Here is a 61,259-nt window from a genome sequence, read left to right on the forward strand (position 1 = left end):
ATCCACCACCGCCACTACCACCATTTATTTTAAAAAAAATTATAGAAGAATATCATTTTGTTAATTTAATTTATTTTTTACTAACAGGGATATTTTGGAGAATGCAATTTGAAATTTATTCCATTCTAAATTTAAAATTGGTTTAACCAAACACTAGAATGGTTATTATCATTCCATTCCTACACATTTCATATTTACAACCAAACAATAAAATGAAAATGACCATTCCATTCCATTTCATTCCAATCCTGCACACCAAACGCAACATTATAAAATTGCTCCACATTTAGTTCTTCTACTAGTATAAGCTTGTATGGTTTTCCCAATCAATTCACAAACATTTTTTTTCTGCTATGGTTAGCTATCCAAAATAGACACAAAGGATAAACTAACTCTGAACTACAATGCATTGAATAAAAACCACGGGACTGGAATTTAATTCACGTTTGTTAGTTTGATTGAAATGTAGAAGTTCCCGTTGATAAGGGGAAATGACTCCAAGTCCAAAATTTGTAGTTTGCAATGTACATATATAAGTCACTTCAGCCTGTTTTCAATTTCTACAATACCTATACTTTGAATAGGTAATTAACTTGTCATCAATCTATTTAGAAAATCCAGAAAGGTACCGGTCCTTATGAGTTATCTCAGCATTCAGTGTCAATCCCATCCCCATGTGAGTGAGACCCACAAATTCAGAGATTATATGAACTTTCGGATTCTTTCAAACTTGAAGAATGCCTTATTCAACAAGTATACAAAGAAACTAAAAAAGAAAAGGGATAAGTGCAAAAAAATCCCTCTAGTATAGACTTTGTGCATAAATAATTTCCCCTTTTAAAAAATATGTATTGTTGTCCATAAAATTTTTTTTTTAAAAAAATTGCAAATAAGACTCTCTAATCATTTTTTAGTCAAAATTAACTTAAAGTAAATTTAAAAACCCTAATTTGCCCTTTTCTCTTCCTATTATACCCTTTTGTTTAGTTGACACAACGTATCATCAAACAAAGACACATCACAAACCTAGCTGTTGGTGGCTATTGGCGACGGTGAAGGATGGCGAGCTCGGGACGCCATTAATGATGGTGCATATAGAAGGCGGTGTCATTCCTGTCACCGGTGATGGAATCTAATGAGAAGGGTCTGGATCTGTGGGTGTTTGCCATCCTGCAAGGATGAAAGCTTGTCGCCGGAGTATTATTTGTCCAAAATGTAAACATTATGGGTGATTTTTTATTTATTTATTTATTTATTTATTTATTTTTTTTACATTAGTGCATATATGAGAGCTCTAGCTTTTGTTGGAGTCACATTGATGCCAATTTTTTGTTGGCAATAACCTGCACTTGTTGGAGTTATTCTTAAAACTCTAAAATTATCTTAATTACTGTTGGCATTATACAATAAGTTCATAATTTTCCACATTAACATGATCAATTACATTATAAGTGCATTCCTTAAGGGGTCACAACTAATTCATCTCAAAAAGATATAAGAATGAATTTTAAATAAAAAAAAAATTATACGAGAAAAAAAAAGCATGACATTTATATTAATAGATTAAATATTAAACTACCCAGCTTTACAGTTTTAATTTGATCAAATATTTGAACATTGATTTACATCCCGCCATCCTCTTTGCACAATTAATTTAGAGTTGTAGCACTGGATCAAATTATAGCATGTGGAAGAAACCAAATCCATTTGTGTTGGCTTAACTAGCACCAAAAATAAAACAAAATAAAAATAATAATTCTTTAACTAGCACCAAAAATAAAATAATAAAATAAACTTCACCTATCATGGCACATCCTCTGTGATAATGAAATCTCCCCTTAAACTTTTTCACAATCCAAAATCCTGCATTTTATATGGTGAAGTCAGTCAATGCTCCAAGCCTCCACCTTCCTCCATATATAACACCTCTCTCTCTTTCTCTCTCTCTCTCTCTCTCTATATATATATATATAATATTTTTGGTTGGTAGTTAGGTTAGGAACTTAGGTGGTTTGTTATCAATTTATTTCATAGCGGCCATTACGATGGTAGCCGGCAAGGAGTTTTTTTCAAATCTGTGACGCCCACAAACGCGTAAATTGCGTATGCTTCAGTATTTTTTAAGAAGAAATACCTGTCCAAGCAATGTTTTGTTTTCGTCTCCTTCTTCAAATAAAACAGAAAAAATAAAAATAAAAAAAAAATAATTTATCCCAAAAGATAAAGAGAAGGTATACAAAGACTGATTCAACATATCTCAAGAACTGATCTGCAGTTATAATTTATCAATAACATAATTGACACGCATATACACCAAGCATGTGGATCTTTAAGCTTAATCAAATAATCCAAAACTAGCTAACCACCATGGTCATGCTCTGCAAGTACTCGTACTACTCTTGCAATTACAGTACCCTTGTAAAATTACCTAAGAGGCTTCTCTATATTTTCTTCATGATCACCTTTTTCTTTCTTCTCATCATCCCTCTTGCAACACCATTAGAATTCAACATCCCTGCAATCACAAGCAATGATCTAAACGTCAAAATAAGAGTCTACGGAGACTCTTATGTCTCAGCACAAGGCCTCCAAGTCACCCCAGACGAGCGCGGCCAAGCGCCAACAGATAAAGTTGGTCGAGCCACATATATTGAAGCTCTGCACATTTGGGACAAGGCTTCTCAAAACATAGCAGACTTCGCCACCAATTTCTCCTTTGTCATTGATTCAGGAGGAAGTTTAAACCACGGCGATGGATTTGCATTCTTCCTGCTTCCCTATGTTTCGAATATAAGTACTATCCTCAACACAAAAGGAGGTGCTCTTGGTCTTCCAATCGACCCTGTCACAATTAACGCCACCACTCCATTTGTTGCTGTGGAGTTCGACACTTTTAAGAATGATTGGGATCCATACAACCAGACCGACAGTCATGTAGGTATCAATCTTAGCTCTTTGAGATCTGTTAACACTTCAATATGGTATGGTAATATTACTCAAGGGGGAGAAAATGAAGCATCGATTACTTATAATTCTAGATCGAAAACTTTGAGTGTCAGCTTCACTAGTATTGTAAATAATGCAATAGTTCGACAAGATAACCTTAGTTGCATTGTTGATTTGAGTGTCATCTTGCCGGAAATGGTTTATTTTGGCTTTTCAGCCTCAACCGGAGCATCTTTCGAAAAACATGCCATTAAATCATGGAGTTTCAGTTCAACAGATCTGCCAGTACCAGTGGCACCGAGCCCCAGTTCAGGCTCAACAGATCCAGTGCCGGAGACACCAAGCACCAGTCCAGGCCCCAAACCTAAAGGAAAGACGGCACTAGTGGTGGGATTAGGTGTTGGCTCATGTGTTTTGGTTGGTGGATTGGGTTTGATTGCCATTTGCTTGTGGAAGAGAAGGAGTGCAGGAAAAGAAGAAGAAGCGGCATTTGTCTTTGAACTATCCATGAATGATGAATTTGAGAAGGGTATTGGACCAAAGAAATTTTCCTACAGTGAGTTGGCTCATTCGACAAATAACTTTGATGAAGAAGTAAAGCTTGGAGAGGGAGGGTTTGGTGGTGTTTATAGAGGTTTCTTGAGGGAGACGGCTTCTTATGTTGCGGTGAAGAGGGTCTCAAGAAGTTCTAAGCAAGGTCTTAAAGAGTATGCATCGGAGGTTAAGATCATTAGCAGATTAAGGCATAAGAATTTGGTGCAGCTCATTGGTTGGTGCCATGAAAAAAATGAGCTACTACTTGTTTACGAGTTCATGCCAAATGGGAGCTTAGATTCCCATCTTTTCAAAGGAAAAAGCTTATTGACATGGGCAATGAGGTACAAAATTTTCCATGGCTTGGCCTCTGCGTTGCTCTATCTTCACGAAGAGTGGGAACAATGCGTGCTGCATAGGGATATTAAATCAAGCAATATTATGCTGGATTCAAATTTCAATGCCAAAGTTGGGGATTTTGGGCTAGCCAGGCTCGTTGACCATGAAAAAGGATCCCAAACAACACTTTTGGCAGGGACAATGGGCTACATGGCTCCTGAATGTGTCCTTACGGGCAAGTCTAGTAAGGAATCAGATGTTTACAGCTTGGGAATCGTTGCACTGGAAATAGCATGTGGAAGAAAACCAATTAATCTCAGGGCACCAGAAACTCAATCAAGACTGGTGGAGTGGGTTTGGGACCTCTATGGAACAGGAGAGCTTCTTGAAGCAGTAGATCCCAAATTATGTGCCGATTTTGATGAGCAAGAGATCAAATGTTTGATGATTGTTGGGCTTTGGTGTGCTCATCCTGATTACAATCTCAGGCCTTCAATTAGACAGGCAATTCATGTGCTTAATTTTGAAACTCCACTTCCCGTTCTCCCATCAAAGATGCCCGTACCAACATATCTTGCCCCTGATCCAGTGAATGCACCTGTATCTTCATTTTCATTATCCTTTGATATCACTGTCTCTGAGAGTAACCAAATCCATTATTCGAGCGGCAGTTACAATACTGATTCCTCAAAGCTTACCACGTCTTCTACAATTTCCTCTGCAACTGCATCTCTTTTGCATACACGGTAAGGTGATTTGAAGAATATGAAGTTCATGATTGTCATGTAATTGAGGTCTATTGTATTGGAATTCTGCATTATTTTTTCTCCTGTTCTTTCGTTTCTTTAGCACGGTAAATGTTGCGTAATTTTCATGCAAACTCTTTGTAAATCATTTCAAATACTGCTAGAATGACTTCAAATTTTAAACTATCAAATGGGTAAACACATATGTTACATAAACAAGGCACTGACAAATGCTACAAAATGTATTTATATAGACTTTTTGGAAGCAATGGTTCTGCTATGCTATCATTTCTGTCAAAAGCGGAAACACGATTTAGCAACATACATATGTGGTTGAATTTTTGAAAGCAGGAAGCAGAAAAATGTTTGGTAACCCAATATATATATATATATATATATATATATATATATATATACACATTGACTAAAATTTAAAAGTGGTAAGAATTTGAGAAAACAAAAATACAAGAACCCAAATTTATATTTGTGTGATATTTTGGCCCGATCTTATGACCCGTTGGACGAGTTTTTTGTGGGCCAAACGACCCGTTTTGCTCATGAGTTGTGAATCCTAATTAGTCTATTGTAACCCGATATATAACGGCATTTTGGGTTTAGAGTGGTAGACTCTAAAATTCGTATAGAAACAAAGTGAGGGGTTGGAAATTGGTAATCTCACCAGATCCCAACCGTGGATGTAGGCTGTTGCCGAACCATGTCTAAATCTTTGTGTTCTTTATTTACTTTTCTGTCGTGATTTTTCATTCAACTTGATTTCCTTGCGTTTGTCATAACAATTTGGATAATGCTAACATTACATGCTAGATCTTACACAAATCATGACCAAGTTCTAGTAACTACCAAAATAAGATAATTTCATTGATCACTCTTGGCAGGAGCATGGATGAACAGTATAGCATGTCATGCAACATCAAAGAAACAGGTAATTGGATAAAGCAATCACAAAAAAACGTGACAACTTCTCATTTTTAATAACAGGCAAGAAAATGCAAAATGAGACAAGGAGAAACAAAAAGGAAAATATGTATGGTGAATATGGAACCAAAATACCAGACCTAGTCTATAAATTGGCATTTAAAAAAAAAAAAAAAAAAAAATTATATACTAGGGTCGCCAGAGTCTATGCTGAGTATAGGGATCTAGAAGAATGCCAACTGTCACATTCAAGGTGTACCACAGAAGCAAAGAAAATCAAATAAGAGATGTAATATTTTACCAACAACCCATTCAATTAAAGTGGCTCTAAACACCATGTCAAACAATACTGTTTGAGCTTCAATTTTAAAACCAAAGTTCTGATATTGCACAATATTTATACATATGTTGATATGTAGATAAATTTATGAACAAATCATACCATATTAAGGATATGCATACACTGATTAAACAAGAAACACACTATCTTTAGAGATTGAGTGCACATCAGAAGTTCACAAACTTATTACAGAGCAGATTTGAAACAAAAAAATAACAAAATCTTCAATATATATTTAGACATCAATCTACCAAAAAAAAAAAAAATCATATCTATCTTTAATTGGCGAAGAAAAAAAAAAGAGAGTTTGAAACCTTGTACCTCTGAGTGGACGGGCGCGAACTTGAGTGGACGGTCGTGAAGCTGGATTGTGAATTTGTGAGAGATGAGCGGAAGTGAGAGACGTGCGCACACTTGTGTTCCAAAAATAAAAAAATAATTATTTGCAGGTAGAATGGGCCTCAAGCCATTTGGGCCGAATTTGGCCTACATAGAAAAAAGGAATTAAGTGGAGTGGGTTGGGTTTCTTCATGAAATGGGAAAGCTTCTTGAAGCATCCAGCCCAAAATTATCTGCAGATTCTGATTCTGAAATTTATTTATTTATTTATTTTTGGCCATTAGACAAAAACACAATTTTGCTCATTTCAAAACTTGAATTCTCACCATTTACGTTAAAAAATAGAGAAAATATCATTGGATCACAAAGCCCTTAGTGATTCTAATTCTGATGGACAAGATTTCAAACAATACTTATGAATTGGTGTGCTGATATCTCCTTCATCAAATTCACCAATTTAAATTTCAACAATTTAAATTCTGAGTAAATTTCATTTTTTCACCAAACCTCTCTCTTATATTTATAAGGTAGATCCAAGCCTGAATACTGCAACCGCAACATCAGTCCCGACCCCCGGGTAAGTCACAGCCTGACTCACAGACAATCCAGGAAGCAGCCTCTTCCATCTCTCTAACTTATTTATTACACTAAACTCTACATAGTTTAACAAAATTGCAAAACACTTCCTGTATTATTATTTTTTTGGGACAACATATTCTCTCAATTTACCAACTACGGAGTATGGACTCTGGGTGTTGTAAAATTAGATAAATACTCATGGACCTCATGGTATGAAATAAAAAGAAGACAAAAAAAGATTATTTTAAATGTTATACAGATGGTGACCATTTAAAAATATATTACCAAGGAAAATGACTAATTTATCAAATTTATTTGTTAACCAATAAACATATATGAGTTTATCTACTATATCAAATCATAAAATTTCTTCAATTAGACGAATATGTTATCATCAATTTTAAACTCTCTTACTGATTATTTTAAATGGAGTAGTGATATTTAGCCGAAGAATTGGACATAATTTCTTAAGAAGATTATAATTAAATGATCGTATATGCTTAAGAGATTCTCTTAAGATTCTCGTTGCGCTTACATGCCTCAACCGCAAGCACATAAACTTGAGCAGCCGCTGTCAGCAAACATGTTGACCAACGAAAGAAGCCGCAACAGAGGTCACTCTGTAAAAAGGTATAACCTACCCCCAAATTGTCATCATCTCGGGCATACCACGGAGCCTTTTGATAAAAGCAGGATATCCGAAACGTTGGCATTTGGCACCCTCTCCTTTTGTGAAGGGTCCAATTCTTTTAAAATGGGCAATGGCTGATTTTTTGCTTTTTAAATTTTATTTTATCTTATTATTTTTTTTTTTAGCTATAAAAAAATGTAGAAATTCAAAAAAAATTCTGCACAAGACTGAATTGAGAGCCCACTTCGTTCACACTGCCTAAACAGTTTTATAACTTTTATTGGCTCAATAAGTTGATTTTCATTTTTTTGCTAAAAGAAAATAATTTTTTATTTTTATTTTATGGGAGAGCCAAAGGCCCTATGGCACTTTGGCTATCAAAAATTTGGAGAGCACCGAAGGGCTGCTCAACCATTTGAGAGGGTGAGATTCCCAATGCTCTATTTTCTTCTACTAGACATGGCTTCTTCATACTCACAGATAATGCCATCACCGGTCCTCTTAGCCTTCGTCAAGAGTCTCCTCCGGTCACAGGAGGTCGGTGGGCCACCGTGGTGTCGCTTTGGGGCTTTTTTTTTTTTTTTTTTTTTTTTTCTACAGAACTGAGGATAATCCGCCTTGTTGATGGTTCAATTGAGACTGTTAGTGACAATCAGGTAAACTGCAATCATTTTTACTTCAGTTAATTTATTTCCAATTCTTGAATTTCAATTTCTGTTTCTTGCCATTTTGTGACTTTCTTGTTTGAACTGGTCTGATTGTTTGTGGCAATGCAAGATCCAGAGTTTGTGTGCCACAATCTTATCCGAATTTTACAAAAGAATCTTCATCAAAGAAGTTTTTTCTTTTACAATTATTGTAAATATTGTATCTTTCTGACACACTGTTGAAGCAATGTACCCCAGAAAGCGTGTTATCTTTCTAATTACATAGTATTTTGCAACTATTTGAAACCACGTAATGTTATTTATATATATATATATATAGAGAGAGAGAGAGTAGAGGAGTGTATTTTGCAACTATTTTGTTTTTGTGAGCTATTGGTTTGGCTTTTGCCTTTGGCTATTGTGGCTCCTCTGTACATATCTTGGCTCTTTTATACCTTATATAATTGGCGTTTAGGTACAGAGTAATTTGGATGGTTCCAACCTTTGGAAACTTTACTATTAAATTTTGTCGTCATAGGTATAGTTTATGGGTTATATGATGTTTGACAACGAGGAGACCTTGGATTTTCAGTTTTAAATTTAGCTTAGTCTGAGGCAAGTAGATTATGAAATATTGGAGGTGTTTGGTAAGTATCTCTTGTTCTCACGGCGAGCGGGTTGTGACAATAAGGAGTACAATTTTAAATTTATCCAAGAAAAAAAAAACTATATATATATATTCAAGTCTATTATTCAACTTCGCTTTGCATTTTCTATGGTCAAGTCAATGCTCAACTTTCCTCCTGTATAACTAATTAACTACACAAACACATACACACGGATATGTAAATATTTATATATATAGAAAAATTGTGATATTAGCTGGCCGGCAGGGAGTTCCATTCTCCCATCTAAGACTTCCACAAATGCTGAAATTGTGAAGTTCACCTGATTGATGCAATCTCCACATTTGACGGAGTACAGGACTCTTTTAAGCGCCAGAGAGAATCCAGATCTGATATACTAAGCCTGTCAACCTGCAAGCTTAATCAAATAAATCCAAACTAACTCCCATCTTTAGTACTGTTCCTAGCTAGTTATCAAATTATAAATCATGGTCAGACTCTGCAAGTACTACTACTCTTGCAATGACAGTAGCCTTGTACAATTACCAAAGAAGCTTCTCTATATTTTCTTCATGATCATCACCTTTTTTCTCATGATCTTCCCCCATGCAACTCCTCTAGAATTCAACATCCCTAAAATCACAGGCAGAGATCAAAATGTCAACATTAAAGCCTACCCAGACGCTTATATCACAGAACAAGGCCTCCAAGTCACTCCCGATGAGCGTGGCCAACCGCAAACGCAGAAAGTTGGCCGATCCACATATGTCAAACCACTGCACCTTTGGGACAAGGCTTCTCAAAACATGGCAGATTTCACCACCCATTTCTCCTTTGTCATTAATTCAGAAGGAGATTCAGTTAACCACGGCGATGGGCTTGCATTCTTTCTTGTCCCAAACATATCCAATTCTGATATCCTTGTCACACCAGGCAGTGGCCTTGGTCTTCCAGTCGACAATATAACAATGAACTCTACCACTACTCCATTTGTTGCTGTGGAGTTCGACACTTACATGAATGTTGCCTTTGACCCGTACGCCTTGGACAGCTCTCATGTAGGTATTGATGTTAAGTCTATGAGATCTGTTAACACTTCAATATGGTATGGAAATATTACTCACGGGGGAGAAAATGAAGCTTGGATTAGTTATAGTTCGGATTCCAAAATTCTGAGTGTTGGCTTCACTAGTTATTTTGGTAACGGCATTGTTCAACAAGGTAACCTTAGTCATAAAGTTGATCTGAGAAAGTGCTTGCCAGAATGGGTTGACTTTGGCTTCTCAGCCTCAACAGGGGACTCTTATGAGAAGCATACTATTAAATCATGGAGTTTCAGTTCAACAGAGCCAGCACTGGTGACACCGAGCCCCAGTCCAGGCTCAACAAAAATAGTGCCAGTGACACCAAGCCCCAGTCCAGGCTCAACAAAAACAGTGCCAGTGACGCCAAGCCCTGAACCCAAAGTAAAGAAGGAAAACAAATCAGCTCTAGTGGCAGGATTAATTGTTGGAACATGTGTTTTTATTGGTGGATTGGGTTTGATATCCATTAGCTTGTGGAAGAAAGGGAGTAGAAGAAAAGAAGAAGATGCGGCATTTGTCGTCAATCTATCCATGGATGATGAATTTGAGAAGGGTATCGGGCCAAAGAAGTTTTCCTACGGTGAGTTGGCTCATTCTACAAATGACTTTGCAAATGAAGAAAAGCTTGGAGAGGGAGGGTTTGGTGGGGTTTATAGAGGTTTCTTGAGAGAGTTGGCTTCTTATGTTGCTGTGAAGAGGGTGTCAAGAGGTTCTGAGCAAGGGCTTAAAGAGTATGCATCAGAAGTTAAGATCATTAGCAGATTAAGGCATAAGAATCTGGTGCAGCTCATTGGTTGGTGCCATGAAAAAAATGAGCTGTTACTCGTTTATGAGTTCATGCCAAATGGTAGCTTAGATTCCCATCTTTTCAAAGGACAAAGCTTATTGACATGGGCAATGAGGTACAAAATTGTTCACGGTTTGGCCTCTGCTTTGCTCTATCTTCACGAAGAGTGGGAACAGTGCGTGCTACATAGGGATATTAAATCTAGCAACATTATGTTGGATTCAAGTTTCAATGCCAAACTTGGGGATTTTGGGCTAGCTAGGCTTGTTGACCATGAAAAAGGATCGCAAACAACACTTTTGGCAGGGACAATGGGCTACATGGCTCCTGAATGTGTCATTATGGGCAAATCTAGTAAGGAATCAGATGTCTACAGCTTCGGAATTGTTGCACTGGAAATAGCATGCGGAAGAAAATCCATTGATCTCAAGGCACAAGAAACTCGAGCAAGGCTAGTGGAGTGGGTTTGGAACCTTTATGGAGCAGGAAAACTTCTTGAAGCAGCAGACCCCAAATTATGTGCAGATTTTGATGAGCAAGAGTTGAAATGTTTGATGATTGTTGGGCTTTGGTGTGCTCATCCTGATGACAATCTTAGGCCTTCAATAAAACAGGCAATTCATGTGCTTAATTTTGAAGCTCAACTTCCCACTCTCCCATCAAAGATGCCCGTACCAACATATTTTGCTTTTGATCCAGTGAATGCTACATTTCCATTATCCTTTGATCCCACCGTCTCTAAGAGTAACCAAATCCATTATTCCAGCTATAGTTAAAATTCTGATTCTTTCAAAAGGAACATTACTAAGCTCAGTTTTGTACTTTTGATGGCCCTCATAAACAAACTCTCCACTCTTGATTCCCCCTAGTTATCTTTCCTTCACTTTCCTTCATTCTGATTTTTTTATGTAAATCTTCCTCTGTATCCATCTCTCATATTCTGTTTCATTTCCCTTTCTCCTCTCAGCTCTGCACTTCTGTTTTTGCCCACTGTGGTTTGCATCTCTCTCCTTCAGATTGGAGCTCTTATAAGTTGGACAGTTTATCACTATGGATTCTCAAAAAGTTCTTAAGTTTATGTCATCAAGCTCCTATTTGCTAGCACAGTTTATTGTATTTGGATGGATATGAATTTTGCTGCTTTCGAGAATAGCTCTAGCAATCCTCCAGTCCTCCCTCCATTCTCTGTTCGATCCTCGAGACAGTCAGATTAAGATTATTCTCTCCCAAGCCTACGGGTTGTAGGAGTCCAGAGAAGTGGTTGCCTTATGGATTCTTCCAAGCTCCATCATCTCGTAGAATGAAACATAGTCTGTTTGCTGGTTGTTCTGGGGTCTCCCTTTTGTAGCTGTTGTCTTTGACTCTGGCTTCTTGGCCTGCTTTGTACATTTTATACATTCAATACAAAAATTTACCTTACCAGAAAAAAATAAAAATAAAATAAAATTACCACATCTTCTGCTACTTCCTCCTCTTTATCCTTACTTCTGTATACACGATAAGTTGATCGAAAGAATACCAAGTTCAAGACTTTCATGTAATTGAGGCGTATTGAATCCCTTCATTAGGTTTTTTCTCTTTTGTCCTTTCATTCCTTCTTAATCAATTGTAATTATTACTTCAATTTTCAAGTAAACTCTTTATAAATCATTTAAAAAAAGGTTTGGCATGACTTTATACCATCAAATTTGTGTCCAAGTCTGCAAGATTTCCCATGGCATTGTCCCAAAGATTTAATCAATATATATATCGACTAAAATTCAAATGTTGTAAGAAGTTGAAAAAACAAAAATACAAGAACCCATATTTATATTTGGATAATGCTAACATTACATACTAGATGTTATACAAATCATGAACATGTTCTAGTAAGTACTAAAATAAGATAAATTACATTGATCACTCTAGGCAGGAGCATGGATGAACAGGTAATTGTGGATAAAGCAATCACAAAAAACGTGACAACTTACCATTTTTAATAACAGGCAAGAAAATGAAAAATGAGACAAGGAGAAACAAAAAAAGGAAAATATGGCACACAAATATACAACTTAGCGATGTAATCTATTGAAACTCTTTTCTTTGTGTTTGTGTGTGTGTTTAATCCTATATATTTTCAATTCTATGAATCTTTTTGTTCTCGTATGGCACAACTGATGGATGATGGAACCAAAATGTAGTCATAGTCTATAACAACACTCTGTGTCGTACTAAAAAACAGAAAAAAAAAAAAAAAAAAAAAATCAGATTTAAGTCAGTCAGCTAACATCACTATACGCCCCCCCGGTAGTCGTAGTCTATAACAACACTCTGTGTCGTACTAAAAAAATATATATATATAAAATAAAATAAAATTCAGATTTAAGTCCCCCCCGCCCCGCCGGGGCCCTGGCACATTAGTTTTAATTACAAAAATGGCCTATAGTTTACAAAAGTTTTCAAAATGACCCCCCTAAAATAATTTTTTTTTTTCTAAAAATGGCCATTAATTTTTATTACACATAGGCCAATAATTTATAAAAAAAAAGTGAAAAATGCCCCCACTGAAATAATTATTTACCCTTGGGCCAATTAATTTTTTATTGCAAATAGGCCTATAATTTGTAAAATTTTACAAAAATGCCCACTAAAATAATCATTTTTTCCTTTCTTTTCATTCTTACTCCTCCTTCTCCTCCTCCTCCTCCTTTATATTCTCTTAAAAAAAAAAAAAAAAAAAAAAAAAAAAACTTCTTTATATTTTCTTAAAAAAAAAAATTGCATTCCTTTATTCAAACTATTTTTTTTTTTTTTTTTTCTCTTCAAAGTTTGGTAATTAAATTTGTTGCTAACAGGACTCTTAAGGTGTATTTTATGTTTTTATTATTTTAAAATAATTATTTTTTAAATTATTAAATGCTATTATTCCATCATTATTACAGTTCTATTTTTTGACTTATTATCTTGCATCACTATTCGCTTGAAAAAAATATAATTTATCATTTTTTAATAAGGCGCCCCTGAAACAAATTCTTGCCTCCGCCCCTGACTCTACTCAAACATGTATGCATGCCAGGCATTCTCAATTTCTTTTCCATGGTGCTTGTTCAGCTAAAAGGCAAGGTGTCCATGGAATTGGCAAAATATATATATCAGTCCAATAATAATAATAATAATAATAATAATAATAAAATTATACTAGCTTCGCTAGTCTCAGCTGAGTATAGGAATCTAAAAGTATGCTAGGTGTCACATTCATGGTATCAAAAAAAATCAAATAAGAGATTAAACATTTTTACTAACAACCCATTCAATTAAAGTGACTCTAAACACTTGTAATGAGCTCAAAATTAAACACAAAATCATCCCTATATCAAGCGGTAGTGTTTGAGCTTCCATTTTTAAATCAACGTTCTGATATTACACAAAGGCATATTCTTGTACATAATTTATATAAAAGATTAGTGCAGAGGATTTTGATTGTATAAGTTGAAGCTTCTTGCTTCTCTATAACTTCTTTGTTCTTAATTATTTTGCTGGTCAAATTGTTATAAACTCCCTATAATTTCACAAAATTGCAAAACACTCCCTCTACTTTTTTTTTCTTTTTTTTGACAACAAATTCTCTCAATTTAACAACCATGGAGATTGGAGAGGACTAACTACCGTTGTAAAATTACATAAATACTCATGGTATGAACTAAGTAGAAGGAAAAATAAGAAAGAAAAAAACCAGAAGAAGAGTAAATTATAAACTCTTGACAAACTGCAAGATGGTGATTTTGAATGCTCAACCATATGAGCGGATGAGACTCCCAATGCTCTATATTCTTCTACTATATATGTGGCTTCTTCATATTCACAGATATTGCCATCACTGGTCTTCTTAGCCTTCGTCAAGACTCTCCTCCGATCACCGGAGGTGGGTGGGCTATAGTGGTGTCGATTTGGGGCTTTTTATTTTTATTTTTATTTTTTTTTCTTTTCTACAGAACCGAGGATCATCGTCTTGTTGATGATTCAATTGAGACTGTTAGTTACAATCAGGTAAACTGCAATCATTTTTACTTCAGTTAATTTATTTCCAATTATTGAATTTCAATTTCTGTTACTTGCCATTTCGTTAATCATTTTGTGATTTTCTTGTTCGAACTGGTCTGATTGTTTGTGGTAATGCTGTTTCTTGAATTGACAAATTCACAATCCGAGTTTGTGTCAAGCCTGGCAACTTTATATAAATTCCAGTACCACCAAAGCCAGTTAGCTTTGTATTAGGGCCACAATTTTCTCCAAATCTTATGAAATAGCCCACCTGGTACAAGTGTTGGAATTTATATATATAAATAATAAAAATTATTTTATGCTCATATGCACTACGTTTTCTAAATTAGATTGCAATGTGATTATTGATACTTGATGGATTGGGTTTGTACTTTTTAATTTGGTGGTCTAATTGGGAGTATGGTTTTATACCGTTGGATTGTGATTTTCCAACTTATTTGGTGTGATTTATTTCTAATCATTGATATCTAAGTTTTCATGATAGGAAGGGAGACTTAAATATACTTGTTTGTAGAGAGCCGTCCCCCCTATTGTTGTTATATATATAAGAGTTTTAAAACCCTTATTCAGACCTATCGTATCGACAACTCTCAGAAGGGATACCACTCTCAGAAGGGATAAAGCGCTCTAATGTTTTGCAGGAATTCAGAGAGGATTATATGGATATTCTAAAGGTATATGTGTGATTTAATCATCAATCAGGTACGATATTTAAATTAGTCTTTAATTAAGTATTCTTGATTTCTACATAGATTAATTTAATTAAAATCCAACAATTCGTATCAGAGTAATGTTAGGGTTTAGATTTTCTTATAGTAATCAAGATCAATGAATTGAGTATATTTTATATATTGTTTTAAATTAGAGGCATGATAAATATATAAATATATATTTGATCGCAAATTGTGGACGTGGGTCTTGCTCGTAAGGAGTCGAAATAGCAGGGAGAGAAGCGTTCACTGCCTTTACCTTTGTTCCAACAGTGAAAAGTAGCTTCCAAACTAGGGGTTTTGTTTGTTGTTGTGTGTGCACGCCACTAAACTAGGGGTTTTGTTTTTTTGTGTATGTGTGCGTGTCACTGTGTGTGATGGTTATCAAAAAACTGAATGAATATATATATTCTAGTACATGTGTGATGGTTATCAAAAATCTGAATGAATATATATATATTCTAGTACATGCATCTATGGTTCTTTTGAAATTAAGTTTAGTGGAAAATTATGATTTGTTCAAATCTTGAATTTCATGCATTGAAAAGTATTGTTTTTAATAGCATATATGGAGACCAAGTGATTAGATTACTGATGCCCATATATTTTGGATCAATTTTGTATTCTCTAATTTCTTGCGCAATCAAATAATTTTGTATTCACAATATAGATATATATATATATATATACTCGATTGTATACGTATATGTATAAATAAATTATTTTAAAATAAATAAATACAGTGGTGTGTAAGCAATGAGGCTATTGAACATGAGTGTTTAAATAATATTATATTGTGCACAATTAAGTAGTGAATACTTTAAGTGTCATGGAAAATATGTATGCATCTATACACTAATTTAGAATTTGATTTTGATGAGATACTCACTGGTGAAACTTGTAGATTCACAAATATAAAGTTAGTTCACACACATATGATGATTCATTTCATGGTATTTGAGATGTCAATTCGTAAATTATTTCTCTTATTGTTTTGGGTATACATTCAGTATGTGAATGTATGTGATATGATTGGCTGATCTATGGTGAACTAATTGAACATTTAATCAATATGATATTCAATTCAAGTTCTAATATATGTACAGTAATTAGTTGATCGATATCAAAGAATAGTTGAATAGAAATTTTCTTTGAAATTTTATCATCAATTAAATTGTTTGCATGATAGTATTGTGAACAAATGGTTTATTCATGAATAGTGAATAATAAATGGTATAGATGTTCTTAAGATTGTATTACATATATAAGTCAGCTTTAACTTGAAAAATCTATGGGGTTTAAACGCCATAAGCAAGCAATATTAATTTGATTGATTTAAAGATTCTAGTACTTTAAATTGTTCATCAGATATATAATATACATGTATCAAGTTTTGTTATTTTATTTTATTTTAATTAAAGTATATAAAGAATTAAGATTTTAAATCTTGATTGATGTGCATGTTATTATATTGTTCACTGTAATTTCTTGGTATGTTTGAGGAGGCTTAATATTATTTATGTTAAAGCTATTTATATTACGATGAAATTAAGTGTTCCATAATATTTGAGTTTAGTTTATGTGCATTATAAAGAAATTGTTTAATTTAAATAAATAAAACTTCAGTTTAGGTTTTCCTTGGGGTTTAGGAAGACCGGTAAAGTGACCGTTTCAAAGGTAATAGCTAAAGTAGGTGCTGCCTGCCAAAAGGTGACACGCTCATGGAGGTTATTATTTTATTAAATTTTAAGACATTGGTCTTATTGAGGTCTCACAATGCACTTACCTACATGAGGGCATTTGCTTTGCCAAAAGGTGATCAATGTCTTAGTGTGGGATAAGTGAGTAGAACATTTGAGAGTGCTTGGATTATAACTAAAAAACTCTCTTGCCAAAAGGTAGTGGAAGTGTTTAGCAATAATTCAATTATAATCAAATAGGTCTATGTGATATTTTATCGCAGGTTTGGGAGGTAAAGTAAAATCTAAAATTCTGCCAAAAGGTGATTTTTAGATGACATTTTATCTGTTCCCGCAGGGTGGATAGTTTTGCACATAGTAAAACACCCTGAGAAATTCGGCTTAAAACTCCAAGCACGAATTAAAGTAATAATCTCTGAAACTATGACATAGTGTTTTATATGTTGTTTATGTGGTGTTATTCAATATAATATTTATTCTGGTTACAGACGCTTCCGCAATTTAAAGATAGCTCACAGGGATTGAACCATTGAATGCTTAAAATTATATTTCCTAGAAGACATGTTTTGATATTATATTGGGTTTCTTAGATCATGAGTCTGTTTTTTTGAGGAAGAAACCCATATGCCTAGTGCGGAGTCTTCTTAGGTAGAAAATTGTTGCATTTTATGTGGACTAAAGGTACTACCATGCCATTAAGTTAATTTATGCTTCTATTGGTGATATTATTTATGGTGGTATTCTAATTTTGATACTGCCAAGGAGTTTATTGATTTGGTCAATAAAGAGTTAATGGGTATTAAGAAGCAACTACAATACTATTATCTGACATGGATTATGTTAGTGAGATATGATGGCAATGGTTCAGTGAGGGAGTGCATCTATAAGATGTGCAAGCTGGTTAATGATCTGAGGAAGTAGAGAATCATATTTGTTGATAAGTTATTAGTCCACATGGTGATCTATTCTCTGCTTAAGTTTTTTCAGCTTTTTAACTGTGGAATTAACCAGCTGTTAGCATTTTGTGTGATTGAAAGTGAGCGACTTAAGGGTGTTAAAACTGAGTCAGCTCATCTTGCCGTGACAACGAGAATCATTTCAAAAATAAACTAGGCAACAAGAAAGTGTATAAGGCTAAACAGAATAAAGAAAGACAGAACAATACATGAAAAGGCATTGATCATGGAATGATAAATGTTGGTTCTGTAGAAATAAAAGGACATCAAAAGAAAAGGTTATTGTGGTGAAAAGAAAAATAAAGCATGAAAGAAAATTGCCATATTAATATTTGAGCCAAACTTGGTAAAAGTATAGGTATAGAAATGGTAGATGAATTCGGGTGTGATCCTACTTGTTTCTTGTTTTTCTATAGACTCGATACTTCCGAATAAAATCGTGCTTTAGTTAGAGAGGATTTATCCATGCTATGCATAGTATATTGGGGAATGTCTCTTAAAAGAGACTTGAACGCTTGGTCAAGGATGAGATTAATTGAGTCACAAATTTTATGCGTTGGTTGTATTAAAGGACAAACGCAGAAAAACGCAAATTTTGAGGCTAGTCAATCATTTGGTTAAACTATATTTTATACCGAATTTTGTGATCCATTTCTTATTGTAGCTCGTTTGCGGTAAAGGTATTTCATTGTCTTCATTGATGGGTTATCAAAGTATGATCGTGCACTTAATCCACCAGAAGTCCGAAGCACTTGATATGTGTAAAATCTACTAGATTAAAGTTGAAAGTAGTTGGTATAAAGATTATGGTTTTAAGATCGGATTAAGGTGGTGAGTTTTAATGGGAGAATGGTAAGGAGGGTGTAAATTGAAGTACTTTCAGTACATACTTAAAAGTAGGGCATTGTGCCACAATACACCATTCCTAGTTCTCCTGCACAAAATAAAGTTACAGAAAAGAGAAAGTGTGGGGATGTCTTATAGAGACAGAGTTATAAAATAGAAGGAGCTTGATACTCATATTATCAATGATTATTTTATTGGGTATCTTGAAAGATTAAAGGATTCGAGATTTTACTGTCTTGTAGACCTATGGAGATTATTGGAATATGTCATGCATATTTAATGAAAGTGGTGAATGCAGTGGGAGTTTAAGATATTGTAGTTTTTTTTACAGAAAACATTTTCAGGCTTCATTCCACTTTCTTTAGTGGTTTCAATTAAAGCTCATATTCCTACTCTTCAGTTTTCCAACTTAATTAGTTATTTTCTCATTTGCAGTCTTTTCTTTCAGTTTTCAATCAAGTTCCTAAGCCAGTTTAGCTTAGGAGATCTTCTAGAGCTTGGTAGTATGCTATAGTTGGTGATTTTGAGGTGTTTAGTGGATATAAGACAAAAATTGATGGCCAAATGCTTAAGCAAAAGTTAAGTGTTGTTTTTTTTTTTTTTTTTTTTTTTTCAATTTCATTAAAGGACTCTTTAAAAGTCATTATTTTATTATCACTCATTTATGGCTTAAGGAAGTTTTACAGCAGTGGTATCAAAATTTTGATACAGTGGTTACTAATTGTAGGTTCAAAGAGAATGTTATGGACAAATGCATATACCTCAAGTTCAGTGGGAGTTATTTTTGTTTTTGTTTTCCTTGTCCTATATGTTGATGATTTTTGCAAGGTAGCAATGACATTCATGTGATATTTTACTTATACGGTTATTTGGGCTAGATATGAGATTAACGCCATATCGGTAAATCCAAAAATAATTATTAAAGGTTGTCTGAAAGTGATATTTCACTCATACGGTTGTTTGGGCTAGATATGAGATTGACGCCATATCGGTAAATCCAAATATAAGATTTTTCTGGGAGTGGTATTTCACTCATGAGGTTGTTTGGACTAGATGTGAGATTGACACCACATTGGTAAATTCAAACATAAATATTAAAGTTTGCCTGTGGGAGTGTTAACGCTCTATGAGGATAGCTTGGGCTAGATATGAGATTGGCTCCATATCGATAAACCCTCATAGTGAACAGAAGGTTGGCGGTTTGCTATAATATATTCAGGTGATATACCGCGATGGTATGAAGCAGGACGGATAGTGAGGTGTGCGTTTAGACCACATGCAGTTTGCATATCTCATGAAATACAGTAAAACCACTATATTTGCTTGAATCCTAGATGGAATCGGTTTTGAGACCATGGAACTGTTTAGACTAATATATTACTTGTTTACGCATTCATGATCCACTATTGAGGAAATTTATGGAGGAGTGTTCTAAAGTTTCAATCCATTAATTTCAATAATTGTGTTTTCTAAATAAAAATGAGTGGCCACTCGACTTTTATAAAGTGTGTTGCAATCCATAGTGTCATTTTATAAAACTTAGAGTGCATAGACCAAGTGGGAGATTGTTGGAATTTATATATATAAATAATAAAAATTATTTTATGGTCCTATGCATTACGTTTTCTAAATTAGGATTGCAATGTGATTATTGATACTTGATGAATTGGGTTTGTACTTTTCAATTTGGTGGTCTAATTGGGAGTATGGTTTTATACCGTTAGATTATGGTTTTCCAACTTATTTGGTGTGATTTATTTCTAACCATTGATATCTAAGTTTCTATGATAGGAAGGGAGACTTAGATAAACTTGTTTGTAGAGAAGTCGTCCCCCCTATTGTTATTATATATATAAGGGTTTTAAAACCCTTATTCAGACCTATTATATCGACAACTCTCAGAAGGAGGTAAAGCGTTCTAATGTTTTGAAGGAATTCAGAGAGGATTACATGGATATTCTAAAGGTATATGTGCGATTTAGTCATCAATATATCTAAATTAGTCTTTAATTAAGTATTCTTGATTTCTACATAGATTAATTTAATTAAAACCCAACAACAAGTCCTCTTTCCTAAATGGGAGGTCGGGTATTCGAGACTCCCTGGAGGCATGTGTTTGCTTAACTTTCTAAAAAAAACTCACTATTGAAGCAATGATCCCAGAAAGCTAATAGCAGCTGAAAACAGTCTTTGTGCTATCCCTTCCCAGCGCATCTCTTAATCATCCTATTCATGAGAGTTCCAAGGCAATTGCAATTTGGGGCGAAGCTGATTAAACAAATGGGTCAGACCCATTTCCACCACCACCCATCCATTGCTATTATCGTCGATTATTGTCCATTTCAACTATCTGTTGGTGGTTTCCCGGCCCTGAGAAAACAGTTTTCTGCCTCACCAGCTTGGAGTAGTAGGCTGCTTCTTTTTTGTCCTCGCCCAATTGGGTCTTCAATACTAGACCCTCAAAATCCTGTATAGCACACAATAATATACCAGCAGAATTTAGGCTCTGTACATTTTAAAATATCTATTTTTTACTATGGGTATTTATGTAATTTTCCATCTCTCTCCAAAAGGGGTAATTTGCCATAGTTGGTCAATTGAGGGTGTAGGGTATTTTGCAACTATTCCACTCAGCTCCATTGAGATTTTGTTTTTGTGAGCTATGCTTACTGGTTTGGCTTTTGTATTTGGCTTTTGTTGCTCTTGTGGCTCCTCTCTGTGCATATCTTTGCTCTTTTATACATTTTTAAATTTGACCAAGAAAAAAGAACTATATATATTCAAGTTTACCATTCAACTTCCCTTAACCTTTTCTACTATCTAGTCAATGCTCCACTTTCCTCCATGGTTCCATGTATAACTACACAAACACATACACACAGATATATATATTTAATATATATATATAACATTTTTGTTAGGTGGGTGGTCTTTATCAATCCTTTTCAGAAAATGTAAAAATGTCCTATGGCATCGCTGTCATTATGATCCTAGCCGGACGGCACGGAGTTCCAATCCCATATGAGACGTCCACAAATGCTGAAATTGGAATTGGATGCCATCTCCACATTTGGGATACAGGACCTTTTTCAGCGATCCAAGTCCGATATACTAAGCCTATCAATCTGGAAGCATAATCTAATAATTCCAAACTAGCTCCCATCTTTAGAACTGTTCCTAGCTATCAACCATGGTCATACTCTGCAAGTACTGCTACTCTTGCAATGACAGTACTACCCTTGTACAATTACCAAATAAGCTTCTTTATAGTTTCTTCGTGGTCAGCTTTTCCTTTTTTTTCATGATCATCCCTCATGCAACTCCACTAGGCTTCAACATCCCTGAAATCAGAAGCAATCATCTAAATATCAAAATAAGAGTTTACAAAGATGCTTATGTCTCAGCACAAGGCCTCCAAGTCACCCCAGATGAGCGAGGCATAGCGAGAGAGAATAAAGTTGGTCGAGCCACATTTATTGAACCTCTCCACCTTTGGGATAAGGCTTCTCAGAACCTGGCAGACTTCACCACCCATTTCTCCTTTGTCATTAGTTTAGAAGGAAATACAAACCGATTTCGCCGTGGCGATGGGCTTGCCTTCTTCCTTGTTGCCAATGTTTCCAATTTTGATGACATCCTTGTCACGAGAGGCGGTGGTCTTGGTCTTCCAGTGGAAAATGTAACAATGAACTCCACCACTACTCCATTTGTTGCTGTGGAGTTCGACACTTACAGGAATGAATTTGACCCATACACCGAGTCGGATACTCATGTAGGTATCAATGTTAACTCTATGAAATCTGTTAGAACTTCAATATGGAATGGTAATATCACTCGAGGGGATGAAAATAAAGCTTGGATTAGTTATAATTCTAGCACAAAAACCCTTAATGTTAAATTCGCTAGTTATTTTAATAATACCATTGTTCAACAAGGCAGCCTTAGTCACAAAGTTGATCTGCGCAACTACTTAACTGAATGAGTTGCTTTTGGCTTTTCAGCTTCAACGGGGGTCTCTACTGAGATGAATACTGTTAAATCATAGAATTTCAATTATAGAGAACCAGCACCGGTGACACTGAGCCCCAGTCCAAACTTAATAGAGCCACAAGTGACACCGAGCCCAAGTCCAGGCCCCAAGCCTAAAGAAATGACGAAAAATAAGATAGCACTAATGGTGGGATTAAGTGTTGGCTTATGTGTTTTGGTTGGTGGATTGGGTTTGATTGCCATTTGCTTGTGGAAGAAAAGTAGAGGAAAAGAAGGGGATGCGGCATTTGTCTTTGATCTATCCATGGATGATGAATTTGAGAAGGGTATCCGACCAAAGAAGTTTTCCTACGTTGAGTTGGCTCATTCGACAAATAACTTTGCAAATGAAGAAAAACTTAGAGAGGGAGGATTTGGTGGGGTTTACAGAGGTTCTGAGCAAAGGCTTACAGAGTATGCATCAGAAGTTAAGATCATTAGCAGATTAAGGCATAAGAATCTGGTGTAGCTTATGTAACTACCCAAACCCGTGGGTCCGAATTGCTAACCGGGTTCTTACCTGAAACCGAGGTCAACTAAGGACACTACCGTCCTTTCCTATGTCAATACATATTATACGTGTCATTCCAGGGTTTTAAAATAAATAAATAAATAATAATTAAATGAGATCATAACTACAAAGTATGTCAAAACAATCCACTAACCCATCAAGACCTGTGGAGGAGCGTCGTCCGCCACTTTCTTCCTGTATCCTGAAAAATGTTAAAATAATGGAGTGAGCATCAGCTCAGTAGGAGGTGTCTAAGACACACTTCTTATGACCTCGTGAATCCATACAATGAATAGATAAAAAGTGAATGGGATCATGCCATAGGGAAACACACATTCTTAACCACAACAACAAGTATGCAGCAAATATCAATCAATCACAAGTTTACCATAATGTCATAATGTGCAATATTATGCAAATGTCACTCCCCATTTTCCGAAACATTTTCGTTTCAACTTCCAAACTATTAGTGTAATCCGACCCAAGGCACCTCCAAGGCATCACGAATGAAGGGTTGACTAACTATCCACGACCACAAAGCACCTCCAAAGCGTCGCATCCAGCCTAGTTAGTTCAACCATACTCCCTTCTAGACTACACTAACAACACGGACCGCTAGGTGACTCCTAGGCGTCCGGTTTTTGCAAACTCCTTTAAAAAATATTTTTTTCCCAAGAATAAATTCATTTATTTTAAAACATTTTTTTCCCTATTTCTTTCCCAATGGATGCATGAATGCTTCAAGCTTCATTTCATCAATTCAACCATAAAGTTCCCACATACTTTTTCAAATAAATTAATAAATTACTAAAAATACACAACTCATATTCTCATTCCACATTTTGCTAGCAATTTAAATATACAATTCACAAATTTATTTCACACAAACATGCTTAAACACAATATAATCAATTAACACCTTGTCATAATTTCATATATGGCATTTAAACAATTTTCAGGAACTTTTACCAATTAAGCATGCAATTAAACAATTTATAAGAAATAGATTCACAAAAGTACAAGAAGACTATGAATTAGAGACCCCTACCCTGAAAAAGAATTTCCCTTACTGGATCATCAAATCTCGGCCTCCTCTGCAGACTCTCGGCTCCTCCTATGCAACTCTCGTCTATTTCTGTCCTCAAACTCTCCATGTTCTCTAATTTCTCTCCTCTGTTTGCTCACACAAACTCAAAACACACACACTCAGCATTTAAAGACTTTTCCACCGACACCTACAACTGCTTACCATACCCCTTCCATCAGAAAATATCATCACATTTGAACCACAAAGTACACTGGGTCCCGCCACTATCTCTTTCTTTCCTTTATCTTATCTTCATCTTTTCACATCATTACATACAAAATCTCACTCCAAACCCACGTGAACAATTTCAAAAGCAAAAAGGTGTTGTGCCAAAAAGTCCAAGTGGGACCCGCACCATATCACCATTTCAATATTCCTTTTCTCATTTCTCTTAGCCAACTTGCTCCTTTTCCTTCTTCCATCAGATACATTATGTATATATATATATAACATCTTTCTCTCTCATCATTTCGGCTGGCACCATCCTTTCCACTTCCTTCTTATCTCATCATTCCTATCACAATCTGATGCTATGTATACTATATATATAATATATAAATACAAAAGCAACAAACCAAATCAAAAACCCATTTGGTTACTTACTCCATCAGATATATATATAATATGAACATAAAAACCAAATCCAATCTCCTTAAATATCAATTAGGTGGGACCCGCAAAAACCACAATTTTTTTCTTTCCTTCTTCTAAATTTTCAGCACCTGTTTCCCTTTTCTTCATATGCAACAAAAACATATATATAATATGTAACAAATAATAATAATAATAATAATAAATTGCAAGTCTCCAATTAAAATTAAATATTCAATTTTAACAGCTAAAATCATGAAATAAATTAAATTAAAATCTTAAAAATCCGGATTATCACAATCTCCACCATTTAAAAAGAATTTCGTTCCCGAAATTCAGCTCCAACAGTCTTCGTATACCCGAAAACATTAATAACCACGAAACCAAATCAATAAATCCCTACCCTAGGCGATGTAAGATACCATGATATGTAGGACGTTGTGGTAACTGTCAGTATTAGTCACCTGCCCACACACTTCGTAGCCGTTATGGTAGCTAGTCGATGCGTCACCCGCCTACTAAAAAAAAAACAAACAATAACAAATCTGGCCTACCTGCCCAACCACACTAACCAACCATCCCAGTAGCTACTAGTGAACGTTATCCGCCCACACATACCCGGCTACAAGTGATAGCTAACCAGTATTACACACTCGCCCACTCACACCCGTCTACATCATCACTACACTCACACTTTCGGGTACAGGCTAATAAAATCCTCAATTCATTCAAACACAAATACATCACTATAATCTTATTATCATAAGAAAAATGTCCTCTATTATACAAAATCAATTTCCTCAAATATATATAAAATTCTCCAAATAAATAAATTAAATCTCGCAACGCCAACTCTTCCACCTAAGCCCAAAACTAGTAATTCATGTTCATCTTCGATACATGAAACTGGAAGGTCGTGAGACGAGAAGTCCCAATAGGAAAAATCATAACAGAATTTCAATAATCAATGATCGTACCGCAAACCTTTTATCAGACACATGGTCCTACCTAACACACCTCGTCACCCGAGACAAACCATCTGAACCTACACTGTCACACCGACACGACCCACAGTACCATGCTCTTGTTTTCCTTGACAAAACGAAACAATCATTGACCTTAGACCCGACATCGTGCTTAAGAGGGATTGATTCAAGAGAAATGGTTGGCCAGGCCATCCTCATCCTCATCCTCGATCCGATCTCAACACAGACATCGTTCCTGTCCTCAGGTCTAAACCTCAAACACAGTCACACATAGTTCACAAAACAACCATGTGATTCACTCTCTATCAATCCATTGCTCTACATAACCACAACGACTATACAGTTACATACCTACTCTAAAAATCCCAATCATACTTTAGTCACACAATCCCCTAACAAGCTAAAAATAACATAGCACCAAACCTCATAATCATCGATCAACATAAAAGCTCACTAATGATTTCATAGCACCCATACCAGGTAAACGACTCCATAACATCTTTTGATTCCATTTTTACTTCTTCAAAACACATAATACGGTCGTCTCATGCCTAAAACCTCAAAACCAAAGTCAATCACTTCTATTATTCCTCAATGGGATAACGCATTCACTCTTTAGCTACATAGCACAATACCAACACTTGTCCTCAAGACACTGCTCAAATCAAACATCAATAAAAAACCCAAGTATATGACTCACATCACATCACCTAATCATTTTCAAACTACTGTTCACGATACATCCCCTAACCATCACCGATAGCACCAAATACTGGAAACACAATCCCTATTTGACAACTCGTGCCGTTAAAACCACTCTCAAAACAAACACCACTAAGAACTAATGACTTTATCTCCCTCCATGGAAATGAGTTGACCAAATCAACCAAACCTTTACCAATGATCTCTAACAACACAATAAACCACATACACAGGTCCATCCACCTACGAACGAGCACAACTCCTAAATGGAGAACAAGACTCACGACGAACGACGTCCTTGCTAGGACTAGAACAAACGAAAAGGGTACGAACCCAGCTCTCATAAGAGATTGATGATTCACACCTAAATGCACCCGATACCTTGTCACACTCTACTCAACCATGGACACCCTTGTCTCACCTGAGATGAAATGAACTCCTTATGCATAAGGAGGTGAATTAACTGGACACTTGTACGCATGGTTGTCAAAAGCACGCCTGGGCGCGCACTTGGGGGTGCGCTTAGGCGCAAGGCGCTTACAGGCGCAACAGTTACGCCTCATAATAGCCCAGGCACAGCGACCTCCACTAGGCGCACGCCTGGGCTGCGCCTTGAAGCTTGTATGAGGTATGCCTAAGCGCGCCTCATGTAGTATGCGGCATATATTTTATTTGTTTAACTGCTTGTATTTATATTATTATATTTAGTATATATATACAGCTTTGGAAACTTAAAAGCAAAAAATTGGAATTTTGTCATCTTGTGAGGCAACATATCAAATCAATAAAAATTAAGCTGTAGAAGAAACGTGGAATGCCACTCCCCAGTCAAAAGTGGGAAAGAGAAGAGAGAGAAAGAAAGAAAAAAAAAAAAAAAAGAAGAAGAAAAGGGAAGAGAAGAGAAGAAAAAAAAAAGAACCTGGAATTTATCTGTTGCCTCCTTCCTTCTGACCAAGCCACTACCCAAGTCAGTAATTTCATTTAAGTTTTTTTTCCCCCTCCTCTCTTATTCTCTCTCCTCATCTGTTTGTTTGTTTGTTTTATTTTTTATTTATTTATTTATTTTTTCCCTGGCTCTCGATTTTTTTTTTCTTTCTTCTTTATAGGACTCTGTTTTTCTTTCTTTTTCTTCGGGCTCTGTTTAGGGTCTCAGACTATTTTTTTTTCTTCTTTATGGGCTCGGGTTTTTTCTTTTTCCTCCTCTCCTCTTCTTTTCTCCTCTCCTCTTCTCTCTCTCATTTGGTTTATTTTATTTTTTTAATTTTTTTCTGGGTCTTTGTTTTTCTTCATGTAGGGCCTCTGTATTTTTTTTTTCCTCCTTTCTGAGTCTTCTCTTTGGCCTAAAATGCCGCTGTGCTCTGATGGACTAAATATATGCCTTTCATCTAGCCGTTGATCATGCCAATTTTATTTTATAAAAAAATGTTGTTGTGCTATGATGGACTAAATATGTGCTAAATTTTTTCTTCTTTATGGGCTTTGTTTGCTGGAATTTGCTAGATTATTTAAATTTTGAATGTTTGTGCCTGAATACTATTAGCTGAATTGCCTGAATGCTTATTTGTTGAATGCTTATTTGCTGAATTTAACTTGGTCCATTGACTCCATTCTATTTCTCATTATAAATAGATAGAAAAAAATGTCAAAGGATCCAAGTTGGAATTATTGTCACCTGCAAAACCCACAAGATAGGAATGCAACAACGTGTAATTTTTGTGAAAAAGTTATGAAAGGAGGTATTTATAGGGCTAAGCAACACATTGTAGGGGGATATAGAAACGTACAAGCATGTAAAAAGTGTCCTGAACATGTGAAAGAAGAGATTAGAGAATACATGAGCAAGAAGAAAGAAGAAAAGGAATACACAAATTTGTTGCCTGAATTTTGATGACATGGATGATCAAGATGAGGATGATGTAACAATTATTGATGTTAAGGGTAAAAGAGTGGCAAGTGGAACTGGAAGCAATAATATTCAATCAAAAAAGCAAAAGCAGAAATGTTCTATTGATTTGTACTTCACCCTTCTCCGAAAGTAGTTGTGCAAAATAGAAAAAATAACAAGGGTAAGCAAACAACAATTGATTATGCTTGCAAGAAAGAACTTAGAAACCGAGCATGTCAACGGTTTGCAAGATGGATGTATGATGCTGGGATATCATTCAATGCCTTTAATTATGATAGTTTTGCACCAGTTGTTGAAGCTATTGGCCAACATGGTCCAAGAATGAAACCTCCTTCTTATCATGAGGTAAGAGTTCCCCTCCTTAAGAAAGAACTGGAGCATACAGACAATTTAATGCGGGATCATAGAGAGGAATGGGCAAAATGCTGATGCACAATTATGGTAGATGGATGGGAGGATAAAAGACACAGGTGTTTGATTAATTTTTTGTTGAATTGTCCTAAAGGGACAATGTTCATTCAATCTGTTGATGCTTCCTCTTATTCAAAGACCGGTGAAAAAATGTTTGACTTGCTTAACAAGTTCGTGCAGCAAATTGGAGCATCAAATATGATTCAAGTAGTCATTGATAGTGCCCCTTCTAATGTTATGGCAGGTATAAATTTCAATATGTACTTGATGTGGAAATTTTAGGTTCATTGCTTCTAGCCTTCTATTAATCTATATTTTCTTTCTTTATAATAGGGAGAATGTTGGAGGGAAGGCACCGACATTTGTATTGGTCACCTTGTGCTGCACATTATGTGGACTTGATGTTGGAGGACATTGTTAAGATCCCAAATATAATGAGGACCATAAAGAGAGCTATAATGTTAAATGGTTATATTTATAACCGTTCGGGTTTGTTGAACATGATGAGGCATTATAGTGGACATAAAGAGTTGTTTAGACCTGCAACGACTCGATTTGCCACTTCATTTATCACGTTATCAAGCATCCATCATCAAAAGGATTGCTTGAGGAGGATGTTCACTTCACAAGAATGGATCTCCAGTAAATGGGTGAAAGAGATAGAAGGGAAAAATGTAGCATAGATCGTGTTGATGCCTACATTTTGGACAAGCATTATGTACTCTCTCAAAGTAGCAAGCCCTCTTGTTTGTGTACTTAAGTTGGTTGATGGTGAGAGAAGGCCTCCAATGGGATATATTTATGAGGCTATGGAAAGGGCTAAAGAAGCGATAGCTAATGCTTTTAGTGAGAATGAGGAAAAATATAAAGACATCTTTAAGAACATTGATACTAGGTGGAATATCCAACTCCATCGCCCTTTGCATGCAGCTGGGCATTTCTTAAACCCAAAATATTTTTATAGCAATCCAAATATTGAGCAAGATGAAGAGGTGATGGGTGGTTTATATCAATGCATAGAAAGATTGGTTCCAACCACTAAAGTGCAAGATAAAATTTCTTTGGAGTTGAGTAGATATATGAAAGCTGATGGTCTATCTGGCTCATCAATTGCTGTTAGACAAAGAAAGTCAAGGGCACCAGGTAAACAAGTCAATTAATCATTTTTTAGTATATTTGAATTTTAATTTTGTTAATTTTTTACTAATAATATGTAAATAACAGCCAATTGGTGGTCCGCATATGGTTCTACAACTCCTAATTTGCAAAATTTTTCTATTAAAGTGCTTAGCCTCACATGTAGCGCATCTGGGTGTGAACGAAATTGAAGTGTATTTGAACATGTAAGTTTGTAATATTAGTAATTCAACGATAAAAAATTAGATTATAAACAGTTATACACTTATACTTATTAATTATTTGAATTAATGCAGCTTCATAGCAAGAAGAGGAACTGGCTAACTCAATGTCGATTGAATGATTTGGTTTTCATGAAGTATTATAGAGCACTAAAACGACGATATGACATGCGTGATAGGATTGATCCAATCCTTTTAAATAATATAGATGATAGCAATGAGTGGTTGGTTGGAGTAACGGATGAAAATGTAGATGCTGAAAATGAGTTGGTGTTTGAAGATGACTCTTTGACATGGGGTGCAGTTGCTAGAGTTACCGGGGTTGGAGAGTCCAGCCATAATTTAAGATCAAGTTCAGCTCCAAGGGCAACAAAGAGGACAACACCTTCATGCTTGTCTTCACTACGAATCATAGATGATGACGAGGCAAACTCTGAGGAGACAAAAGAGGAAAAAAATGCTGAGGGTTACAAATCTTTTGATGGGGACGATGATGAGACTATGTTGTTTGGTAAAGAGGATGATATTTAGGTCCCTTAAGATTGTTTGGTAACTTTGGTTTTAGGAGTCCTTGTCAAAACTCAAAACTGAAACTAAAATTTTGTTGTTTGGTTTATAGATTTGGTAGGCTACTAAGTATTAACTATGATACTTTATAGATTTGGTAGGCTACTAAGTATCTTTTGATGGATCTGTTTTGGAGTCAAATGATAGCTTTTGCTTAAGACATCATGTATAATTTTATAATATATGGTTAATTGGTTTATGTTTTGCTTCTTTTGAATCTTTCTTATGAATAAATAGCTTTATTAGTTTAATTGTTATATTTTTCTTGTTACTTTATTGGTTTAATTGTGATATATTTAGACTAATTTAGTGTTTTTATTATTAGATGTTCATTATTCAATTGTGTTATTTTTACTAAGAATTATTGTTTTAAAATTTTACCTGTGCGCCTCACATCATTCAGGCTCGCGCCTCGCTGTGCGCCTCGTGCGTAGGCTCCAAGGGACCTTTAGCGCCTTGGGCTTTTAATAACTATGCCCGTATGAAACTATGAGCACAATTCTAGGCGACCTCGCCACTAACGGACCATCAGACACTATCAACACTGAAACCTCGCACACGCTACTCTGCAACACCCATGCTAACCAAAACCAATCAGATAAGAGCACCCACACTCACGACACACTAACATTATAAACAATTACTGCCTTTAGACACCATGTCCCGTTCTATCTAGAACCAGTCACTCCCAAACGACAACCTCTATGCCATATAAGGACATTAGGTCACCTATTCTACCTTTACCTTCCTGGCGACACTACCTCGATCACCGTACACACAAAACCCGCGACCTCAATCACAATAACTCACCGACTCATCAAAAGAAAAGGATGCCTGTATAGCAACATTGCTCTCGCTGGCTCTAAAGACTAAGCCGTCCACAATCGCCTCAACTGGCGCATAATCCCATCACCTACCTGACAACATATAACAACACTCATAATCTCTAATCCATCATCAGGTCATACCTGAAACCATTATGCTCATCAATGCTAAACATCACGCCATAATGCCTCTACTGCCACTCATTTGAAACAATAGTTCAAACTTATTACCCCACCTGACCATCAAACCACTACCAAGCAATTTTTCTTCCAATATCCTTAAGACAACACCATCATAAAATAAGCATTACTCTCGATACTCCCCATAACGACCACTATTTACCACTAGAAAAGAACATCCCTACGACAACTCCATGCCGATAAATCCTCAAAACAAAAATGAGCACAAAAATCCAGAATGATCAACATTCAACTGTCTCCTTAAAACCATCAATGATGCAATCAATCACTAACGCTTAACCGGCTACTCAAACCACTCTTTCAAAGGTAATCTACATGCCTAAACAATAAAACTTCACGCCCTAGGCTCAACATTATTATATCTACTCTGCATTGTTCCTCATAACACCCTTGGCCCCAACAAAAGTCAAATGGGGCTACTAACTAATCCTATGGAATCACCCTCGTCCCAATCATTCCAATCGTCAGTCTACCTTTTCTGATCCTTAAACACCAAGCACTATCTCCTGATACCTCAAACACAACTTGAATTACAACTTCAGCCCATAACTTTCAACTTCCAAAACATAGTCTATTTGGTAACATAATACCTACCATCAATCACTTCATCCACAAATGACTAAGCACTTCAATGAGCTTATTCAACCTGTTTTATAGTGCAATCCTGCTCTATACGACTAAAACTAACCACTATACACCACCTCAAGACTCTCAATAACCGTGCCAACTCACGACCCTGCTCATCACCTGAGCCACGCAATCAATTCTCCGGGAGTCGATTACTCGTAGCACACTCCTGTAGTTTCCCGGAATGGGAATCACCTCTCAACCAACTATAACCAACACACCTTTTTTTGACCATACCAGAACACTTGTGATACACATTTACATTTCAAAGACTACATTCGTGACTCAAACAACCTCTGTCACACCTACCACGACCAGTTCGAAAAGAACCTCCGCACCAAACCATGACCCAAGTCACAAACACTAACCTTCTAAGGTCATACTTTTTTTTTTTTTTTTTTTTTTTCAAGACCCTCACTCGCACACCTAACCTCCACAATCTCAAAAACCCATCCACCGATGCATGAAACTCATACACAACAAAAACACTATGCCATGAAATATAAACCCGTTCTAAAGTCGTGCTCTAAGCACCGCACAAAATGCAACAAGAAAATTAAAATGACTACACACCAAATAGCTCAATCCACGAGATAGAAGTCAACACCTGTCGTTTGATAAGAACCAGTACCCGACAACCCTGGAGCAACTAAGCTCCTCTCCTACTCAAGTCAAAACTTACACGACCAATTATACTATGAAAAGTACTCTACCGTACTAGCAACTATCCCATGCTCGACCGTATATACGTACATAAGTATATAGATATATACATATTGACAAGAACATAAACCTTAACACGACCGTGTCCTATCACATCAGTTTAAACAATGAATTCATTAAATTATTATGTAAAAGTAAATATGCCATTCATCCTCATCATCATTCCGTATAATACACACTTGCACAACCCGTGCTCACAGCTTGTCATCTTATCACGTATAACATGCTTTCAAATACTTTCACATTTCATTTTCATAGTTGGATCATATAACTACTTCACATGCATGACCATGTAACATAAATTTCAGCATTTAAACACGTAAGCACTTAGTAAATAAGCAGGCCTCTAAAACTGTAAACATATAAACAAGTAGCAGGTAAGCATGCTTCATAAAATGGTAACTACAAAAACACAACCACATAATCAACGCAGGTCAACCTTCTACCCCTTTAGGCAAGCCACTACCAGTCGTCCTTAGGTTTTCGAACCTGAAGCTCTGACACCAAATTTGTAACTACCCGAACTCGTAGGTCCGAATTGCTAACCAGGTCCTTACCCGAATCCAAGGTCAACTAAGAACACTGCCGTCCTTTCCTATGTCAATACATATTATACGTGTCATTCTAGGGTTTTAAAATAAATAAATAAATAAAAATAATAATAATTAAATAAAATCGTAACTACAAAGTATGTCAAAACAATCTACTAATCCATCAAGACCTGTGGAGGAACGTCGTCCGTCATTTTCTTCCCGTATCCTGAAAAATGTTAAAATAATGGAGTGAGCATAAGCTTAGTAGGAGGTGTCTAAGACACACTTCTTATGACCCCGTGAATCCATACAATGAATAGATAAAAAGTGAACAGGATCATGCCATAGGAAAACACACATTCTCAGCCACAACAACAAGTATGTAGCAAATATCAACCAATCACAAGTTTACCACAATGTCATAATGTGCAATATTATGCAAATGTCACTCCCCATTTTTCGAAACATTTCCGTTTCAACTTCCAAACCGTTAGTGTAATCCGATCCAAGACACCTCCAAGGCGTCACGAATGGAAGGTTGACTAACTATCCATGACTACAAGGCACCTCCAAGGCGTCGCATCCGGCCTAGTTAGCTCAACTATACTCCTTTTTAGACTACACTAACAACATGGACCGCTAGGCGCCTCCTAGGCATCCGGTTTTCGTAAACTCCTTTGAAAAATATACTTTTTTCCCGAGAACAAATTCATTTATTTTAAAACATTTTTTTCCTTATTTTTTTCCCAATGGATGCATGAATGCTTCAAGCTTCAAGCTTCATTTCATCAATTCAATCATAAAGTTTCTACATACTTTTATAAATAAATTAATAAATTACTAAAAATACACAACTCATATTCTCATTCCACATTTTACTAGCAATTTAAATATACAATTCACAAATTTATTTCACATAAGCATGATTAAATACAATATAATCAATTAACACCTTGTCATAATTTCATATATGGCATTTAAACAATTTTCAGAAACTTTTACCAATTAAGCATGCAATTAAACAATTTATAAGAAATAGATTCACAAAAGTACAAGAAGACCATCAATTAGAGACCCCTACCCTGAAAAAGAATTTCGATCATCAAATCTCGGCCTCCTCTACAGACTCTTGGCTCCTCCTATGCAACTCTCGTCTCTCTTTGTCCTCAAACTCTCCCTGTTCTCTAATTTCTCTCCTCTGTTTGCTCACACAAACTCAAAACACACACATTCAGCATTTAAAGACTTTTCCACTGACACCCATAACTACTCACCATACCCCTTCCATCAGAAAATATCATCACATTTGAACCACAAAATACACTGGGTCCCGCCACCATCTCTTTCTTTCCTTTCTCTTATCTTCATCTTTCACATCATTACATACAAAATCTCACTCCAAACCCACGTGAACAATTTCAAAAGCAAAAAGGTTTTGTGCCAAAAAGTCCAAGTTGGACCTGCACCATATCACCATTTCAATATTCCTTTTCTCATTTCTTTTACCCGACTTGCTCCTTTTCCTTCTTCCATCATATACATTATATATATATATGCCAAGGTACAAAACCAAATCAACATCTTTCTCTCTCATCATTTCGGCTGGCACCATCCTTTCCACTTCCTTCTTATCTCATCATTCCTATCACAATCTGATGCTATGTATACTATATGTATAATATATAAATACAAAAGCAACAAGCCAAATCAGAAACCCATTTTGGTTACTTACTCCATCAGATGACATACAATACGTGTGTATATATATATATATAATATGAACGTAAAAACCAAATCCAATCTCCTTAAATATCAATTAGGTGGGACCCGCAAAAACCACAATTCTTTTCTTTCCTTCTTCCAAATTTTCGGCACCTATTTCCCTTTTCTTCGTATGCAACAAAAACATATATATAATATGTAACAAATAATAATAATAATAATAAATTGCAAGTCTCCAATTAAAATTAAATATTCAATTTTAGCAGCTCATTGGTGGTGCCATGAAAAAAATGAGCTGCTACTCGTCTATGAGTTCTTGTCAAATGGGAGATTAGATTCCCATCTTTTCAAAGGAAAAAGCTTATTGACATGGGCGATGAGGTACAAAATTGTCCATGGCTTGGCTTCTGCTTTGCTCTATCTTCACGAAGAGTGGGAACAATGCGTGCTACATTGGGATATTAAATCAAGCAACATTATGTTGGATTCAAAATTCAATGCCAAAGTTGGGGATTTTGGGTTAGCTAGGTTTGTTGACCATGAAAAAGGATCGCAAACAACACTTTTGGTAGGAACAATGGGCTACATGGCTCCTGAATGTGTCACTTTGGACAAATCGAGTAAGGAGCTTTGGCATCATTACATTGGAAATAGCATGTGGAAGAAAACCCATTGATCTTAAAGCACAAGAAACTCGAGCAAGATTAGTGGAGTGGGTTTGGAACCTCTATGGAACAGGAAAGCTTCTTGAAGCAATAGACCCCAAATTATGTGCAGATTTTGATGAGCAAGAGATGAAATACTTGATGATTGTTGGGCTTTGGCGTGCTCATCCTAATGACAATTTAAGGCCTTCAATAAAACAGGCAATTCATGTGCTTAATTTTGAAGCTCCACTTCCCATTCTCCCATCAAAGATGCCTGTACCAACATATTTTGCTCCTGATCTAGTGCATACTTTATTTCTATTATCCTTTAATCCCGTTGTCTCTGAGAGTAACTTAGTACAATTTTGTGCTTTGGATGGCCCTTAGAAACAAACTCTCTATTCTTGATTTCCCCTCGCTATCTTTCCTTCACTTTCATTCGTTCTGGTCTTTTTTTTTTTTTTTTTTTTTTTACGTAAATCTTCATCCGAATCCATCACTCGTATTATGTTTCATTGCCCTTTCTCCTCTCAGCTCTATACGTCTGTTTTTGCCTACTGTGGTTTGCATGTCTCTTCAAATTGGAATGCTCTTATAAGATAGACAGTTTATCACTATGGTTCCTCAAAAATTCCTCAAGCTACGTCATCAAGCTCCTATTTGCTAGCACAATTTATTCTATTTGGATGGAAAAGAATTATAGAGATTTCAGGAATAACTCTAGCACTCCTCTATCGATGCTCTGTTCGATCCTCGAGACAGTCGGATTAAGATTACTCTCTGTCAAACTTGACGATTGTAGAGAGTCCAAAGAAGTTGCAGCCTTACGGAGTCTTCCAAGCTCCATCATCTCGTAGAATGCTAGTTCATAACGTTCAATGATAGGTTAGCTTGAAACATAGCCTGTTTGCCTGCTGTTTGCTGGTTGTTCTGGGTTCTCCCAGTTGTTGCTTTTGTAGTTGTTGTCTTTGAGTCTGGCTTCTTGGCATTCTTTGTACATTTTATACATTCAATACAAAAATTTACCTTACCGGAAAAAATAAAGAAAAGAAAAATATTTTCACATCTTTTGCAACTTCCTCTGCATCTACATAACTTCTGTATACGCTGTAAGTTGATTGAAAGAATATCAAGTTCATGATTGTCATGTAATTGAGGAGGTGTATTGAACCCCTTCTTTGTTTTTCTTTTGCCCTTTCAGTTCTTAATCAATGGTAAATTTTACTTCAATTTTCATGCAAACTCTTTATAAATCATTTAAAAATTTCTAGCATGACTTTATACTATCAAATGGGTGTTCAAATCTGCAATATTTCCCGTGGCATTGTCCCAAAACTATGCTTTGCATTTTTTAGATTTTTAGTCTTTTTTGTGCTTAGCTTAGTACGTGGCTCGACGCCGACATTAAGGTCCTTGTTGTAAGTCGGATGACTTGGTTTGAGGTATATGCTTTTCCTTCGTTTTTACATAATATCGTCCATGTTCGGATCAAAATGGTTGAATTTGAAGGTGGTATTTTTATAGGAGGGTGGTGGAATTGTTGGGAAACGTGCAAGTTTTAAAACTTTTTGAGGGATTTTGATTCATAAATCTTGATTTATCACATAGAGACAAGTTTTATGCAAAAAATGAAATATGATATATCATGCAATTAATAGATTGAATACTTACATCAAAAGTCTGAGTAAATGTAACACCCCCACATTTTCCACGCATAAGTTGATCAGGCTTATACACGAAAAACGAGGGATATCAAAAACAATTGGCAATATACAAGCATGGAATACAAAATGATGATAATAAAAGAATTTAGACCGGAAAGGAACACTAAATAATACAACATCCATCCATCCTTTATTTAATACAGTACTTCATTACAACTTGGAAATCCTACGTCAGGGATCCCTAAATATAACCCTGAGAGTTCAACGTCAAAAGTAAATAAAAACTGAAACTGAAATACTACATAAAACTTCTACCCTGCACTGGATCGTAGGAGTAGATGAGTTCGGATGATGGTCCCACACTGCTAACCTCAGCCTTGAAACGGATACTGACCGTATCCTGAAATAACAACAATGGTGGGTCAACCCCACGAGCAAGTCCTCTCTACTATGACCCAAATCAGAGAATCAAATAAATTAATCATTATGAATCGGATGAGTACTATATCTGTATACATCCTACGGGAACTATCCGATGTATAACATGACCTCAACCAGAATAGACGGTGATCACTTAGACTCACACTAGGTGGTCAAGTGTCGCCTTTCCCTACCCGGGAAATCAGCTATTATACATGGTGTACGGTACTGACAACACAGACTATAACGAACTACACAGTGATAACACCTCGCAAAGTACTGATGAATATACTGAGCATATAAATTAGGCAACACATGCCAACAATATTAATAAATGTACCGAGAATGTCAATTTAGGCAACACATGCCAATAATATTAATAAATATACCGAGTATGTCAATTAGGCAACACATGCCAATAATATTAAACCACATACCCCGACAGCCACACATCTGTCTATCGCAACGAATGCATAAGGTATAAATGAGTCTAAACTTATTAGCCAGCTCATATGGTTCTATATGGCAACACATCCATATAATATAAATGCGACATAATTAAACAGTCCATTTATTTCCTGAAATGCACACAGCATAATAATCATGGTTTATATATCAATTAACAGTATAAACATCCTATAAGATATCATGGATAATTTATCTGACTAAAACCATGGCCTTATTTAATTTAACAGTAATGTTTGATACCATTAAATACGATAATAACACTATTTATATTTAACAATGTCGTTAAATAAATCACATTAGTATCCGTACTGCGAACGAGCCAATAAATGCTTAGAAAAGATTAATCGGCCATAAGAATAAGTAACGGGTGTTAAAATAATAATTTCGTGGCCCGTTAAACCCGTAATTACCAACACAGTACCTAAAAATCCAAGTTTAAGGTTCTGGAATTTACAAAACAGGCCCTAAGGGTATTCTGGTAATTTCCAGCAGCTGTAGGGACCCCACACGCGCCCTCACGCGCCTCCCAGAGCCTCCCCACGCGCAGCCCAACCTTCCCCACTCTCCCACGCGCCTCCACGCGCGTCTGGCATCAGCCACGCGCTCCCACGCGCGCGCACGCGCTGCCACGCGCGCACTAAGGGTGCCTTGCTGACGTGTCACTTCCTGGTTGGTTGGCTGCATCCGGATTCCGTACTCGCGTCACACCGGATCATCTCACCCTATCTTCCCTCCATCCAACGCCCACAGATCCGGGTGTACCGCGGTATCATGGACCGCGATGCACCGGATCAATCAGACTCCACTAATGGCCAGGATGCGCGCGTACACCCTCCTATGGTGTGCCGCGTCGCACCGGATCACTCCGGTCGTCTCCCCCACTGCCGGCGACCGGAAAACTCGCCGGAAGGTCGCCGGAAATTGCAGAAAATGCCCGAAAAAATCTAGAAAATTCTAGAAAAATCCCTAAAGTCTTATTTAATTATTTTTAGCCATTATTAATTTCATAGGACATTAAATAAATATATACCATCCTATATAATTAAAATTCCATTAATTTAATAAAATAAAATTAATAATTTATTAACCTCCAAACCTTGGCTCTATGCATAAAAATAAGCTAAACAATTAATTTATTAATTCAAAGGGGAAAAGTAGATAATAACTTGCCTTTTTGGATTTAAAATAAATCCGCCGGTCTGCGCGTAGTCGGGTAAAATTGCCTACACCGGTCCAAGCTTCTTTCTCTTTCTCTTTTCCTTTCACTCTTATAAAATAGCTCTCTAGAATTTATACTTTGCTTCTAACTCCCTTTTATTTTTTCTAAGGCAAGCTAGTTAATTTATACACAAAATATATAATATAAATATTACAAATATCTAATTTATAATAACTTCTCACCCATTTCTCATATTCCTACCTATATGGCTTTAAGACAATGCTATCTTTAATCAAGATATTTGATCCACCATTCTACCATAGTAAATGAAATTCTATCCTAGTATTTAATTTTCCATCATTACATTGATTTATTATAACTATTATTATTATTATTACTAATATTATTATTAATAAACTTTTATTATTATTATTATTATATTCTTATTATTATTATTATTAAACTAATATAATTATTATTATTGTTATTACAAAATAATATATTATATTATCATAATACTTTATAACACAAATATAATACTCTAATTAACTAATATTGCTTAATTAAACATAATCAACAAATAAAAGTAATTAAAATAATACATGCACAATTAAATGAATAAATTTACTATTTTAACATACACAATTAATTTACATGCACAATTAAATGAATTTAATAAAATAATGTAGTATGCACAAATAAATAAAATTAATTAACCTAACACAAAATTAATTTAAATACATTCTTTAAAATTACGGGGTATTACATTCTCCCCCCCTAATAAAGGAATTTCGTCCCCGAAATTCACTACATACCTGTCTTAAAAAGTTCTGGATACTTGGCACGGATAATATCTTCCCGTTCCCAAGTAGACTCTGTAGCACTACGATGACTCCACTGTACACGTACTAATGGAATAGTCTTCGTGCGCAGTATCTGATTCCTACGATCGAGAATACAGTAAGGTTGTTCCAAATAGGTTGCATCGGGTTGCAACTCAATCTCACCCACATCAATGTGTTGGTATCGATCTTCATCCCGTAGAAATTTTCGCAGCATAGATACATGAAAAACATTATGTACCCTATGAAGATTATCTGGTAGAGCCAGACGATAAGCTACTGCCCCAATCCGATCTGTAATCATAAAAGGACCCACAAAACGAGGCGATAACTTACCCTTTGACCCAAACCGCATTACTCCCTTCATAGGAGAAACCTTAAGCAAAACCTGATCACCAACCTTAAACTCCAAAGCACGAGTTCGACGGTCAGCATAACTTTTCTGTCTGCTTTGAGCTGTACGCATCCGATCCCTAATAATAACGATCTTTTCTGACGTGTCCTTAATAAATTCAGGACCCAAAAAGCTGTTCTCACCAACTCCAAGCCAACAGACAGGAGACCTACACGGTCTACCGTACAAAGCCTCAAATGGTGCCATACCAATAGTTTTCTGATAACTATTGTTATAAGCAAACTCTGAAAGCGGCAAATATTCCTCCCAATTGCCCTTAAAATCAAGAACACATGCCCGCAACATGTCTTCTAAAATCTGATTAACTCGCTCAGTCTGTCCATCTGTTTGAGGATGATAAGCAGTGCTAAGATATAGTTCTGTACCCAAAGCCTGCTGAAAGCTCCTCCAAAATCCTGATACAAACTTCGGATCTCTATCTGATACGATGGACAATGGTACACCATGAAGTTTCACCATTTCTGCAATATACAGCTTAGCATACTGTTCTGACGTAAAGTTTGACCGAACAGGCAGAAAGTGAGCGGACTTGGTCAATCTATCAACAATGACCCAAATAGAGTTGTGATTATGCTGTGAAGTAGGTAATCCCTCTATGAAGTCCATGGAAATACTCTCCCATTTCCACTCTGGTATGGGAAGTGGCTGTAACGATCCTGGCGGTCTCTGATGATCAATTTTAATCATCTGACAGGTGCTACATTTAGAGACAAAGATAGCTATATCTCTTTTCATGCCGGCCCACCAAAACTGGCGTTTCATGTCCTGATACATCTTGTCTCCCCCTGGATGTACAGAGAACTGAGAAGTGTGTGTCTCTCTCATCACAACATTTCTCAAATTATCAGCTGAAGGCACAATTAAACGTCCCTTGTACCTCAATCCTCCATCAGTCCCTATAGAATAAAAAGGAACATCTCCGGAGGCTAACTCCGAAACCCGATCAATACACTGTTGATCTGAGAGTTGCGCTTGAATGACCTGATGAATGATAGAAGGAGTTACTACCACACATGCCATAAAAGCGTCTGCTAACTCATCAACAGTCTTCAAAGCATCCCACTCTGTTGTAAACAAAGCTGAAAGGCTGACATATGGTCGGCGGCTGAGTGCGTCTGCTACAACATTCGCTTTCCCTGGATGATACTGAATAGAGAAGTGATAGTCTTTCACGAATTCCAACCATCTGCGCTGTCTCATATTCAGTTCCCTCTGTGTGAACAAATACTGTAGACTCTTATGATCGCTAAACAATCGAAAAGTCTCCCCCAAAAAATAATGTCTCCAAATACGCAAGGCAAAAACCACTGCGGCGAGCTCTAGGTCGTGAGTCGGGTAATTAAGCTCATGAGGCTTAAGCTTCCTAGACCCATAAGAAACTGGTCGCTCTTCTTGCATCAACACACAACCCAAACCCTTCAGAGAAGCGTCGGTAAATACTAAATACTCGATTCCACTCTGAGGTGTGGCTAAGACAGGTGCAGAAGTTAACTTACTCTTCAATTCAGCAAAAGCAGTCTGACAAGAATCATCCCATACAAATGGTACATTCTTCTTAGTCAGATGAGTAAGTGGACCCGCAATTTTGGAAAATCCCTGGATGAACCGGCGATAATACCCCGCTAATCCCAGAAAACTGCGAATCTCTGTCGGTGAGGTAGGCTGTCCCCACTCCATAACGGCCGCAACCTTGGCTGGATCTACTGCTAACCCTTCTTCTGACACTACATGTCCCAGAAATTTGACCTCTTTCTGCCAAAATTCACACTTCTCAAACTTCGCAAACAATTGATGTTCTCGAAGTGTCTGCAATACTGTGCGTAAATGTCTGGCATGGTCCTTCTCCGACTTGGAGTAAACCAGAATATCATCAATGAAAACAATGACAAACTGATCTAAGTATTCTCTGAATACTCTATTCATCAAGTCCATAAAGACAGCTGGAGCGTTCTTTAAACCGAAAGGCATAACACGAAACTCATAAGATCCGTACCTCGTGAGAAATGCTGTCTTTGGAACATCTTGTTCTCTGACTCGTAGCTGATGATAACCAGACCTCAAATCGATCTTTGAGAAGTAAGTAGCTCCCTTCAACTGATCAAACAGGTCATCAATTCTGGGCAACGGGTACTTGTTGCGAATAGTGACCTTGTTCAGTTCTCTGTAATCAATACAAAGACGAAGAGATCCATCCTTCTTCTTTACAAACAGTACTGGTGCTCCCCATGGTGAAGTACTCCTGCGAATAAATCCCTGGCTGAGCAACTGTTGAATTTGATCTTTCAACTCTCGCATCTCCACTGGTGCCATTCGGTACGGCGCCTTAGCAATAGGCGTAGTGCCTGGAGCTAAATCAATAACGAAATCTATCTCTCGACTCGGTGGCAAGCCTGGAATTTCCTGGAATACATCCTGGAATTCCTGTACTACCGGGATGCTGTCAAGAGATACCGCAGTCGCTTCCTGTGAGTCCTCCTCAAGAACGAATAAATAAGTGCTAGGCCCTCTATCAGGTTGTGGTACAACAAGAAGATACATCTCCTGTCCTGGTATAGAAAATCCAATAGACTTTTCGTAACAGTTAACCTGAGCATGGTACTGAGATAACCAGTCCATCCCAAGTATAACATCATACGAATGCATATCTAACACTAACAAATTTGCAAGAAATCGAAGTCGGCCCATATCTATAAGGATATCACCGCTATACTCTCGTAAAATTGCGCCAACTCCCAATGGTGTATAAATATTAAGAGGTTGGTCACATAACTGAGTCGTCATACCAGATAAGATAACAAAAGATCTAGACACAAAAGAATGTGATGCACCAGTGTCAAACAGTATACGAGCAGTTCTACCATGTATAGAAAACATACCCTCAATAGCCTGAGGAGCCTGCGTATTATGTGGCATGAAGTTATAAACTCTGCCATGGTGCAACTGCTGTGGAGGTTGTCCCGGAGGAAATGGTGGTGCTGGAAGTGCCGGAAAATTCTGAACTTGCCCACGTGGCATCGGTGGGGCCGGTAGAGGTAACGGCTGATTAGGTCTCGGCTGCCCATACTGTCCCTGCTTAGCTTTGGGACACATCTTGGCCGGATGCCCAATCTCTCTACAGTGATAACAACGTCCCATAAAAGGACCTGTCTGCCTCCTCTGTTGACTTCCCGACCACTGTTCCTGTCCGGTCTGAGGTATCCCACCTTGTCTACCCTGATTAGGGACTCCATCCCTCTGCACATCTGGGTTTCCTTTGTTTTTCTTCCAAGGTTGATGTCCTTGAAATCTGCCCCGATCATTGGACCTGGTACCACTGCTGCTTCCTTTCTCCACTGTCTGGTAGTCTCGGTTAGTCCGCTTATCTCCCTTGGACTTCCGGTAATCACTCCTCATCTGGCAGTGCTGTAAGGCGGCATTAACCACCTGGATATAAGTAGTATATGCTGGACTACCTAAGATCACCACTTTAATCGGCCATATTAACCCCTTCACAAAGCGGTCTCTCTTCTTTTCTTCCGTATTGACCTCCTCTGGTGCAAATAATGACAAATTTATGAACTTCTGTTCATACTCAGCCACAGTCATATCTTCCTGTTGCAGATCCAGAAATTCGGTCTTCATCACTGATCTTACTGACATAGGAAAATACTTGTCGTCAAAGCGAGTCTGAAATTCAGCATACGTCAATCTGGTCCTGTCTTCGACAGTAGTAACAGACTCCCACCACTGCAATGCATTGCCTATCAGCATAAACGTAGCCAGCATCTGTTTCTGCACTTCGGTACAGATTACCATCCGAAGATGACGCTCGCTCTCCTGTTTCCACTGATATGCTAACAAGACATCTGTGGACCCCGCAAATGTCGGTGGATTTCCCCGGATGAACGAGTGACGAACTTTGTCCCATGACATTGGCTGTGCCACTGGTTCAGGAACAGGTACTATCGGAGGAGGTTGCTGGTTTCGTAGAGCAGATGCTACTCCTGCTGCCACCGCTCGTGCAATGATATCAGCAACTTGAGGAGAAAATTCCTGACTCTCATTTTGAGTTGGGGAAATACTGCGATGACGGTTCGCATTCCTTGTCCCACGCCGAGACATCCTTCTTTTAAATTCAGAAAAATCTAACGTCAGTACATTATCATGGACCGACTAAAAGAATACAAAGAACCCTAATACTTAGGCTCTAATTATCAGAATACACAACGCGGAAGTATAGTAATCACAGATCCCTAAGACACTCGAACCTGGAATGCTCTGATACCAACTGTAACACCCCCACATTTTCCACGCATAAGTTGATCAGGCTTATACACGAAAAACGAGGGATATCAAAAACAATTGGCAATATACAAGCATGGAATACAAAATGATGATAATAAAAGAATTTAGACCGGAAAGGAACACTAAATAATACAACATCCATCCATCCTTTATTTAATACAGTACTTCATTACAACTTGGAAATCCTACGTCAGGGATCCCTAAATATAACCCTGAGAGTTCAACGTCAAAAGTAAATAAAAACTGAAACTGAAATACTACATAAAACTTCTACCCTGCACTGGATCGTAGGAGTAGATGAGTTCGGATGATGGTCCCACACTGCTAACCTCAGCCTTGAAACGGATACTGACCGTATCCTGAAATAACAACAATGGTGGGTCAACCCCACGAGCAAGTCCTCTCTACTATGACCCAAATCAGAGAATCAAATAAATTAATCATTATGAATCGGATGAGTACTATATCTGTATACATCCTACGGGAACTATCCGATGTATAACATGACCTCAACCAGAATAGACGGTGATCACTTAGACTCACACTAGGTGGTCAAGTGTCGCCTTTCCCTACCCGGGAAATCAGCTATTATACATGGTGTACGGTACTGACAACACAGACTATAACGAACTACACAGTGATAACACCTCGCAAAGTACTGATGAATATACTGAGCATATAAATTAGGCAACACATGCCAACAATATTAATAAATGTACCGAGAATGTCAATTTAGGCAACACATGCCAATAATATTAATAAATATACCGAGTATGTCAATTAGGCAACACATGCCAATAATATTAAACCACATACCCCGACAGCCACACATCTGTCTATCGCAACGAATGCATAAGGTATAAATGAGTCTAAACTTATTAGCCAGCTCATATGGTTCTATATGGCAACACATCCATATAATATAAATGCGACATAATTAAACAGTCCATTTATTTCCTGAAATGCACACAGCATAATAATCATGGTTTATATATCAATTAACAGTATAAACATCCTATAAGATATCATGGATAATTTATCTGACTAAAACCATGGCCTTATTTAATTTAACAGTAATGTTTGATACCATTAAATACGATAATAACACTATTTATATTTAACAATGTCGTTAAATAAATCACATTAGTATCCGTACTGCGAACGAGCCAATAAATGCTTAGAAAAGATTAATCGGCCATAAGAATAAGTAACGGGTGTTAAAATAATAATTTCGTGGCCCGTTAAACCCGTAATTACCAACACAGTACCTAAAAATCCAAGTTTAAGGTTCTGGAATTTACAAAACAGGCCCTAAGGGTATTCTGGTAATTTCCAGCAGCTGTAGGGACCCCACACGCGCCCTCACGCGCCTCCCAGAGCCTCCCCACGCGCAGCCCAACCTTCCCCACTCTCCCACGCGCCTCCACGCGCGTCTGGCATCAGCCACGCGCTCCCACGCGCGCACACGCGCTGCCACGCGCGCACTAAGGGTGCCTTGCTGACGTGTCACTTCCTGGTTGGTTGGCTGCATCCGGATTCCGTACTCGCGTCACACCGGATCATCTCACCCTATCTTCCCTCCATCCAACGCCCACAGATCCGGGTGTACCGCGGTATCATGGACCGCGATGCACCGGATCAATCAGACTCCACTAATGGCCAGGATGCGCGCGTACACCCTCCTATGGTGTGCCGCGTCGCACCGGATCACTCCGGTCGTCTCCCCCACTGCCGGCGACCGGAAAACTCGCCGGAAGGTCGCCGGAAATTGCAGAAAATGCCCGGAAAAATCTAGAAAATTCTAGAAAAATCCCTAAAGTCTTATTTAATTATTTTTAGCCATTATTAATTTCATAGGACATTAAATAAATATATACCATCCTATATAATTAAAATTCCATTAATTTAATAAAATAAAATTAATAATTTATTAACCTCCAAACCTTGGCTCTATGCATAAAAATAAGCTAAACAATTAATTTATTAATTCAAAGGGGAAAAGTAGATAATAACTTGCCTTTTTGGATTTAAAATAAATCCGCCGGTCTGCGCGTAGTCGGGTAAAATTGCCTACACCGGTCCAAGCTTCTTTCTCTTTCTCTTTTCCTTTCACTCTTATAAAATAGCTCTCTAGAATTTATACTTTGCTTCTAACTCCCTTTTATTTTTTCTAAGGCAAGCTAGTTAATTTATACACAAAATATATAATATAAATATTACAAATATCTAATTTATAATAACTTCTCACCCATTTCTCATATTCCTACCTATATGGCTTTAAGACAATGCTATCTTTAATCAAGATATTTGATCCACCATTCTACCATAGTAAATGAAATTCTATCCTAGTATTTAATTTTCCATCATTACATTGATTTATTATAACTATTATTATTATTATTACTAATATTATTATTAATAAACTTTTATTATTATTATTATTATATTCTTATTATTATTATTATTAAACTAATATAATTATTATTATTGTTATTACAAAATAATATATTATATTATCATAATACTTTATAACACAAATATAATACTCTAATTAACTAATATTGCTTAATTAAACATAATCAACAAATAAAAGTAATTAAAATAATACATGCACAATTAAATGAATAAATTTACTATTTTAACATACACAATTAATTTACATGCACAATTAAATGAATTTAATAAAATAATGTAGTATGCACAAATAAATAAAATTAATTAACCTAACACAAAATTAATTTAAATACATTCTTTAAAATTACGGGGTATTACAGTAAACTTTTAATTCTTTCCTCTAAAGTGAATGTTCTCACTTATTGTAGATCCCTTAGCAAGATATCTTCTCCTTGGATCTCTATCTTCTTGGTAATAGTTTTGCCTTTAGAAATCACTCATAAGCCTCCATGAATGACCTTGGAAAAACTAGGCTTGTGGGAGCCTCCATTAGATGAGAACATAAACCCTAATTTTCTAGAGAGAGAAAATATATTCCTTTTTCTTTCTCATAGAAAACCACCCCACAAATATACATAAACCATGTATATTTATAGGCAACATAAAGATAAAGAAAATAAAATAACAAATCCTTCTCAATCTCTAATTCACATGTCTCAAATCTAATATGATTCCAATATCAAGTTGGGCTATGAGTGAGAATCCATTAGGCCTATTATTTTATTGGCTACAATGAATTAATAATTGGCCCGGTCCATGGACCCAATTCAATTAATTGATAAATCAATTTCTACTCCACTAAAAGAAATTAATTGAACTCCAATTAAATAATAAATAACCTTCAAGTCAATGTTGCACTTTGACCCCTCTATGCATAATTAGTTATCGGATAAATAAAACCATCAATCCGACTACTTAATTAATATATTTATTTTGGTACCATTGACTATTTCTGCCTCGATCACAATAAAACATTTGTTTGACAAAAATAATAATTTAAATAAATAAATATATAATAAATCATTTTATCTAAAAACACACGAAGGCTTTCGAATTTACTTTGTGATCAACCATAATCAATACAAAATAAATACAAGTAGCAATGATACAAATATTGAAAATATAACCCTCTAACTATTAATTACATAACTACCCAAAGTGTCGGTCTAAGGATCCCGAAGTATTTGCCGAACAAATCAAAGTAATTATTAATTAATAAAAGAGTTTATATTTTTCTCATACTTAAGAGTCAAATGCCATGACAGTGATAGGAAGCAATTGCATACGACGACTCTCGCAATATATCTCAACCTAACGCGGATTCAGTTTAAGTCTTAATTAATTATGAGTCCATCCATAATTACCGACTATGAACAATTTATGATTACTATTTATAATCATGTATTGATCGATATCACATGCATATGTAAATATCTCTTGTAATTAAATAGACACTTTCAATTCTATAATGAATCGAAATATAATACATTGAATTCGTCAATTGTATAAAGCGTAAATATTTCAGAGAACATATGTCACTATAATCCAGATAGGAATTTGTTATGTTAGGGCATATAAATCCTAACAGGAATTGCAAAGGGGGTCAGAAAGAATAATAAAAGATCTTGAGGAGAAAACGGCAGCTTTGGAGGGCCATCTGCGGGATGAGTACTTGTAGGGTAGTAGATTAAAATGGTCGAGGCAATTAGGAGCTAGGATGCAACAAATATATATATATATATATATATATATATATATATATATATATATATTTGAAAACAAAAGCTTTTCACCAGATTAATGGGTGCTTCAAAAAATTAAAAAATAAATATATACGTTAACCATTAAGTGAGAAACTTTATGATACCCCATCTGATAGGCTCTAGATCAAGAGATAACCAACCAGAATTTGCTAGATAGTCATGGTGTAATTAGACTTTGGATTATGATCCCTTAACAATGTGTGTTTCATAGAGATATTAAATCAGGCAACGCTATTATGTTGGATTCAAATTTCAATGTCAAAGTTGGGAATTTGGGGCTAGCTAGGTGTTACAGGTTTGTTCCGCATCGAATCTGGATAGATAGTGAAATGGATAGGTTGGGTGTTAACCCTACCTAATAGTTTAAGTTTTTGGATCAAATCGCGAAACACCCCGCTCGTTACAATTGGTATTAAAGACAAAGATTCGGCTACCCCCCGGGTAGGCATTTGCCTATTCTTTCCGCAACACAACTTCCCTTTGCATGTATATGTATACAATATTTTTGGTAGGTATGTGGTTTGTTATCAATCTTTTTCAGAAAATGTAGAAATTCAGTCTTATGACTAATATGGCGTGTGGAAATGAATGTTCTGTTCTCTACGCCTTCAAGAAAAAATAAAGAAATTTTTTTTGTGGTTATGAAATTGTTTAGCTGAAGCAAAGATAAACAAAGACTTGTGGTTATGAAATTGTTTAAAAAGTTCTTGCATGATTTAAACCAGGTTTAATTGATCCGCCAGCTCCTTAGGTTTGGTTTCATTACTCACTGATTAAACCTCAGTCAAAATTACTATCACATACTCATCAAATTTGGTTTCATTTGTTATGACACCTTAACTTTTATTCAACTCCCAAATTTATGTCATTGCTAACATGTTGTGTAAAATGTGAAATGACATATCACCCCTCACCAAAACCAACACTAGAGAAACTTTCACTCTCAACTCAAATATAGGAACTGCAGCTTCATCCGAGTCTCTGATCTGATTTAATCCGTGCCATTATGGCTAGTTTGAGGTAGAGAGTGGAAGTGCAGCGGAGGCCGCGAATGAACCCTAAGCAAATTACCTAACTAGGGCTGAAGTTAAAGAGTAGAGTCCATATTTATTTAGCATCAGACGAAAATAAAGGTGAGAAATTGTGCTCACAATAGAAGAGAAGCAATTACAATTAGACAAGGAGAAAGAACAAGACAACGGAAGAAATCCGTTAAACCAGCCGTTAGTGTACTTGAGAGCATTTTAGATTTTAGATTTTAGATTTTAGATTTTTAATTAATACATGACTCTGGCGTGTTGTAATCCGTTTATATGGGTTAGTTAACTGTACTCAATTTAAATCTATTAACTCATTATTACTCAACAAAATTCAATCTTAATTAATTATACACTATTTTCGATTCTATTAGATTAACTGTCGTCCAATGCCTCTAATTTGAAATCAGATTTCCAGTTGAAAAATTATCACCTTAAAACTAAATTAAAGTTTGCAGAAGTTTCTATCCAAATTATGCTAATCAAGGCATGATGTACAATTTTTCAAATTTTGATTATAAAGTTTGATATTAATTAATCCGTTTTTTAACAAACAAATCATTTGTGTATAAATTATTTTATTTTAAAATGCCCGGTTTGGCACACTCACTTATTACCCGATCCGTTTATAAGCGTCTCAATTTGGTCATTAACAGTTAATGGCCCGTTACCAGCTGAATCGTTTATGATCTGATATAAATCCATTCATTTGCCGCCCGAGTTATTGACCCATTTACGACCCGTTGAAAACCAGCCCATTTGCCATATGAAAGCACCAAAAATTGAGAGAAATTAAATGTACTTGGTCTTGGACGCGTTTTTTATATCATAGAAACCAACTTCAACTGTATGTGAAAGCACCAAAGGGCTGACTAGTAAATTTCATTTTGAGTCCTGTTTTTATGTGATCGCCCACAAATGTTGACATTTGTATAAATCTTCTTATTAATTTAAATTAAACAATGCCGGTTCAAGTGATATTGCTTATATTTCTTCTTAAAACAACAAAACTTGCAGTCATCAACAATCTTCAACTAAAAAGCATTCAAATGAAGACTTATTCAACAAATCTATCTCTCGACTCTGCAACAATATTTTATCTATATATTAATCATTCAATCCCTTCCAATTAAATATGGTTGCCTGCAACAACTCTTCGACACTTCTCTATATTTTCTTCATGATCACCTTTTTCTTTCTTCTCATCATCCCTCTTGCAACACCATTAGAATTCAACATCCCTGCAATCACAACCAATTATATATGGATGCTTGCAACTCTTCGACCCATCTCCAATTACCTAAGTTTCTCAATTTTTCATTCATGATCTTCTTTTTCTTATTTCTTATAGTTCCTAATGCAACTCCACTAGACTTCAGCTTCCCTACTATTACACAAGATCTTGAAAATGTCAAAATAATGACTGATGGAACAGCTAATATCACAGACCAAGGCATCCAACTTACCCCGGAGGAGGGCAGCAGCGTGCAGACAGTTGGCCGAGCCATTTATCACGAACTTCTGCACCTCAGGGACAGTGCTGGAAACCTGGCTGACTTCAACAGCAATTTCTCCTTTGTCATTGATTCAGCAGGAAGACAAGATCACGGCGATGGGTTTGCTTTCTTCCTTCTCCCCAGTGCTTCTGATTACAGTAAAATCCTCAGCACAAAAGGTGGTGCTCTTGGTCTTCCAATCGACCCTGGCACAATTAATGCAATTACTCCATTCGTTGCTGTGGAGTTTGACACTTATAAGAATGATTGGGACCCGTACACCCAGTCCGACATTCATGTAGGTATCAACGTTAACTCTTTGCAATCTGTTGACACTTCAATATGGTATGGAAATATTACTCAAGGGGGAGAAAATGAAGCTTGGATTAGTTATAATTCTAACTTGAAAACTTTGAGCGTTGGCTTCACTAGTATTGTAAATAATGCAAGAGTCCGACAAGATAACCTTGGTTACATTGTTGATTTGGGGGGTGCCGGCTTGCCGGAATCGGTTGCTTTTGGGTTCTCAGCCTCAACCGGAGGGCTTTTCGAGAAACATACCATTAAATCGTGGAGTTTCAGTTCAACAGAGCCAGCACCGGTGACACCGAGCCCTAGTCCAGGCCCCAAGCCCAAAGGAAGGAAGCAAAACAAAACAGCATTAGTGGTGGGACTAGGTGTTGGCTCATGTGTTTTGGTTGGTGGATTGGGTTTGATTGCCATTTGCTGGTGGAAGAGGAGTAGAGGAAAAGAAGAAGATGTCTTTGATCCATCCATGGAGGATGAATTCGAGAAGGGTATTGGACCAAAGAAGTTTTCCTATCGTGAGTTGGCTCATTTTACCAATAACTTTTCTGAGGAAGAGAAGCTTGGAGAGGGAGGGTTTGGTGGGGTTTATAGAGGTTTTTCGAGCGAATTGGCCTCTTACGTTGCTGTGAAGAGGGTGTCAAGGGGTTCCAAGCAAGGGCTAAAGGAGTATGCATCAGAAATTAAGATCATTGGTAAATTAAGGCATAAGAACTTGGTGCAACTCGTTGGTTGGTGCCATGAAAAAAATGAGATGTTACTTGTTTACGAGTTAATGCCAAATGGGAGCTTAGATACTCATCTTTTCAAAGGAAAAAGCTTATTGACATGGGCGATGAGGTACAAAATTGTCCAAGGCTTGGCCTCAGCTTTGCTTTATCTGCAAGAAGAGTGGGAACAATGTGTGCTCCATAGGGATATCAAATCAAGCAACATTATGTTGGATTCAAATTTCAATACCAAACTTGGAGACTTCGGGCTAGCTAGGCTTGTTGACCATGAAAAAGGATTGGAAACAACAATGTTGGCGGGGACATTGGGCTACATGGCTCCCGAATGCTTCATTACAAGCAAGGCTAGTAAGGAATCAGACATCTACAGCTTTGGAATTGTTGTATTGGAAATAGCATGTGGAAGAAAACCCATTGATCACAGGGTTCCAGAATCTCAATCAAGACTGGTGGAATGGGTTTGGGACCTCTATGGAACCGGAAAGCTTCTTGAAGTAGCAGACCCCAAATTAAGTGCAGATTTCGATGAGCAAGAGATGACGAGTTTGCTGATTGTTGGGCTATGGTGTGCTCATCCTGATTACACTCTCAGACCGTCAATAAGACAGGTAATCCAGGTGCTTCATTATGAAGCTCCGCTTCCCGTCCTTCCTTCAAAGATGCCTGTGCCAACTTATTTGGCTCCTATTCCAGTGATGACACCTACATCTTTACTTTCATTATCCGGTAATGCCAATGTCTCAGAGAGTAGCCAAATCCATTATTCGAGCCAGAGTTACAACACCAATTCCACAAATCACACCGGAGCTTCTGCATCTTCCTCTCCATCCACATCACTTCTGCATACAAGGTAAGTTGATCTAAGGAATATCAGGGTGTATTAAGATCACTTGTATTATTTTTATCTTTCATTCTTTAGCAGTAGTCAATTTTCCTTCAATCTCCTCGCAAACTCTTATAGGTCATTTTTTTTAGCAAATTCTGGCATGGTTTGAACTATGAAACTGTAGTGTAAACACAAATGCTATGTAAACAGGATTTTAAATAAAAGGGCACATGCATGGTCCTATTGTTGTTTCCAAGTGATATGATCCAAATAAGTCACACACACACACGCGCACACACACACACACACATATATATATATATTCTGTAAATCAGATATACAAATTTAACTTGCATTGTATTATTAGTATTTGCCTCTTCTTTTTTGCAACATGTATTGTTTGTCTTGTATATGACACAGCAATTCGTCTAACTTGATTCAATCAAAATTTAAGAATCCATGAGTATACTGTTCGGTTGACAGTAGATGAATGAATCGGCTAACCTGCTCCACCCAACCCTATTGAAATAAATCCAAAGTTGTTACATAATTATTACATGCTATCATTCGTATTATTAAAGACTAAAGTCACCCGAGTTAAGTAAAGACTGGCTGCCTATAATAGAATTTAAAGATCCCTCACTGCACACGTTATATATATCTGTCTCCATTATCGGCTGCATGCTATAGTGTTGAATCGGAGATAGAACAACGGGTAGATTACACAATTCTGAATTGAAGACCAAGTCATATAAACTGAAAGTAAAGTTGAGAAAGAATAGTCAGGTATAAACACAAAATGGGGTTTTGAAATTAACATTGGAAGACCAAGAAGAACATGAAGAAGGTTTAAATTCCACACCTTATGTAATGTTCTGGATTTTTTGGATTTTTTATTTTTATTTATTTTATTTTATTTCATTTATTTTTCGCGCCTCGTTTTGCATGCCACGCGGGCCTGAGGGCCATTTCGGTCATTTTTCGAGCCGAGGGTTTTAGAAATATATTTTTAATTATTTTAAGTCATTTAGAGGCGATGAGATTGATTTTTGATTTTTTTCGAAAAATCGGGACAATTTCCAGGTTTGGGAACTTGTCCTGATTTTCTCATTTAAGTGAAGGGCATTATGGGAATTTCACACACATTTATACATATTGATGTAAACATATATTGAGAAATTTTATGGGATTTAAATGGAAGGAATTGATGAATTTATAAGACAAATCATGCTAAATTTTTTAGTTCATTTGTGGTGTGCAATTTGAGTAAATGAAGTGTGGTGATGACTGCAGTAACTATTTGCGGTTGTTATTGGAAACAAAAATCTATTCCACACCTCTTTCTTGCAAGTGAAATTTTTGACAGCAAATACAATGAGCTGTTTATATTTCCAACCATATGAGATATATATATATATATATATATATATATATATATATTTCCAACCATATGATATGTAATGGTTGGAAATATATATATATATATATATATATTTCCAACCATATGATATGTAATGTTTGAGTTTTTCTTATATATATGTGTGTGTATGTGTGTTAAGAGGATTTTTTTATTTTTGCAGTCATTTTTAATAACCTCATCCCATGTTATGTTTAGTCTCCCTATCCATCTCTTACCTTCTATTATAACTAGTATACCTCGTTTGACCGGGATCCACATGATATTATATCAATTGTAAAGGCTTTATAGCCATTACCTTCGGCAGAGTTCTCATTTTCTCACCGCCAGTTCTTTCTCTAACTGAATTTCTTTTCTTTCTTTTTTCTTTTACAACTTCAAATATTGATTTCTCTTTCATCCCTTGGAATTTTTGGGTGCCGTTTGCGGCAAAACGAAGAGCGTGATGAGATCTTCACATAGATGTAAGCAATTTCAGCTTTGGTGCCTCCTTGAATTTTCGAATCTAGGAATTGGGGATTTTCATAATTTTGGAGGTAGGGGTTCCTAATTCTTTTTTTCTTATTCCTTTGTGAATCATCTTACTTGATTTGTTATCGAGTATGTTAAATTGTGTTAGTTTTCCCTTAAAATGATCATATTGTTGTAATGAGATATGTGTCTATGTTTTTTTAATTGGTGTTACATGAAATAACATGCTTATATGAATTTAATTCCATGTCTTACTTGCTCACCATGCTATAATTTTGTTGAAGGAAGTATGTTATTTCTTTGGAAATTCTTGTGAAGCATGCTAAATAGTTAAATCTTAAAATTGGTGTGTGATGATAAATATTGATATGACATAAAAGACATGAAGCATTTATGCACTTCATTGGAAAAGAAATGGGAAAATTTGATTTGAAAAAAATGAAATGGATTTTGGGAAAGAATTTTGAAAAGGATTTTGTAAATAACCCGACCGCCTAAAAGTTGCTTAGGGATCGCGGCGTTAGTGAGGCCTAGAGGGGATTAGGGAGATCGCCCTAGTGTGGTTGAGTTACCTGGACCCAAAATGACGCCATGGAGTTGCCATGGGTCAGGGACAATGACCAATCCTCCTCTCGTGCCACCATGGAGTTGCCATGGGATGGGTTCACTAATGATTTGGAAATGACAATGGAAATGGTTTTGGAAAATGGGGAGTGACATTGCATGACACAGCATCTCATTGCATGGCATATTTATTTGTGGTATTGGATTAATAATGTAGTATCGTAATTATATTTTTACTCCCGGTATGGTATGATCCCAATTTCCTTATCCCTATTCATTGTGTGGATTCACGGGGTCTCAAGAGGTGTGCCTTAGGCACCTCCTACTAAGCTTATGCTCACCCCTTCATTTTTACATTTTTTCAGGAAACGGGAATGAAGTGACGAATGACATTCCACCACAGGTCTAGCATGGATTAGATGATCATTTTGTTATTTTTGTATCTAAGTCCCACTATTTTTGTAAAACTAGTATATTGTATTCTGTACTGAGACTTATGGACTCTTGCTATTGTAGTTATATTCATGGGCTGTAATTTTATTATAAGTTGTCTAAACGTTGTAAGACATGGACGTTTGATCTTAATTATATTTTTGGGATTGTAATTATGATATTTGGATTAAATAACATGTAGTTGTTCCACCATAAACTGAACTATGTTGAAATATAATGAATAGATGAAAGAAATGTATTATTTGCATTATGTTGGGACAGGTTAGGTAAATTTTGAAGGTCCAAGAGAGGCCCTATGCATTTTTATGCATTTAAGCAGGTTGATGTAGGACCTTTTTTAGCATAGGTCATGCCGAATTTTTTTTATTTTTTATTTTTTATTTTATTAATTGGTAGTATTAGTTTAGGGTCGTTACAAATTTGGTATCAGAGCAATGGTTCGAAAACTATTAGAACGACGGGTAGAGGCCTACCTAGGATTGTTTGGGGAGTCGTTTACATTGCTATATGACTAATGTGTCTCTCACAATCGCATGATATCGTGTAGGATATAACTCTATGCAAAGAGGATGTCGAACCCATAGAGAGATGTGATTTGGTATTAGCCTTTAAATTAGTTGCATGATTTACAGAAAACTTGATTATTGAGTTTGTTGGTTGTCACGATTTAAAAAACTTGAATTAAATGAAATATTAACTAAAGCAAATTAAACTAAATTAAATGATCAGAGAGGGAAAATCTTAGGGCTCTGACTTCGCCATAATCGTTATACTATGGTCAATTGAATCAACTCTGGGATTTTAACTTATTTTGTTTTCAAATGAACTGAACTCAACAACATTCGTTCAGTTCGGAATTTAAAGAAAGATGTTCTACAAATTTAGCTAACTATAACCTATCTACGGTTGGCGTGGACTATTCACCTACCTAATCTACCTACTTTAACTACTGTGTGAATGAACTACCTTTCCTAAGCATATCTACGGTTAGGGGTTTGAGTCGTGTGTGAGTGAAAACTAAGGAAAAAAAAAGGTGTCGACAAAGAAACTTATGCTATGATCGGTGACATGGAATTAGTGCCTTGCCATTGAAATTGAAGAAAAAAAAAAAATTTAAGGTTTGATTAACTTTTTCTTCAATTCCAATTCTAAAGCACTAATTTCATGCCACCAAAGGTAGCTTTAAATATATTGGTCTAACACGGTCAATTGAATCATTAGAAAATTTTTCAATATCAGGATCTGGAACCTCTATAAAATAAAATTAAAAAAATGAAAACCCAAGATCATTAAACAATTGCAGATACTTATAAAGTCAAAACAAATTTATATGTATAAAGAGAATCTAGGGAGAGATTACTTTCTAACCGTTGCAGGGGTTTGGAGTGAGAGATCATCTCGTCAAGAAACCGAATGAGATTTTTTAGGACTATTCTGCGACGCGAACTTCACGGCGAATTTCTGGTCAGACGAGCAGTTTTCCGACCCACACGGGCCGGAGGGCATGTTGTATCTGACGTCTTATTGCTTTCCGATGACGAACCAACGGAACCTCAAATTTTTTATATTTGCTTTTTGTATATATATATAAAAAAAAAAAAAAAAAAAAAAAAAAAAAAAAAAGGGCGAATTGTAAAAAAATCTCTGGACTTTCACATGTTTGTAAAAAAAAACACATTTTATAAATATATTTAGCAATTAATGCCGTTCAACTATCATGAGAGGTCATTTTAACTAACTTTTGTTAAAATAATTGTGTGAAAATTTTTTTAGAACAAATTACTCTTAGAATCAAAACAATACATTAGTATTACTAAAGTACCCACCACCCACCTTTTTTTTATTTATTTTTTATTTAACTACATAAAACACTAAAACAAGGCCTCTAATTTTGAAATGAGGCCTTTGATTTTTTTTTTTTTTTGAAATGTTTTTGCATTTGGAATATATATAATAATATGGTAGTTATTTATCAAATGTCAACTTAAATTGATTTTGGTGAAAAAAAAAAAAATAAAAAAAAAAAAAAAATTTGTACCATGATTTTTTTATAAAATAAGATAAATAAAGAGATATATATATATATGAGATCCAAAAATATCAGTATCATGATTTTTTATAAAATTTAAAAGTAGAAATCTATAAGCCCCCTCCAAAAAAACATATTTCACACTTGTTTTTTTATTTTTTTATTGTCAAAAGATATTTCACTTAAATAACAAATATTTGTTTGGATTATTCAACATCATAAATCTTAATCCCAATACTTTTCTATTAAATTGTGATATGTTACATAGTACACACACACACATATATATATAGATATATAAATGAAAAAAGATACTTCCTCCTAATGATTAGATGATTTTGCCACATAGTTTGATAAATTTTTACTTTTAAATTTTATAAAAAATCAATGTACTGATATTTTTGGATCTCTCGTATATATATCTCTTTCTTTATCTTATTTTTAAAAAAATCATGGTAAAAGTTTTTTTATATTCCAAATACAAGAACATTTCGAAAGAAAAATCAAAGGTCTCGTTTCAAAATCAAAGGCTTCATTTTAGTGTTTTACCTAAATAATAATAATAATAATGAGTAGTGGGTACTTTAGTTTTAAGGGTAATTTCGTCCAAAAATTTTATCACCCAATCACTCAAACATATGTTTCATGTTAAGAGTAATTTTGTCATAAAATTTTCCTCACACAATCACTCTAACATAGGTCAGTTAAAATGACCCATGATAATTGAGGGGGGTTAATTGTTAAAGATATTTATAAGGGATGTTTTTTGCAAACGGGTGAAAGTCGAAGGGGATTTTTTTGCAATTCGTCCTAAAAAAAATTAAATTCTAAAACTACCCTCTAAATTTTTTTCATTTTTTTATTTTGTACATACAAAAATTTAAAATTCTAAAATTGTCATACACTTAATACTTTAAATTTTGGGTAATTTACACAGACCTCTCCTATGGTTTACCCTAATTATAAGGACCATCCTTACTATTTTGAAAATTACTTGGATCTCTCTTACTTTTGAAAATATCTTACACAGACCTCCCTTCTGTTAGAGTCAACGACGAAAATTGATGACGTCATCTACAATTTTTACTAAAATCCCCATAATACCCTTGTCCATATATAATTTCATATTTAATTAAGGTAAAAGATATATATATATATATATATATATATATATATATATAATACTTGGTATTATATTCTAAGGCAACCAAGAGCCGGCAGTGCTTCCTGGCTTACCGATAAGGAAGGACCATCAAGAAAGAAGACCGTCTCTTCGGATTCTTTGTTCTCGTATCAAGCACCGTGGTTACATAGAGATTTTCTTTGAAAAACTCTTCTCCTCGAACATCATCACGAAACCCAATTCATGAACCTGGTCATGAAAAATCCAATTCCTGCAAAAGGAATGATGGCTATGAACAATTGGGTGAGTGGGTATGACATTTGCGATTGGGTTTGATCTGTGTGATTTGGTTTTTATTTTGGAAATCAAATTTGCGATTGGGTTTGATCGGTGTGATTTGGTTTTTATTTTGGAAATCAAAGTTGCGATTGGGTTTGATCGGTGGGATAGAACCTGGTCATGAAAATTCCAGTGTGTTGTTTTTTTGTTTTGTTTTATATTAATTTTCTTAAATTAATTTAAGAATTGATCTGATATATATTTTTTAAGGATTGTACAATTTCTAAGCCGAAGAAGCAAGAATCGCCGAAAAAGCTTAAATTTTCAGCAACAACACACTAGAGGGTCCCTTGCCTAATTCATTGTCATCACTATCCGGGCTCCAAGTTTTGGATGCTTTGAGTAATCGATTCACGAGTCCTATTCCAGAAAACCCAATTCATGAACCGTCGTTGCCGTCACCAACCTCCACCTACCGGCGAATCACAGTTCTTTTTTCCTAGCTGATCCTGTTTTTAATAATCTTTTACATTTTTATTTTTATCCAAATATTTAATCTCTGATACTATTTTTTTCCTTCTCGTTTTTGGTTGCTCTGAAACTATAAACCTTACCAGAAAAATCACACAATGAGATGAAGAGACGGAAAAGGGTGAAAAAATTGCGTTATTGGTTTTATGTTTCCTTTTCTCTTTTTCTTTTTTAGAGCAAGGGAACTTTATTTTCTCCTTTTATCTCTAAAGTTTCTTAATCCAACAAGTATAAGAAGAACAAATATATCGCATGATAAATAAATATATATATATACACACACACACACACAAAGATGGAGGAAAATACAGATG

The 61,259-nt window shown here is 35.9% G+C and overlaps 3 protein-coding genes, 2 long non-coding RNA genes and 1 pseudogene across 6 annotated transcripts; 4 read left to right on the forward strand and 2 right to left on the reverse strand.

Moving 5' to 3' along the window:
- The first annotated feature begins 2,371 nt into the window (after window positions 1-2,371).
- On the forward strand, window positions 2,372-4,580 carry LOC132294204 (L-type lectin-domain containing receptor kinase IX.1-like). The gene has a single exon (XM_059791972.1). The coding sequence runs from the start codon at window positions 2,374-2,376 to the stop codon at window positions 4,567-4,569; it is 2,196 nt and encodes a 731-aa protein (XP_059647955.1). The 5' UTR covers window positions 2,372-2,373; the 3' UTR covers window positions 4,570-4,580.
- Window positions 4,581-7,423: 2,843 nt separating this feature from the next.
- Window positions 7,424-12,001, forward strand: LOC132294205 (L-type lectin-domain containing receptor kinase IX.1-like). Of its 2 annotated transcripts, none has more exons than XM_059791973.1 (2): window positions 7,424-8,046; window positions 8,168-12,001. In XM_059791973.1, the coding sequence occupies exon 2, from the start codon at window positions 9,152-9,154 to the stop codon at window positions 11,309-11,311; it is 2,160 nt and encodes a 719-aa protein (XP_059647956.1). In that variant the 5' UTR covers window positions 7,424-8,046; window positions 8,168-9,151; the 3' UTR covers window positions 11,312-12,001. The 2 variants fall into 2 exon arrangements, with proteins under 2 accessions (XP_059647956.1, XP_059647957.1); XM_059791974.1 differs by having other exon boundaries at window positions 8,174-12,001.
- An 8,677-nt stretch (window positions 12,002-20,678) lies between these two features.
- LOC132294208 (uncharacterized) lies at window positions 20,679-24,632 on the reverse strand. Its single transcript, XR_009478011.1, has 3 exons — window positions 24,377-24,632; window positions 23,483-23,530; window positions 20,679-22,129 (listed from the first exon to the last, which is right to left on the reverse strand). It is a non-coding gene; the product is annotated as an uncharacterized LOC132294208 (long non-coding RNA).
- Window positions 22,177-37,186, forward strand: LOC132294206 (L-type lectin-domain containing receptor kinase IX.1-like; annotated as a pseudogene).
- On the reverse strand, window positions 33,578-35,071 carry LOC132294207 (uncharacterized). Its single transcript, XR_009478010.1, has 3 exons — window positions 34,926-35,071; window positions 34,033-34,070; window positions 33,578-33,906 (listed from the first exon to the last, which is right to left on the reverse strand). It is a non-coding gene; the product is annotated as an uncharacterized LOC132294207 (long non-coding RNA).
- Window positions 37,187-52,138: 14,952 nt separating the features above from the next.
- Window positions 52,139-57,167, forward strand: LOC132295816 (L-type lectin-domain containing receptor kinase IX.1-like). Its single transcript, XM_059794089.1, has 2 exons — window positions 52,139-54,102; window positions 56,896-57,167. The coding sequence occupies exons 1-2, from the start codon at window positions 52,139-52,141 to the stop codon at window positions 56,906-56,908; spliced, it is 1,977 nt and encodes a 658-aa protein (XP_059650072.1). The 3' UTR covers window positions 56,909-57,167.
- The last annotated feature ends 4,092 nt before the right edge of the window (window positions 57,168-61,259 follow it).

This window comes from Cornus florida, unplaced genomic scaffold, assembly GCF_030987335.1.
Source record: "Cornus florida cultivar Cherokee Brave unplaced genomic scaffold, ASM3098733v1 CherokeeBrave_3.0.0_Hap2_Chr02, whole genome shotgun sequence".
In the NCBI taxonomy this organism is placed as follows: domain Eukaryota; kingdom Viridiplantae; phylum Streptophyta; class Magnoliopsida; order Cornales; family Cornaceae; genus Cornus; species Cornus florida.

Excerpts from the sequence above, each read along its gene's own strand:
- LOC132295816 (XM_059794089.1), top strand. The coding sequence starts at position 52,139 with ATGACTGATGGAACAGCTAATATCACAGACCAAGGCATCCAACTTACC.
- LOC132294204 (XM_059791972.1), top strand. The coding sequence starts at position 2,374 with ATGCTCTGCAAGTACTCGTACTACTCTTGCAATTACAGTACCCTTGTA.
- LOC132294205 (XM_059791973.1), top strand. The coding sequence starts at position 9,152 with ATGGTCAGACTCTGCAAGTACTACTACTCTTGCAATGACAGTAGCCTT.